General features: G+C 36.4%; 1 protein-coding gene and 1 long non-coding RNA gene across 2 annotated transcripts; one reads left to right on the top strand and one right to left on the bottom strand.

Annotated features, from left to right (window-relative positions):
- The first annotated feature begins 40,083 nt into the window (after window positions 1-40,083).
- On the top strand, window positions 40,084-62,422 carry PPIC (peptidylprolyl isomerase C). Its single transcript, XM_027874836.1, has 5 exons — window positions 40,084-40,257; window positions 52,911-53,024; window positions 53,641-53,734; window positions 60,707-60,891; window positions 61,762-62,422. Exons 1-5 carry the CDS (start codon window positions 40,141-40,143, stop codon window positions 61,888-61,890), a joined length of 639 nt encoding a protein of 212 aa, XP_027730637.1. The 5' UTR covers window positions 40,084-40,140; the 3' UTR covers window positions 61,891-62,422.
- Window positions 54,355-58,815, bottom strand: LOC114052292. The gene is made up of 3 exons (XR_003570235.1): window positions 58,766-58,815; window positions 56,193-56,361; window positions 54,355-54,556 (listed from the first exon to the last, which is right to left on the bottom strand). It is a non-coding gene; the product is annotated as an uncharacterized LOC114052292 (long non-coding RNA).
- Window positions 62,423-72,089: the final 9,667 nt, after the last annotated feature.

Genomic DNA, 72,089 nt, shown 5'->3' with positions numbered 1-72,089 from the left:
CCACAAGCATCCCGCTTGGGACTTGTGTCTTGAAACTTACTTGTTCCTATCCTCTTGTTTTCTGATAAGACTGAATGAATTCACTATGGGGAACAGGTGATTATGATGCTAACCAGAAATTGTATTGGTCCTGATAGTCCTTGTGAAAACACCACACACCTAAAGGACATACATCCTATTAGTAGTGGTGATATACTATGGTGAATAGAGCTATTCAGCTACTCTTATTCATCCTCTCCCTACTACTGACTCATTCCCTAGATATTTTTCCCAGTATAAATGTTCTTTCTCTGCTCTGGGAAGTTCTAACCAGAGTAATCTATATAATTCTCTATTTTTTAGCTCTATGCTCTTAACTAGAGACAGGGCTCTGCCTATCTGCCTACCTGCCTACTTCTCTGTCTGTCTCTGTCTGTGTTTCTGTCTCTGTCTCTCTGTCTCTCTGTCTCTGTCTCTCTGTCTCTGTCTCTGTCTCTGTTTCTCTCTGTCTCTCTCTCTCTCTTTCATCCCTCTCTTCCCCCTCCTGGGATGTTCTCCTGAAATATCTCCTCCCAGCTTCATTTCCAACAAGTAAATCCATATTGGCAACTCCTACAATTAACACTATTTCAAATGTTGGTTTAAAATATAAAATAGGGGCAGCTAAGTGGCACAGTGGATAGAGCACCAACCCTGGAGTCAAGAAGACCGGAGTTCAAAATCAGCCTCAAACACACTTGACACTTACTGGCTGTGTGACCCTGGGCAAGACATTTAACCCTGATTGCTTCACTCTCTCCAAAAAAAATACAAAGTAAACATTTAAAACAACAAAAAAAAGATGAACAGACTTTCTCCATCCCCAGAGGAAAGACTTAAGGTTTTCATGAAGAAATCCAAGAGAAGAAAAAGATAGAATTGCACTTTGGAGTGAGGAAGAGGGTCAACAACATAGTGTCTGTCTTGAAACCCCTGATCAAATATCACAATAACTAAATAGAAGACAAATGCATTTCAGTGGCTGCACCCATCCCAGGTTGGGTCTGTTGTAGGAGGAGTGCATTAAGGATATGTACACCCCTACCTGCTGTCTGTGGTCAAGGCTCCTCTTTCCTCCATTCATTTTTTTACCTACTTGATCTCCCTTCCCTGCCTTCCTGAAGGGTGGCTTGTATAATGGATAGCTGCTCCACTTTCAGGCAAACTAGGCTGCTCTTTTAAGAGGGCAAGAGCCATTTGACTTTTTTTTTTCTATGTAAAGTATAAGAAAACCAGCTTGTGGGAGAATTGTATTAAGGTTATTTCTGAGCTGCAACTGCTTATGGGTTACCTTTCTTTGTTTCTAATCTGGTAACTTCAGAAGGAGAGAGTAACATTTTATATTCTTTTAACTCTGAGGTTGTATTCTTTGTCAGTGAAGCTGTTATTAAAGGAAGAAAAAAGCAGGAATAATTGAAATATCACAGTCTGCCTATAAACTTAGATCACACTCTCCCACCAATGTTTGCAATGTCCACGGGGGAGAGTGAGCACATATTTATACACGTCTAGCAGGGAGACATGAATGGGGAAATTCTTGTGAAACTCACAAATACGGACTGTAGGCCTTCATAGCCTTCCTTCCCTCAGGAACAATCTACACCTCTCAAAGCTGTTTCACTTCTAGCTGTTTTCCTTCTGGTTCTCACTACAATTCTGCTGGCCAAGGCCATTTTTCTTATGTTGAGCTGATGAAGCAATGATAAGCTCACAGCTACCCTTAACAGGGTTACGAGGAAAAAAATGTTATTATATATTAGCAAACAATATATGAACATTGCACTTGTTCAGTGACAAGCAGATCCTGTAAGGCAGAGAATTGTAAAGCTTCTCAAGATGGCTCTCTGGGCAATGCAGACAAGCTCACTCAACAGAATTCTGCTTTTTTCCAAACAACTTCTAGAAATGCAAAAACTCTTCTCCAATAAGCACAGATGACAATTAAAAAAAATCATCAAACCTACATCTCCCACTATATTTCTCTCCCTCAAAACATAAAGAGCAGTAGATAGCGATGAGTCACCCTGGAAATGCTCAGGCTACAGACAGCACTAGAAGATATGGTGAGACAGCTCTGAATACAACAGCAGGATTCGATTCTTCTCCAGTTTACACAGCAGTTGAGAAGAGCTCTCTCAGATGACCCAGCCTTTCTCCAGATAGTCAGCAAATGGTGTCTCTCTTCTAATCAGCAGGCTCCCAGCAAAGCAACTGAAGAACGTGGTTATTAGCAATCAGCTGTGTCAGCTAGAAGCAATTTCTCTTATTCCTATGTTTTCTGTTTCAGGGTACTTGTGGCTCTTCCTGCATTTAGCTTACCGTCTTGTTTCTTCTTTTGTGTTTTTCTTCATCTAGCTTCTTATAGGCAGTGACCCTGTCTCTAAGTTATGATGTTAAACTCCACAATTCCACCTTCCTACTAGAAATGATGCCAGCAACCCTTATATTGTCTTTCATAGACTCCACACAGATATTTGATTTATAATTTCTCAGGTTATATTTCAAAATTCTAAAAATGGTAATATGTGAAAAAACTGATTAACCACAAATCCCTGAAGTCATTTCTTTGTCTTAAATCCAGTACTCAGTACAGTCATCTGAGGGCCAATTCTCTATCTGGTCATCAGAATAGTCTGAGTTTCTATTATCCAAAATTTTATCTGAGAGGTTATTTCTTTTCAAGCTAATTCTTATCAGTTTTCCTTATAAAATGTTCTTTTCTGGCCCTTTCTGCAACCAAAATACCCACATATAAAAGAGGCAGTACCTTGCTTTAGCATATTGCTCCCTCTGTTATCTATGCCTTACTTTTTTTTCATTCTAGAAAATGTAGAAATAGACAAAATCCAGAGTTTCAAGATCAAGGGAAAATACTATTAGCAGCCAGAAAGAAATAATTCAAATACCATGGAGTCACAGTCAGGATCACACAAGATTTAGCAATTACCACTATAATGAAACAGAGGCCTTGGAGTATGATCTTCCAGGAGACAAAGAAGCTAGGATTACAACAAGAATCACATACTTGGCAAACCCTAAGTAAAATCCTACAGGGGTGGGAGTGAAGAGGGGAATAGATATTTAATGAAATAAGAGGACTTTTAAACATTCCTAATGAAAAGACCAGAGATGAATAGAAAATTTGACATTCAAACACAAGACTCAAAAGAAGCATAAAAAAGTAAACATGAGTGAGAAATCATAAAGGAGTTAACAAGATTAAACTGTTTACATTCCCATATGGGGAGATTATACATGTAACCCCTAAGAATATTATCATAATTAGGGCAGTTAGGAGTCTACTTAGAGGGCATAGGTGTGAGTTTATTATATTTGGATGATCTTAAAAGAAGAATGAGATAGTGATAAAGAGGGATCCACTGGGAGAAGGGAAAGGGAGAGGAAGAATGAGGGAAATTATTGAGGGGAAAATTGGGGTGGGGGAGCAGGTAACACTTGAACTTTACTCTAAACAGAGAGAGAGAGAGAGAGAGAGAGAGAGAGACAGTTGGGGTATGGACATTCATCTTGCCCAACAGAAAAGTATAAGGGAAGGGAATGAAATAAAGGAGTGGGAGAAATTGATAAGAACAAGGAAAGATTTAGGAAGACAGTGGTCTGAAGCAAAACAAACTTTGAGGAGGTGATAGGGTTAAAAAAAGAAAAGGATAAATAAAACAGCATGGGTTGGAGGGAAACTAGCAATCATAACAATGAATGTGAATGGGATGAATTCACCCATAAAACAGAAGAGGATAGCAGAATAGATTAGAAACCAGAATCCAACAATATGTTGTTTACAAGAGACAAACTTGAAACAGAAAGATATACAAAGAGCTAAAATAAGTGTCTGGAGCAGAATCTATTATGTTTCAGCCAAAATTTTTAAAAAGGCAGCAGTAGCAATCATGATCTCAGACAAAGCAAAAGCAAAAACAGACCAAATTAAAAGAGACATTCAGAGAAACTACATTTTGCTAAAAAGCACCATAGACAATGAAGTAATATCAATACTGAATATATATGAGCCAAATGGTATAGCATCCAAATTCTTGAAGGAAAAGTTAAATGAATTACAGAAGGAAATAAAGAGTAAAACTATACTAGTTGAGAACCTCAATTTACCCCTCTCAGACCTAGATAAATCTAACCACAAAACAAACCAGGTAGAATTTAAGGAGAGGAATAGAATTTCAGAAAAGTTAAATATGATAGACCTCTGGAGAATATTGAAGGAATAGGATGGACTATGCCTATTTTCAATTGTATATGGCACCTCCACAAAAACTGACCACATATAAAAATAAAATACCCATAAATAACTATAGAAAAGCAGAATTTTTAAATGCAGATTTTAGGACCATAATGCAATAAAAATTACCTTCACTAAAGGGCTATGAAAGCATACATTAAAATTTAATTGAGAAGTATCCTGAAGAGATCAAAGAAAAAGGAAAATGACCTATACATATATACATATACATACATACATATTATATATATATATACATAATATGTATAACAACTCTTGTGTGGCAAAGAATTGGAAATTGAGGGAATGCTCATCACTTGAGGAATGGCTGAACAAGTTGTGACATATGATTGTGATGGAATACAATTGTGCTATAATTGATGACAAAGGGGATGGTATCAGTAAAGTATGGGAAGATCTATATGAATTGATGCAAAAAGAATTGAGCATAACTAGGACATCTCTGTACATAGTAACAGCAATATTGTGATGATGATCAACTGTGAAAGACATAGTCACTTTGATCAACACAATGATCCAAGATAATTCCAAAGGGCTTATGATGAAAAAAAAAATGCTTTCCACCTACAGAGAGAGAATTGATGAACTCTGAGTGCAAATTGTATTATAATTTTCACATATTTATATCTCTTGCTTTTTTGCAATAAGGTTAATATGGAAATGTGTTATGCATGATTTCACATAGATAATTGTTTACCTTCTCATTGGGTGGGAGAGAGGTAGAAGGACAAGAGATAATTTGGAGCTCAAAAATTTTTAAATGTTAAGAAATAAACAAATAATAAATTTAAAAACAGGAAAAAGCAAAATGTCCAAGAAAAATTCATTGGAAAATAAATAATCTAATCCTAAAAAAAATGAGTGGATCAAAGAACAAATAATAGATACAATAGATACAATCAATAATTTCATTAAACATAATATCAAGAATGAGACAACATTCCAAAATTTGTGGGATGCAGCTAAAGCAGCACTTAGGAGGAAATTTATATCTCTAATTTGTTATATCAATAAAAAAGAGAAAGAGCAAATCAATGAACTGGGCATTTGACTAAAAAAAAAAAACCTTGAAAAACAATAAATTAAAAATTCCCAATTAAAGACAAAATTAGAAATCCTGAAAATCAAAGGAGAGATTAATAAAATTGAAAGTAAAAAAATAACCATTGAACTAATAAATAAAAGTAGGAGCCGGTTCTATGGGAGGAAAATAAAATAGATAAACCATTGGTTAATTTGAATTTTTTAAAAAGGAAGAAGATATCCAAATTACTAATGTAAAAAATGAAAATTGTAAATATACAACCAATGAAGATGAAATTAGAGCAATTATTAGAAGATCTTTTGCCCAACTTTATGCCAATAAAACTGTCAACCTAAATAAAATGGATGGATATTTAAATAAATATATATAATATATATTATATACACATTTCTCAGATTAACAGAAGAAATAAAATACTTAAATAACCCTGTCTTAGAAAAAGAAGTTGAACAATACATAAATGAGCTTCTGAAGGAAAAAAAAACAGAATCAGATGGATCTGCAAATAAATTTAAATAAAATACAGAAATATATCACGAAGATCATGAAATCTGACCAGGTGAGATTTATACCAGAAATGTAGGGCTGCTTCAATATTAGGAAAACTATACACATTGTCTATAACAGGATTAAACTAGAAGCCTTCCCAATAAGTTCAGGGGAGAATCTGTTGTCATCATCATTATTCAATATTTTACTAGAAATGCTAGCTATGGAAATAAAACAAGTAAAAGAAATTAAAGAAATAAACAACTTTTTGCAGATATGTGATGGTATACTTAGAGAACTCTAAAGAATTAACTAAAAAAATAGTTGAAACAATTAACAAAGTTGCAGGATATTGAATAAATGAATAAAATAAACCCATGCAAATCATCAGCATTTCTATATACCAACAACAAAATCCAATAGGAAGAGATAGAAAAATTCTATGTAAAATAACTGCAGGGAGTATAAAATACTTGCATGTCTACCTGCCAAGACACACAGAGGAACTATATGAACACAATCAAAAAAAAAAACCAACATTCCACACAAATGGAGACAGATCTAAACAACTGGAGAAATATTCATTGCTCATGAGTAGTCTGAGCCAATATAATAAAATGACAATATTACTTATATTAATTTGCTTATTCAATGCCATGCCAATCAAACTATCAAAGAATTGCTTTATAGAACAAAAAAAATGATAAAACTCATTGAAAGAATAAAAGATTGAGAATATCAAGAAATTCAGTGATTGGAAATGTGAAGGAAAGGGTCCCAGCAAAATCAGGTCTCAAACTATACTACAAAATCGTAATCATCAAAACAATTTGGTACTGGATAAGAAATAGTGGTGGATCAATGGAATAGATTAGATACACATATACAGAAATAAATAAGCACAATATCCTAGTGTTTGATAAACCTAAGAATCTCAGCTACTGGGACAAGAACTCACTATTTGACAAAAATTGCTGGAAAAATGGAAAGTGGTCTGGCAAAAACTATGCAAAGAAGGGGGCAGCTAGGTGGCACAGTGGATACAGCTTCAGTCCTGAAGTCAGGAGGACTTGAGTTCAAATCCGACCTCAGACACATAATACTCACTAGCTGTGTGACTCTGGGCAAGTCACTTAACCCCAATTGCCTCACCAAAAAAAACAACCCTATGCAAAGATCAACATCTCACAAAATATACCACAATAAGCTGAAAATAGGTACATGATTTGAACATAAAGAGTAATATCATAAATAAATTAGGAGAGCACAGAAAAAGTTATCTGTCAGATCACTGGATAGGAGAGGAATTCATTACCAAACAAGCAATAGAGAGAATTAGAGAAAGAGAAATGGATAATTTTGATTACATAAATTTTAAAAAGGTTTTACACACACACACACACACACACACACACACACACACAATGCAGCCAAAATTAAAAGTAAAGCAGGAAATGGGAAATGTTTATAGCAAGTTTCTCTGGTAAAGGTCTCACTTCTCAAGTACATAGAGAACTGAGTCAAATTTTTAAAAATTAAAAAAAGGAGGCATTCCACAATTGATAATTGATCAAAGGATATGGCCAGGCAGTTTTCAGAAGAAAAAATCAAAGTTATCAAAAGTCATATGAAAATGCTCTAAATCACTATTAGAGAAATGCAAATTAAAACAGATCTGAAGTATCACTTCATACCCATCAGATTGGCTAAGATGACAGAAAACAAAAATGACAAATGCTGGAGCACATATAGGAAATATACTGTACGTTAATATAGTGTTGGTAGAGCTGTGAATGAATCTAACCATTCTGGACAACAATTTGAAACTATATCCAAAGGGCTATAAAGCTATGCATACCATTTGACCACTATACCACAAAGAAATCAAAGAAAAAACAAAAGGGCCCATATGTACAAAATCATTTATAGTCCCTCTTTTTGGAAATTGAGGGAATGTCCATTAATTGGAGAATGGTCGAATAAGTTGTGGTTTATGATTGTGATGGAATACTGTTGTGCTGTAAGAAATTATAAAGAGGAGGGACAGCTAGGTGACACAGTGGATAGAGCTCTGGTCTTGGTGTCAGGAGGATCTGAGTTCAAATCCAGCCTCAGATACTTGACATTTACTAGCTGTGTGACCTTAGACAAGTCACTTAACCCTGATTGCCTCACCAAAAAAAAAGAAAAGAAAAGAAAAGAAAAGAAATAAAGGGTATAGTTTCAGAAAAACCTGGGAAGACTTACATGAACTGATGTAAAGTGAAGTGAACAGAACCAAGAGAACAATTTACACAGGAACAGCAATATTGTAATGATAATCAACTGTGAAAAATTTAGCCACTCTAATTAACACAATGATCCATGACAATTCCAAAAGGCTCATGATGAAAAATGCTATCCATATCCTAAGAGGGAACTGATAGACTCTGAGTGCAGATTGGAGAATATTTTTTCCTCTTTATTTTTCTTGCCTTTTTTTTAGCAACATGGCTAATGAGGAAATATGTTTTTTATGACTTCATATGTATAATGGGTATTTTATTTTTTGCTTTCCCAATGAGTGGGGTAGGGAGTAGAGGACAAGAGAGAGTTAGGAACTGAAAGCAAAAAAATTTTAAATTAAAAGGAAATAACAATACATGAAATATATACATCACAGGTTGTTGTTAGATTCAAAAAAGATAATGTATGTAAAGCGCTTTGTAAATCTTAAATCTGTGCCAATGTTGATTATTACCAGGGTGTCCCAAAACTCTTAGTGCAATTTTAAAGATTTAATAGATTGGAATTGGTTTGATAAAATAGATAATGAGTTTCTGATACAGATCTCAAAGTTGGGTTAAAATGCAGAATATAATTGTGATTGAGGACTTCAACTTTGCAGATATTTGCCTGAGAAATCAGAATATCTGAGAAATTCTTGACTTGGTTTCTTGATCATTCATCCTTCAGAAAATAAAGAGCACAATGAAGGCACTTCCCCTTGCCTACAATCAATCTCCTGCCTGTTGCACCAATTTGTCCCACCTATAAATCTACTTTATTGCTTTGCTTAACCATCTAATTATTCAAATTACTTTTCTTACCTCCCTTGCTTTGCCTTACCAACTACCTCTACTTATCATTCTTGAGTCTATTTCCTCAGGTTTTACTCCCTAGTGGATCCTCTTAAATCCTCCTTACTCCTTTAATATCTACCCAAACTGTCTTTGATCCTCCTTCTCTTAACCACTCCAAATTAGAACGTGGTCAGTATGGGCCTGAAAATTGTTCTTCAAATTTTCCTCAATTTCTTCCAAGTTTTGCCAAATTTCTCCTGTTCAAAATCAACCTCTGCTATGCTTTATTAGTCCAAACCCCTTCAAGTTATGTATATAATTTTCTTCTCTTTTTTATTCAGTTTGAGTCCTTCTCTCTTCTGCTCTGTCTCCCATAAAAAACTGAACAGATCTGGGGGTTTTAGTGAATGCAAACTCAATGATGAGTTAGTAGTACATTAGGAGCCAAAAAAAGCTAACACGAACTCAAACTGCATTAAGAGGGGCATAACTTTCAGGAAAAGGGAGGTGATAGTCCCGTTATATTCTGTCATCATCAAACCTCCATTGGAGTATCATGTTCCATTCTGGGCATCATGTTTTTAAAAGGACACTGATAAGCTAGATTGTGCAAAGGATGGCAACTCCAAGTGTAAAGAGCCTTGATTCCATGATATATGAGGACTAGTTGAATGAATTGAGTATTCTTTCGCTAGAGAAGAGGTGGGGGGCAGGGAATGTCATAACAGCAGGCTTTGAGTATATGAAGGGCTGTCATGTGAAGAAGGGATTAAACCTGTTTTGTTTTGACCTTAGAGTGCAGAAGCAGGACTAATGCACAAAAGTTACAAAAAGACAAACTTAGGCTTGCTGTCAGGAAAATTTTCTTTACAATTAGAGCTGTCCAGAAATTATTGTATTTCTGTGATAAATAAATGTATAAATGAATGAATGAATAAATAAACAAAGTGGTGGCCTCCCTCTCCTTGAAATTTGGATCACAATTTGTTAGGTGTATAGGTTGGAGTAGATGACCAGTGAAACGTGCATGTGCTATGGGGGGGGGGGTTGTGTCACACATATACATAACCCCCTCAATTTGAATCATAGAATTTCAGAGTTAGAAAAGACCTCAATGGCCATCTAGTCCAATTCATATATGTGTAAGTATGTATGTATGTGTGTATGCATAATGTCTATATATACATGTATGTTTGTGCGTTTCTATGTCCGTGTGCATATACATATTGGACATGCGTGTCCAATCATATATGCATATATATGATGTTTGTGTGTGCATATATATGTATATGAGATCAAGGCCTATCATGGACTCATTAATCATACACAACAGCACTACTTTATGACTAGATCATCTAGTAGCTATCCGTCATTCAAACAAGGTCTGAAACAGTTGACTATCAATGACAGTGGAGTGAACCAAAATGTGTCCTTCAGTAATGGCAAAAGCAATCAATACAGCAAAGAATTTTTGCAGAAGTGACAGCTATATCAAAGTTAGCATGGCAGACAACCTCTGAGAGAAATCAGTTCTTCTAATGAAGGAGCAAAAGCCTGTGTAATTTTGGTGAGCTCATTAAAAAAGCAGCTGTTCTTCCAAAGGAGTGATGTGGAGATAAGAGCCTCTTCCTAGCAGAGAACCTGGCTAGACTTGAGGTCAAAAGGGTGGGATGTTCCAGACCCAACTGCATCCAAGCAATGACCACAGAATTGGAGCATTCAAGTTGTTTCTTTCTCCAATTCATTTGACTGTGGAAACTCAATCACATCCAGAAATGAATCAATTTCCTTTGCCTGTGTCCTTAAATTTGATGAATGGAGCCTTTACTTGAAGCTACTGAAGCTGCTATTCATCCCAGCTGGATCACTAAACACAACGTTGTTCTTGGATTTAATTCTGGTGGATATGACTTGGGAGATTTTTCATTTTAACTGTGTAAGACAAAATCACTCCCCAAATGACTCTGCATTTGAACTATTTTCGTCCCTTATACCCTACAGTTTTTCCATGTTACTGACTAACAGGGACTTCAATCTGCTTGTTGCCTGGTGAAAAGGATAAATCTAGCAGATGGTTCTTGTATTACGTCATTCCCCCAATGGCTCCTGATTTGCTAACTTAGTATTGCAAATCTAATTGCATGACACTTAAAAGCAGTCTCTTTATAAATATCTTTATATTCACAAATATTTGGTCATATGAAAATACCTACATATATGATGATAGTGAAGAAATATATTAAATGCTGGATAAAATCGCATGGAGGCCCACAGAATCATAGAATTTAAGAGCTGTGTGACAAAGAAGAACTGTAATGTACAGAAGGAATAAGTGACATTGGAAAAGTTAAGTTTATTCTGAACTTCAACCTTTTCATCCACAAAAATGAGTATGAGAAGATCTATGCCCATATCAACTTCACCAGGACATTGTGAGAGAAAGAATATATGAAATGCCATACTTTAAAAGATTTTTTAGGAAAAGAAATATTATTTAAAGTCAACACATAGTATTATTACTTGCCTAATGGTCCTTCAGTGGTGACCTCTCCCTACCTTAGTATGCCATCTTTTCCATCCTGGTAGATCATAATATCAGGCAAGTCACTTCATATGTTCCAGTTAAGCTTTTTCTTCAGGCTTTCTTCTGCACAAATGCAGAATTCAGTGTAATCCTCATGATTCACTCAAGAAGCCAACTGTGAAATATCTCAAGTTCTCTGTTGCTTTGCCAGGTGTTCCATATGAGAATTCAAGTTATTATGATAGTTACTAAGATTTGATTTTTCTTTATTTTGATGGCTCTTTGGTCATATTGGGAAACAACTTTGAGAGTAAAGAAGACTTTTTCTTATTATTTAGACAGTGATATACTATGACTACCTAAGAATATTAACCTTTTCTTGGACCTCAGTTCCTTTTTGTTGAAACAAAAAGATGAGAGATTCGATTTGACATTTTTAATTCAATTGTAATTTAAAAATAAGAAAATATGACAACACTCTTGGAGAATAACTGGACTTTTCTTGAATCATAAAACATCATAGCTGGAAGAAACCTTAGCAATCACTCCAGCCTAACTCATCTATTTTATGTGTCAGAGCCAATTAAGAAAATCAATAAAAATACCTCTTCCTGCTCCTCCCCACACACAGGAAGGAAGTGATATTAGTACAAAAACATCTTGACTATTTACCAAGTATGAACAAGTCCTAAACAATATTCTAGGGGCAGCTAGGTGGCGCAGTGGATAGAGCACCGGCCCTGAAGTCAGGAGGACCTAAGTTCAAATCCGGCCTCAGACCAAACACTTGACACGTACTAGCTGTGTGACCTTGGGCAAGTCACTTAACCCCGATCGCCTCACTAAAAAAAAAAGTGAATGTTGAAAATTATCTTTACATGTAATTAGAAAAAGTAAAATACTATTGAGGGGGGAGGAAGGAATTGGAATAGTTGCACTGAAGCCTGGACAACATTCTAGTAGATGGATGGAAAGATAAGAGAGAGAGAGAATTTATTAAGTACTTACTGTGTGTTGTGCACTGTGCTAAGTACTGAGAATATAAATACAAGAAAACAAGATGGTCCCTACTCTCAAGGAGCTTACATTCTACCAGAGGAAGACAAAAAATAAAGAGAAGTTGGGAAAAGGTGGGGGGAACAAAATTACTGGTGAGATGGTGGAGCAGTCCCCAAAGTGCATAGAACTGACAGTGAAGTCAGAATGGCTAAGGCACTTAACAAAATAATGATGGGGCCAGGGACTTAGTAATCAGGAGAGGAGACTCCAGAGTTGAGGACACTGAGAACTAGAGAGGTGAAGCAACTTGCTGAAGGTCAGAGTTAAGTCACAAGCAGAAAATCAAACCCAGGTCTTCTGACTCTCTGCCCAGAGTCTTACTTCTACATCACACAAAGGGAAACACCACCTCAAGTTCTTTTACAGGGCCTTCTCTGGGTGGGAGAAAAAATCCTGATATTATAATACTTGAGGAGATTAGATATCAAATAATAATCCATTGTCTCTAATGCCTGTATTCTTCCCCATTTGAAGTTTCATTAATCAACAATGAGTTGCAAGTCCAGGCACTGCCAGATGTAATTTGGTCATTTTATGACTTCATACCATTAGGACTTTGCCCTTGGGTGTCATTCACTTGCAAGCCCAGAAGCTGAAGTGGCTTCACAAAGTGGTTAAAGGGAAAAGGACTGCAATCATTACCCTCAATTACTCAAAAGTTCTATTATTTCAACAAGGAATAGTCACAGAGTGCATTCAGAGACTTCAGTAACTGCTGCATTTCAAGATAAAAGAACATTTTCTGAAAATTTTTGTTTGACCTTAATCAAATACTTCTACTCTCAGCCTTAGTTTCCTCCTCTGTATATAGCTGGACATTGGAAATTAGTATCAGCTGGAGGTTATAAAGTTCTTAATGCCTCATTATATGAGCTTTTGGAGTCAAGATAATATATCTATTCCTGAAAAGACAGAGGTCTCCCTCCACAGGAAGAAGAGAGAGTCAAAATCTTGTGGTAATCAAGAAGTAAACAATGCACTCAAGTAACTTGGGAGGAGGAGAGAAACCAAATGAGTGCCAGAGGCTTTGCTGCTGCTACCATTGCCACAATCAGGGGCTGACCTATGTGGAGGCAACACAAATGCTGAAAAGACTGTAGCTGTCTTAGTTTGTTGAGAACAATACTGGTAATATTTCTCTCCTCGGTTTCTTTTCTCTCCCTACCCCAACCCCAACTCTAGGAGAGTATCTGTTCCACAACTTATTTGTGTCTTTAAGTCTTATATTTTACATTGCTGTTCGCCTAACCCCTCTACAAGCCAGTAAAAAAAAAAAAAACCAAAAAAAAGAAAAAACCGCTGCAGTTAATCCAAATGCATAAGTGTATGTATGTATGTATGTATAATATGTGTGCTTGTACATGTGTAGCTGTCTTTCTCAGTCACCAGGGTGTTCTCAAGCTAGAGGCTCAAAACAAACCAAAGAGATTTTATTGAAAACATGTTATTAAACTCCCCAAAAGAAGGACTCTAAATGAATCCAAATGAATCAGTAGTGCTAATGGGGGGAAGCAAGTTTGGTAGGAAGAAGCTTTCTCTCTAACCCTTCTCAGTCAGTCGGCCTTTCATGGTTCCCTTCCTCTACTGTTTCTTCCAGGATACTCAAAGAATGTCTTCTTCCCCAGGAGAGATATTGTGAAGACATTAACTAAGGGGAAAGTCCTGGCTATTGGGATGTCTAAAGGGAGAAGGCCCTGCCTAACTGAGGGGAGGGTCTATTCAAAAGGCGTAATGAACTCCAAACCTCAAACTGTATGTGTGTGTGTATGTATGTATGTATGTAGGCACGTGTGTATGTAAAACACACATATATGTACAGATACGTGTGTGTATATATGAAGATATACATATATATAGTTGTTCATCCTTCATTTCTGAAGAGGATCAATGACATGATGTCTTGACTCCCAAGTGAATTGGATTTAAGTGAAGCAAGGTTGCACACAGTGGTCAGCCTCACTCCCATTTCCAGAGTCTTTGAAGTCCAGTAGCAAGACAAAAAGTCAAGACAACTGGCTATGGCCTGGGATGCAGTGGATGACCTTGGCATTTTCAATGTCTGACCAAGCTCTAAGCTCTCTACAGTGCCTACTTCAGCCACCTTCATGGTTGTTGGAGCGAATTGTTCTCATCTGCCCATTCCACTGGAGGAAGTCTTCACATGCTTGGGGTAGACATCCCCCTAACTCACTGATAGCTTTGAGACCTGTCAGTTGCCCTCAACCTGGTTTAGCCTGTCTGCTAAGATAGTTCACCAGAGTGTGGCCACTGAACCCCCTTTCTTTAAACTTCCCATCTTGTAAAGCACTACTCGTTAGAGTCCTCACCTAGTGATGTCATGGTGCAGCAGATTCACATGAAAGCCGGGAGATGGAGTGCTGAGAATTTCCTCAATAAATTTGTTTTCTCAGCCCCCAAGTACTGTGGAAAGTGAAGTCCAAATATCAGTCATGCCTGTTGTGATATTTTTAAAATGTGTACTGTATTGAAAAATAACTATAGGCCACAGCTAGGTGGCATAGTGGATAGAGACTGAACTTAGAATCAGAAAGATCTGAGTTTGAATCCTGCTTCTGAGATCTGTGACCCTGGGCAAGTCATTTAACCTATCTGAGCCTCAGTTTTCTTATCTGGAAAATAGAGACAATAATAGCATATAATGTGATGATTGGATTGTGGTGAATATCAAGTGAGATCATGTATGTAAACATATGTTGAAACTGAAATGGCATATGCATGTGGTAAGGAAGAAGAAGAGAAGAGTAGATCATGGAAACATGAAAAGTAATTGCTACCTTTGACTGCCTTTAGACAGCATATTACCCAGAAGAAGTAAACTAATAATTCACCTATTGTCTTCACTTGTCAGACTCCATCTTAAATGCTATGTTCACTTCTGGGTCTCACATTTTAAAAAAGGTTTTCGACAAGCTGGTAAATATCCAGAAAAGCAGGAATAGGCTTATGAAGTGACTACAAGTTTTCCGCCATGAAAGAATTCCTTAAATAAAGTGGGGTTTAGCCTGGAGAAGAGAAAACTTAAAGGAGGGATGATCGGTGTCTTTATGTATTTAAAGGACTATCATATGAAGGAGAGATTCAATTTATTCTGCTTGCTTCCAAAAGAAAAACAGTGGGTATAAATGCAGATATAGACTTAATGTAGGTAGAAATTGCTAATAAATGGAAATGTCCCCAAATTGAAAAGCTATTCTCAGAAAGTAGAGTGAGAGACTAGTTGATTACCTGAAGACATTGCAGAGGGTAGTCTCATTCAGTTATGCTTTATAACCAAGAATCAAAAAGCCCTTAAAATCTCTTTCAACTCTTACTTTATTTTTTTAAAAATCAGCATTTGTCTCTTCTCATATGAGTAGCTAAAACAGGGGAATCACTTGGAGAAATCAATCAACAAGCATTTATTAAGCCCTCAGTATGTGACAATCACTGAGCTAAGTGCTAGGTATATTAATACAAAAAGGAAACAGCCCCTTCCCTCAAGATTACATTCTACACAGAGAGATAACTTTAAACATCTATCTACCCTTTTCTTTTCCTTTCCTTTTTTTTTTTTTTTTTTGACTGTGGTATCCTTACCTCCTCTAGGTTGAAGATACACAGTCATTCCTGGGCTCAATCCCAGTGATGAAACAGTACAGAAGTTTAGCCTGCTGCAGATAGCCCAGTGTCCCCTGCACTTCCAGAGGCTCATCATACTGGTAATGGAATTAGTGTGGACATCCAATCATCATCTTTAGCACTACTACAGCTCATAACTCTTCAATCAAAGTGATCCTCCAACTTGTCTCCCTAGCAACAGGGACTATAGTTGTGTTCTACCTGTCAGGCTAGATTGCTTTTTTTTCCAAGAAGGTTAGCTAATTAGGGCAAGAGAGAAAACATATAGAATGATAACTAGGGAGGAACGGGAGAAGGTAGTTTTTAAATAATATTTTATCCCCCCCCCAATTATATGTGAAAACAATTTTTTAACATTCATTGTTTTTCTTTTAAAGTTTTGAGTTCCAAAGTCTATCCCTCCCTCCTTCTCCTCCCCCCTTCCTGAGACAATAAGCAATCTGATATAGGTTCATGCACAATCATGTAAAACATCTCCATGTTAAGTCATTTTTTGTAAAAAGATTTGAACAAAAAAAGACAGAGAAAATGAAATATAGTATGTTTCAGTCTGCATTCTGTATTTGTTTTCTCTGGAGGTGGATAGCATTTTTTATTATGAGTCCTTTGGCGTTGTCTTGGATCACTGTATTGCTGAAAATAGCTGTCATTCATGGTTCTTCATCATACAATATTGCTGTTACTGTGTATGATGTTCTCCTGGTTCTGATCACTTCACTTTGTATCAGTTCATGTCTTTCCATGTTTTTCTAAAATCATCCTGCTTGCCATTTCTTACAGCACAGTAATATTCCATTATAATCATATACCACAACTTGTTCAGCCATTCCCCAGTCAATGGGCATCCCCTCAATTTTCAATTCTTAGTTACCACAAAAAAAAGCTGTTATAAATATTTTTGTTCAAGTAGGTCCTTTTCCCTTTTGCTATCTCTTTGGGATACAAAGTATTTTTTAAATAGGAGAGACATACATATTTGTTAGAGGCAGGGAAAGAAGTAGTACATAAGGGGAAATTGAAAGTTTGGAGTGATGGATGGAGATGATAAGGAGGACAATCTGCTAGAGATGAGATGGGATCAAGGATTCATTTCAAGGATTTGACCTTGGCAAGGAGAATGCCCACCTCATCAGATATTGTAGTATTTGCAGGAGAGGAGGAAATAGTAGAGGGAGGATGTCAAGGGATTGTTATATGAGAAGAAAGAGGAAAGAGGGAGCTCAAGAAGAATGTCCTCAATTTTTTTTGGAAGCACTCAGCAAAAACCTCAGCTGAGAATGTTGTGGAGAGGTACTATGGGAGAATTGAGAAAAAGTCTGAAACAGCTGTTGTGGAGGTAGGATAGAGAATCAATTAGCAAAGAGTAAAAGAATTGCCTTGCAAGAGTCCAGTTGAGATTGGATAGTATAGATTGGTAGTGGAGCCAGTCAGCACTATTGGTATAATGTCCCCTTCAGCTCCATTAAACAGCATAGTGAATACTAGCAGAGGAGGTGAATGGAGTAACCTGAGATTGGGATTTGGCAAAATATGAGCAGTGATAGTTTAAGGGAGCAAAGCATTTAAGAGTAGAGGATAGTGTGTAAAGGTGAATTGGTTCCCTAAGGGAACCATTTGGGAAGGTGGAAATTGTAACCAGAGTAAGAGTGATGGTCTAGCAAATTACTGAGGAGTGGAGGGTCATGGTAAGGACAAAGAGGAGATTTAAGAGGAGTTAAGTCATATAGAGAGATCAAATGCTAAGAAAGTATAATCAAATAATAGTGTTTGAGTTATATCTAATGATAAGCCATGTTTATTTAGTATTTAAGAGTTTACAAAAAAGCATTTTGCTTACATTATTTAATTTGATCCATTACAGCTATGTGAGATAGGTATTATACGCATTATTGTTCCCATTTTACAGAAGTAAATACTGAGGCTCAATGAGGTTGCGTGAACAACAGTGCCCAGGGTCACACAGAAAGTAGATACCAAAGGTGAGATTGGAACTCAATTATTCCTGACTCTGTCACTTTATGTACTTACAGCATACTACCTTCTCAATAATCCCTGCTTACATATGAAGTGTACACTATAAAATTGTACCAGATTTTAATTTCAACTCCTGTAAAATTGCCTTACTGCAATTTTAAAAGCCTTGTATTGTCAAGTTTTTTCTTAAATCCCACCCCATTCCATGATAATATAAACTTAACTACTTTCTGATGGAAGCTGAGAATGAAAAATAAGGAATCTGTTCCTTCTGAACAAGAGAAATGGAGAGCCATGGAGGATTTGAGAGAAACTCTCTTAAAAGAAATGCATCAAAATAAATAAGCATCAATCATAGAATGACTAAGCCATGTACCAAGTGATACATGTAATGGAATATTATTACATCATAAGAAATGACAAATATGAATTTAGAAATGCATGGGAAAATATATATGTGTATATATGCATATAATTGATGCAGAGTAAAGTAAGAATATCTAGGAAAACAATCTACACAAGTACTATAACAATGGAAAAGAAAGAACAAAATGAACAAACAAAAAACGAAAATGGACATTGTGTAATATTGACCATACTTGACCCTGGGAAATAATTAAGAAAGTGCACTTCTCTCACTTTTTTGTAGAAGTTGGTGTCTTTATGGGTGTGTAATATTATATACATTATTAAAAATAAGAGTTGATTGTTGGCTCTCTCTCACACACACATACACACATGTCTCTCTGTGTGTGCATATGTAAGCATGTATGTGTGTATATATATATATCAAATCTTTTTCAATAATTTTCTTCATTTTTTTGAGTAAGATAAAGGTTTAAACTCAATTCTCTCAGGAAATGTTTCTTAGTCTTTTATTCTTCCCTGTCCTCTCTTCAACCATCACAGTTAATAGTTTCAACAGAAGGACAGTTCTCAATTCCCTCGCAGATGCCTCATAAAATGACAGTTAAACTGTCACTCCAAGATTCCATTGCTTCTTAAAGATACAGTAGCAGTATCTATAGTCTCTGTGGAACAGGCTATTGAAGTTGGTCATGAACTTTGTATATAACTCTCTCTCTCTCTCTGTATCCATAGACACACAGAGATATATAGATGCATACATGCATATATACATGTTGTTGTTTAGTCATTTCAACCATGTCTGACTCTTCAAGACCCCTTTTTTGGAGGTTTTCTTGGCAAAGATACTGGAGTGATTTGCCATTTCCTTCTCCAGCTCATTTTACAGATAAGGAACTGAGGCAAACGGGGTTAAGTGACTTGCTCAGGGTCTACTTACAGCTAGTAAGTGTCTGAGGCTGGATTCGAACTCATGAAGATGAACCTTCCTGTTTCCAAGCCCACTGTGCCAGCTAGTTGACATACATACATACATATATACATACATACGTGTGTGTGTGTGTGTGTGTGTGTGTGTATCTTGACTAATCATTAGTCATGTAAGCCTCTTGAAACTGGTAAATGTTTCACTTTGTCTTTGTATTCCTAATGCCTAGGATAGATCTTCTCACATAGTAGACACTGATTGATTGATCAAAACTGAAAATAAGATACATGAAGACAGTATTGATAAAATGAAAAACAATCATATCTGTCTCAAGAAATTGAGGTAGCTAGGTGGTGCTGTGGATGAAGCACTGGCCCTGGAGTCAGGAGGACCTGAGTTCAAATGTGGCCTCAGACACATAACACTTACTAACTGTGTGACTCTGGTCAAGTCACTTAACCCCATTTGCCTCACCAAAAAAAAAAAAAAAAGATAATTAGAAAGAAGTGACATGTTGCCTCATACGACTTGGATCATATGAGAAAATTTATATTAAACACCTTTATACCATAAAGCTCTTCACAAATATGTGTGAGAAAGATGATGCATCATTGTATCTTGAATTCTATTAAGATTCAATCAGTCTGCCAACTACTATTTGGATCTCTGCTTCCCACTATGTGGAAAATAACACCAAAACTTGTGTGGATTGATGCAGAAAGAAGAAATAAGAACCAGCGGAACAATGACTACAATAATATAGATGAAAACAATCATAAATGATATCAGAAATCAGACTGAGTACAATGTCCAATTTTGAATCCAGAGAATTAATGATACACTTCCATCTTCTCAACAGAGAGGTGGTGGACAATGTGTTCAGATAGGTAGGCACAATCTACACTATCAGACATAGTCACTGAAGCAGTTTGTTTTTCTTTACTGATTTTCTTTGTAATCAGTCACTCAATAATCATTTATTAAGTGCTTACTATGTGTCAGGCACTGTGCATAAATCCTTTGGATACAAAGAAAGGCAAAAGTCAGTCCCTTCCTCTGAGGGTTCTATGGAGATGAGGAATATTAAGAAGATTCAGTGTTATTTTTTAAGTACCAATAAAACATAAAATAAAGCACCTTGAGCACAAATTGTATAATGTAAAAATTCTTGGGGGCGGGAGTGGAGAGTAGCAAGGATGAGGGCAGAAAGTCAGCAAAACATGCCCTGGAGACAATAGTTATTCTCTAGTTGCTAAAATAACCCTAATCTTTGTTCTGGCCTCTAGTCAAGTCCCTCAGCTATTGGCAAAAATGCTCAAACTATGTGATATATAGGCTATCCGAGTAGTCTAACAGAAAGAGAACTAGATGGAAAGAAAGCAGAACTAGTTCCTACTCCTTCTTTTGCCATTAAGTAGAACAGTGTAGTGGATTGGTTCTGTCACTTTCTAGCTATGTGACCTTGATCAAGCCAGATCAGGCATGTTCAGCTATCTGAGACTCAGTTTTCCCAATTATAAAATGAGGATAGTAATACTCAATTCTCCTACCTCTTGGAACTTTGTTGTATCAGATGAGATGATGCATATATAGTGTTTTGTGAACTCTAAAATTTGTAAAGGTAACCTATTATCCTGAGGAAGTAACTTCACCTCTCTGGGCCTCAGTTTCCTCATCTATAAAATTAAAGAATTGTACTAAGGGAAGGTTCTCAACTTGGGATCTGAGGGCCCATGGATAGATTTCAGGGTATCCATGAATATACAGGGAAAAAATTACATCTTAATTTTCACTAAACTCTAAATGAAATTTAGCATTTCCTTCAGTTATTTTATTTTTAAATTTTTTTTTAATTTTGAGTCCTATTCTCTCCTTCCCTTTCCTTTCCTTCTTGCAATTGAGGAGCAAATCAAATGTTTGCCATCATGTTCCTGCCTTGAGAAGCCCCTTCCCCACCCATTGAGAAATTAAATGACATGATACCCAATGCACATGTGTTCTTCAATTACTTTAAACCATTATTCTCAGAAGGGGTTCAAAGGCTACCAGACTCCAACAGGGTCCATGACACACAAAAAATGTGCAGCCACTTAGACTCCTAGACTAGATGATTGGCAGTCCTTTCTATTGCTAACATTCTGATTCTCAAAGTTGGAACAGATGCGACTAGGAAATTTTTTTAACAATTGAACTCTTCCACCATCACTCCTGTACACAGATTCCTTATGGAGAGGGCTGAAGAAAAAGGAAGAGAGTACACTTGAGAAAAGGGAGAATTAAAATGACCATGTTTAGTGCCTAACTTTGGAAAATGTCATGTAAGGTTTCAGGGTTTTGGAGAAATTAAACAAGTCTGTCAAATCCCATAGACAACTGGTTAAATGAATTTAATGCAACTATTTACTTTTATCATAAAAAATAAAATTTATTAATTTCCTACTTCATTTCCTCAAAATGTCTGTAAAGAGTCTAAAATTTATTTTCAATAGTGTCAGAGTTTCTGCACGATGCCATTAAAAGATAAACAGAAGATGACACTGTTCAAATGTCAATGGAAACATGTTATATTAGAAATATTTGTAGCAGACATGTTTAAAGAGTCATTACCAATTCTGTTTTCACTGCCAAGATAATTTATTCCCTAAATTCACAGATTGGTGATAACTTGAACTTCACCTCATATTTCAATCTGATTTTATGGCATTGGATTATGGCACAATAATGATGAATAAAGCCTGAATTTACAAGACCAGTATCTTGCCGCTCAGAGAAATATATTACCAGGCCACTCTACTGTCCAGGCCTTTGACAATTAAAGAACATTACTAACATTTAGCACTGACTGTGTTTCAACTTGAAGCAAAAACAAGAAATGATCCTAAGGAGGAGAAAAGCAATTGAGGAGCAAATCAAATGTTTGCCATCATGTTCCTGCCTTGAGAAGCCCCTACAACTGATGAAAGATGGTTGTGAGGGCAATATCCTGGAGAAAATGGCATAAAATTGATCAATCATCAAGTAACTATTAAGGGCTTATTGTGTGTCAGGAACTGTGCTGGGATGAAGGGCACATATAGAAGAGTTTGCTTCATCATGGGGAAAGGCCACTCATTATCGGGGACTAGAGTAAAGTATAAGAACATTGGGATTAATGTCTAAGGGTTTTGTGATAAAGAGAAGAGAGGAAAAAGTAGGTCATAGAGAATGATCTTGATTTTTTTTAGTCAAGTAAGAGGCAAGATCTTCAGCTGACACAATGATTATTACTTATTAGTACGCCATGTGGCCATTACATAATTTATATGGAATGGCAGTTGGTTCAACATTAAGAAAACTACAAAGACAGTATATGTACACTCTAACTAGGTTGTGTTTATACTGGCGATATAAAGTTAATTCAATATTAGGATAGTTGTAAACATAGCAATACATACTCCATGATAGAATATATCCCATATGTTAATGTATTATGTAATATGTATAGTACATTATACATAACATTTTTCATGGATCATATGGATATCTTCATTCAGAGACATCTCACTGTTCAGCCTTGGGTAGGTGAAGGCTACTTGTACTGCAAGGAGTGAATTAGCAGTTATGTGGAGAGGAAGCTTGGCTAAGTGACTAGTCCCTATAGACTATGCACATTATGGAACCCCTTTCCAAAGTAACTGGCAACATACATTTGAAAGACTTAAGTGTCTCAATATCCTTAAAAGAAAAAAGGCTTACATGAAAGATCTGTAATATAACTTCTCATAGGTGATTTTTGTCATTTTAGTATTTTCAGTTAGAAAACAATTTTATTAGATTTTAAACTTATTAAAGATAATGACTATATAATTATTCATCTTTCTATACCCAGTGCATAGCCCAGTGCTGGCATATTGTAGGTCTTTAATAAATGAATTAAATTTTATGTAAAACAGTGAACTGAACAATAGTCTCCAAATATTTTTTTTAATTTCACACCCACAATTCATATCTATCAAGAGTTGATCAGGGGACCCTTGATTAACTGAGTCTTCCCAACCTACTTGATGAAATTACAGGATTCAAGAAGAGACAGTGAGTTTAATCATGATCCCTTCAGACTTGAGTGGTTACATTCATACCTCTTAAAGAGTGTGAAACCTTGAATGGCTTGCACCCTAAGTGACCTTGTAAATGACAAAAACAAAAAACAAAAACAAAAAACTGGGAGTTGTTGATTCACCTTTTTCAGAATTTGATGAACCACTATAAAGGAAATGTAAAGAAGTTCACTTCTTTACTACTTTAGAAAGTATGAAAAAGTTTCTCAATGAACTTTATGAATTCATAGGATGGCTACTCATTGGCTGACTGAACAATCAGCTATGCCCAGTACTTATCTTCCTTGACCTCTCTTCAGCATTTGGCCATGCCATTTCCTTTTGCAATAAACTCCAATGGCTTCCTTATACCTTTGCTCCTATGGCATTTAAAGCCTTTCACAGGGCAGATGGGTGGTGCAGTGGATAGATCACTAGCCCTAAAGTCAGGACGACCTGAGTTCAAATCCAGCCTCAGACCAAACACTTGACATTTATTAGCTGTGTGACCCTGGACAAGTCACTTAACCCCAATTGCCTAAAAAACAAACAAACCAAAAAAAGCCTTTCATAAACTAGCTAGACAACCTTTCCTTTTTTATTTCATTTTATTCCCACACAAAATATCATTCTTATTTTATGATCTAGCCAAATCAGATTTCTTACTGCACCTTATACACACTACAGGTTGAAACTTTGCATTATCCTTCCTTATGACTAGTATTCACTCCTTCCTTGCTTTCACGTCTTAGAATTCTTAGGGTTCACCTCAAGTGTCACCTTCTTCATGAAGCCTTATTAAGGGGCAGATAGGTGGTGTAATGTAGGAAGTATTGGATTTGGAATCAAGAAGACTTAAATTTTAACTCTTTCTAAGATACTTATCAGTTGTGGGACCCTGGGAAAATCACAACCTCTCTCAGCCTCAGTTTCCCCATGCATAGAATGGGGACAATAATAAGATCTAACTCACAGAGTTGTTTGAGGGGCAAATAATAAAATGTATGTAAAGCACTTTCCAAACCTTAAAGTACTATGTAAATGCTACATGTTATCATTTTTACTTTATCTGATCCCCCTAAATGCTACTGCCTTTACCTTCAAATTATATAATATCTATTTTGTATGTGCCCATATAAGTGTGCATGCACATATATACATAGATATATAAACCATACTCAACCTATGTACATACACACACGGTGTCTTCTCCAGTTACATTGTGAGCTACTTGAAGAGAGCAACTGTTTCAGTTTTGTCTTTGCGTTCCCCAGTGTCTGACATCCAGATTATGCTGAATTGAATTCTAAAATGAATAGTGATTTCTACTGAGGTTCCTTCTTCACAAAGTTTTATTCCAATATCTTATCATAGTATTGAATGATCTTGATTTCTTAAAGGTTAGCAATCAAAGTATCAACTCTGGAAGGCTCTACTATGCTAGCAAGAATTTGAGAGGGTGGTTCCAGAAGCTGACTATGTCTGCTCTCCAAGAACTAGCCTAGCTAATAGGCTGGCCACTTTGTGATGAATTCTTTAGCCACAGCAACTTATGAAATAAAGAAAAACACAGAATGTTGCTCAAACCTTTTTAGCCCTTTTATGTTACTGTAGTATTGGTGTCAGAGTAGTAGAAATAGAGGAAAATTATGATGCAAATCTCATTTTTAGAGTATCTATAAATATTAATTTAGTTCTTGGTACTCTAAATGTAAGATACTTACTCAAAGCTCAATGAGTGGACAGAAATGCTATTGTTATTAACAAGACCAGAAGACAAAAGAAGATGAAACTAAAGGGAAAGGATGGCTTATAGTTTCTACAGAGAGAGAAAGAGAAAGAGAGAGACAGAGACAGAGACAGAGAGAGAGAGAGAGAGAGAGAGAGAGAGAACAAAGAAGAAGAGGAGGGGAGCGGGAATAGAGCTATTTTTATCCTGAATTCAAAGGCATCCAAAACCACAATTTTCATTTTTTCATTTTGTATTGATGTGGTCATGTTAAGCATTTGCAAATAAAAACAAACAAAAAAAACCAATGAAAATAAACATAGGTTATATACCAATAGCTGTTGCATAGAAAAAAGAGGCAGAAAATATCTGTGAAGAACTTTATAAGACCCTGCAAATTAAATAAAAATATACTTTGCTACATAGTGACTTTACCCTTCTCTCAAGGGAGAATATAGAAAAATATGGTGGAAAATATGATTCAGGAGTCAGGAATGAGAGAGGCCAAAGACATGTGCCTATATATCACTAATTCTTTCTCGTAGAAAAGAATCAGCAAACACTAAATTATATTTTTGAGTGAAATTGTTTTTATTGTAATGGATAGAAAACAACTTGTTATTGATGTGGAAGTAATTCTTTAATCAGCAGTCTATGTACTGTCAGACCATGGACTTGTTAGGGCAACGATCAAAATTAATGCAAAGCTAAAAGAACAAAGAAACATGAGGGAAAGATAGGGTGTGCAATTAAAACAACTCCAACCTGTCCTAGTCAACCATGTTATTGATGCTGAAAAATGAGAAATGGAAGGAGGAAAAAACATCCATTGATTATAACAATTTTATAGAGAAATTTAACTAATGTAAATCAATTGAAGGGAAACAAAAGAGCCTAAAAAACCTCATTATTTAGCAAGCACTTACTTACTTGCTGGCACAGAGATATGGAAGCCAAATGTACCAGTTTAGAATGTCAATACTGATTTAGGAAATAAACTCATTTATAAAATCATACAAAAGGATTGGAAGTATTATCAGTGAGATAATCTACATCCAGGTAATAGAACTCCATAAGCCTTCCCACAGCAGCCTCCCAGCCTGCACAAATCTCCTAGCTAAGACCCACCACTTCCAAGTGTGGTGCAACCATAACAGAGTGAGGCAGGAAGTTGGCAGCCTCAAGGAAAACCCACAGAGTTCTCAAATGGACCTGCCTTCTAATATCAATGAATATATGGAAAAAAGACTTCTGGAATCCCAACATAAATCCAGATGAAACATCTCCTTGAGGAAAGGAACTATCTTTAGCTTCTTTTTATATCCCCAGCACGTAGCACAGTGTCTGGTACATTTGTTGTTGTTGTTAGTAGGCACCTAGTAAATGTTTATTGATTGACTGGTTAAGATAATTGACATATACAATTGACCTATACACTCCATAGTTATAGATGCCTCAGAATATTAACAGAAGTTATGGAACTAAAATACACAGTACTAAAGAGAACAACACATAACTTGAAGAAAGAGACATTATATACATTGAAAGTAAGGACAGGATTTTGAGACATTGGATGAGGATTCAAATCCTACCTGTGTGATTCCCCACCTCTAAAATGAGGAGGTTGGATTTGATGGCCTCTAAGCTCTCTTCCAGCCCTAAATCTATGATCTTTAGATGATTAAAAGAAAGAAAGACGTGGAAAACATCTTGAAGAAAAAAAAATCAGAATAGACCTGAAATTGTTGGTCAAGTAGACCTGAAAATGTTTCACCCAAGGAATGACACTCTCAGTATGAAAAATACAAGCATCATGAAAAGAGTGGCATCTTCTCTTTCCATCTGCTACTTTATTTCCTTGTCATTGCATTGAAGATTTATATTGGATGATGTTTAACCACCTTAACCAGTAACTTCCAGAGCAAGATGGATAGGAGTCTGACCTCTTCAAGCAGCAGGGTTCCATACCTGAGCATGAAGAGAAGGTAACTGAGGAAACTCCTTGATCTGGTTCCTATGTCTTGTATTAATTTATACTGAAAATATTAATGTTTTAGCTCAATTGAATAGGAAAACACACATATATTCATTTCTTAGGGATCTTCTTATTGAATACAGCTGACTGATTTATATTTCTTGTCTACACCAGTAGATAGAGCTAGACCAGTACTAAAGGGTACACATTAGTTTTCCAACCCTGTTCATGAGGTATCCCTAACTTTGGTGAAATTTAGAAACTTCTAGTTTTGCCTAAACATTGACTTTTATTTCAACAAATGAATAATATTGATAATAAAATGTTATGGACTTAGAAAGGCAAATAATCGTAGACTATTACCCATGCCAGTTAGTTTACTAGAGTAGTTACTAAATTACTTTCCTCAGTTCTACAGCATGTGCTGTATATGTGAAAACAGAAAGGAAAAAGTGGAAAAGCCCTCTTCTTGAGGGCTGAAGACCAAGTCTTATTTTCTCTTAAATTGTTGGGTTAACAATATGTCTCTAATATGTTAAATTCCACCCAATCCACACCCAGTTTTCTGCTTAAGGCCTTTGTCCAGCTGAACTTTCCAAATCAATTCCACTCTAAGAAGGCCTGAGACTAATTAAACAACTGGAAATGCAGAGGGGAGAGGTCTTTGTCAGTTCTTCAGAGATGTAGTTAGTTTATGAGAAAACTGTATTAACCACCAAAATAACAATATCAAATAGAGATCTTAAATAATCTAATCTTAAAAAAGAAAAAAGTACTAGCTGTAGAGGGTTAGGGTGAGGACTTTTAGTCCTGATGACCTGCGGAATTCTATCAAATTTTAAAAAAATTAATACATCTACTATACAAATTATTCTTAAAATTTAAGGAAGAATGCACTCTACCAAAGTCCTTTGGTAAGAAAAGTATGTTTCTAATACCTTAAACAGGAAAGGACAAAATAAAAAAAGAAAACTGCAGACCATTATCATCAATGGATATCAATTTTTAAAAATTTAAATAAAATCTTATCAAATAAACTAGTAATTTATCCAAGAAATCATGCATTATGACTAAGTTTGATTGATACCAGTGATGTAAAGGTGGCTTGACATTCATAAAACAATATAATTAATCATATTTTAAACAAAAATATACCAAACCATGTGATTAACTCAATAGGCAAAAAAAGACCTTTTATGAAATACAAATTATTTGTGGAGAACTCCTATAAAATAAAGGCATAAAGGATCATTTAAAAATGTGATTTTTAAAAAAAGTATCTTAAGCAAAATCAAGTATCATATTCAATGGAAATTCATCAGAAGCATTTCCAATAAATAAAGGAATAAAGTAAAGATACCCTTTCTCCCTGCTTTTATTTTATATAGTTCTAGAAATGCTAGCAATAGCAATAAGACAAGAGAAAGAAATTAAAGGAATAAAGATAGTTAGTCAATAAGTATTTATACTATGTGTTAAGAACTGTGCTAAGCATTGAAGATACAAAGAAAGGCAAAAGACAGTCTGTGCTCTCAAGGAGCTACAGTCTGATAGGAGAGACAACATGAAAACAACTACATATGTATACAAGATAAATTAGAGATAATCAACAGAGGGAAGGGACTAACATTAAGGGGGATTTAGAAAGGCTTTTTATAGAAGGTGGAATTTTAGCTGGGACTAGAAGGAAGCCAGAAAAGCCAAGTGATAAAGAAGAAGAGAATGAGAATTCAAGGCATAAGAGACAGCCAATGAATATGCTGAGAGTCAGGAGATGGAGCATTGGTGGTGCTGTGAATTAGTACAACCATTCTAGAAAAGAATTTGTAATTATGCAAATATAAAGGCTAAAATGCCGGTGTCCTTTCAAAGATTATACTGCTAGGCATACATCCCAAGAATGTCACTGACAAAAATGAAAGAAATATATACACCAAAATATTAATTGCAGCACTTTGTATGGTAGCAAAGAACTGGAAAATGAAGTAGATTCTGTTAGTACATGAATAATGGAATATTACAATGCTGAAAGAAATGAAGAACATTATTGATATAGAGAAGCATAGAAAGATTTACATGAACTGATGTAAAGTAATCAGAGATAGAAAAATAATATATCCAGGCACTACAACAATGTAAATGGAAAGAAAAAAAAACAACCATTGAAAATTAATGTTGTAAAATTATAAGGAACAAACAGTTCCAAAGAAGAGAGATGAGAAGACCACTCCTTTGCAGAGGTGGGAGAGGGGGAATCTACAGGTGCAGAATATTGCATATGACTTGAGATTTTTTTCCAATTTATTGAATGATTTTACTGATTCTTTTCTCTTCCTCTTTTAAGATTTTAAAAAATTTCATTATATATCTGGTTCTCTAGAAGGTGCATAGAGAAGGATAAAAGGGGAAACATAGGCAAAGTAAAAACAAAAGGTAACAATAAAATCTATTTTTAAAAAGAAAAAGTAGTAAATTTTATTCCTCCAAGAACTTTAAAATCTCAACTTGTTTCACTATCTTTGATGCCCTCCTTTTGACAAATAAGATTTGCTGTTCTGCATAGGCTAAATATTTTTGTTTGTTTGTCTTTTACATTTTCCCAACCCACCTTAACCCCCATTGAAGTCCATTTAACTTTACTAAAATAAATGGGAACTGTCTGAAGAAAAGTAAAATAAACTCTTACGTAGAATGATGGTGGAAGATTATGAGTAATGTCACTTCATAAAACAGCAGGTAACAATTTAAAGAAAGCTGAGCAAGAAACTCAACTAAGCAAATTATCCCAAGGGCATTTATAGATAAAACTGGAAGGACAGTAGGTAGAAAAGATACACAACTCTTTTCTGTATCAAGGGCTTTGGAGCTGCATTTGTACTCTAACTTCAAAGTTCTGGATATGCTTATAGGGGAAGTGGAAACAGCATTGAAGAAAACAAAGATTAAAAAAAAAAAGTTGAATGAGACTCATAATGCCAGAGATGGTCCATGCAGGTGGCGTCATAATTTTGAGGATGTTGAGGGTTTAATTCTCAAGGTATGAGAAGGCAGGGAAGATACTGAACCATATATATACTTTCCAGTGTGTATAAAATTTTTACAAGAATAGTCTACGTGTGTATCAAGCATGCATGCCTATTCAATAACCTTCAATAATATTGAGTGAGGCATAACAAAGGGAGATGTGTGCTCAAAAAAGGTAAATTCATTGTAAATGAAGGGGATAGAATGCAAAGTACAAGTTGAGGACTAATTCCCTACAAATTCAGTTCAACTTTGTGGGGATGAGAAGATAATGAGCTCTCTTTTGGATATGTTGAGTCTGCAATGCTCACAAGATGTCTAGTCCAAGTTCCAAAAAAAGCAACTGGGAATCAGTACATAGAGAGGATTCAACAAGTAGGATAGAATTTCTGATTTTTAAGGACTGTGTCCTGAAGTTAGAGAAGCGACTCACAGACTTAGAAAAAAACACGAGTGAAAAGGACAGTATTTATGAGGGCAGAAAATAAAGTTAAAGTCAGGATGTTTGGTCTCCAATCCTGAAGTCTCCCTGGAAAACATGTTAAATCCAGTGGTATGCTGGAGTCAGCTCAACCAGGTTTATAAGACCTGGTTGTTAAATTGTTACATATCAGGGCTTGATTTGTCATTTTGATGATTTCTAGACTTAGGAAAGTGATGCAGAAAAATGTTAATAATGTAAATTAAACATAAAAGTGTTACGTGAACATCTTTTCCCCAGAGATCCAGTTGTTAAACATTTGCCAAAATATTCCAACAAAGAAAGAGGGAAAGGACCTTTGTACATAAAAATATTTATTGCAGCTGTTTTCATTTTAGACAAAAATTGGAAGCTAAGAGAAACTATTCCTCTTATTAAGGAATGACTTTAAAAATTGTGATATGTGAATGTAATGGATTACTATTGTGCCATAAGAAACAGTGGGCAATTAGCTGGAAGTCTCCTTTGCTGATGTGGTGGCTAAGAGGATACTGAGGGCTAAAAATGACCTGATATTGTTTAATTTACTTTTTATTAATAACCTGATAAATCTCCTATCACAAAGAGATGAAATGGAGTCTAGGGCTTTTCTTTGTCACTTTGACTAAGCAAGTTTGCTCTCATATTCACTGTAATTGAGTGTGCCTGAAGCTGTCTTCCCGTCCCCCCAATCCAGTAGAAAGCAAAGGAGAGGGAAACTTGGTAGAGAGAGCAGTGACCAGAAGAAAGGTGCAGCCCCAAGCTGGCTCTAGAGGGCAAAAAAATAGGTGGGATTTCGGAGGATTTTTGTCTCCACCCATTTTGTTGGGCAGGAGAATGAGAAAAGCTCAGCCAACTGGCCACCACAGTGACACCTAATGACTACACTTCTCCAGGAAGACTTCCCTGATAAGAAAGGCCAGCTTTATTATTATTATTATTCTTTTTTATTCATTTTGAACTTAAATACAAAAAGACAAAAAAAAGAGAACATTTCCATCTACACTGCACAACATAAAAAGAAGACTCAATATAAAACCATGAATTTCCTTTTCACATTGTTTGTTTTTCTTTGAAAAACTATGTAATGAATACTATACATTTTTTCAATGCTATCCTGCTTTTCTGAGCTTCCTTCTAAGTTTGTTTATTTGTTGTTGTTGTTGTTCTCTGCAATGCACTTTTTCTTCTCCCTCCCTCCATCCTCTCCCTGCTTCAGAGTAGGCTACCATTAGACACAAGTATGTGTGTGTGCCTATATAGTATGTAAAAACATGCTATATTTATCAGTTCTTTCTATGGAAGTGGATAACATCTTCCTTCATATGTCCCTTGCAGTTAATTTGAGTATTTATAATATTCAAAATGAATTAGTTGTTCAAAGTTGTGCTTAGAACAATACTGTTGTTACTGTGTACAATGTTCTCTCGGTTCTGCTCACTTCACTTTTCATTATTTCATGCAAGTCTTTTCATGTTTTTCTAAAATCAACAAGCTCATCATTTCTTATAGCACAATAATATTCTATCACGATTATATACTACAATTGTTTAGCCATTCCCCAGTTGATGGGCAACCCCTCAATTTCTAGTTCTTTGCTGCCACAAAGAGAGTTGCTATGAATATTTTAAAACATAAAAATTCTTTTCCTTTTTCTCTAATCACCTTGGGAAACAGACCTAATAGTGGTATTGCTGGGTCAAAGGGTATACACAGTTTAATAACTCTTCAGACATAATTCTAGATTACTCTCCAAAATGGTTAGATCAGTTCACAATTCCACCAAGAGTGAATTAGTGTCCTAATTTTTCCACATCCCCTCCAGTATTTGTAGCTTTCCTGTTCTATCATTTAAGCCATTCTGATAAGTGTGAGGTGATACAACAAAGTTTTTTAATTTGCATTTCTCTAATCAATAGTAATTTAGAGCATTTTTTATATGACTATTTATAGTTTTGGTTTCTTCATCAAAAAAAATTGCCTATTAATATCCTTTGACCATTTATCAGTTGAGGAATGTCTAGTATTGTTATAAGTTTGACAAAATTCTTTATATATTTGAGATGAGTTCTTTATCTGAAAAACTCTATAAAATTTTCCTCCCAATTCTCTGTTTTCCTTATAATCTTAACTACAGTGGTTTTATTTTGCATACAACCTTTTTAATTTAATGTAATTGAAATCATCCATTTTTACCTCACAATGCTATCTCTTATTTATTCATAAATTGTCTCCTATCCATAAGTCTGATAAGTAATATGTTCCATGTTCTTCTGATTTTCTTATGATACTCCCTTTATATCTAGGTCATGTATCCATTTTGATCTTATCTTGGTAAACGGTACAAGATAGTGGTCCATGCCCAATTTCTGCCAGACTACTTTCCAACTTTTCCAACAATTTTTACCAAATAATGAATTCTTATCCCAAAAGCTTAAATCTTTACATTTGTCAAACACAAGGTTACTACAGTCATTTGCTACTGTGTATTATATGTCCACTCTGTTTCACTGATCTTTCTATTTCTTAGCTAGTACTAGATAGTTTTGATACTTACTGCTTTATAGTATAGTTTAGAATCTGGTATTGCTAAACCTTCTTCCTTTACATTTATTTCATTAATTCCTTTGATATTCTTGATCTTTTGTTCTTCCAAATGAATTTTGTTGTTCTTTTTTCTATATCAGTAAAGTAATTTTTTGATAATTTAGTTGGGATGGTATTGAATAAATACATTAGGTAAAATTTGTCATTTTTATTATATTGGTTCTCCCTACCCTTGAACAACTACTATTTCTCGAATTATTTAAATCTGACTTTATTTGCAGAAAAATTGTTTTATAATTATGATCATATAGTTCCTGAGTTTGTTTTGGTGTGTATATCCCCAGATATTTTATACAGTGTATGTCATTTTAAATGTATTATCTCTTACTATCTATTCTTTCAGGGTTTTGTTGGTGATATATAGAAATGGTGATAATTTATGTGGGTTTCTTCTACATCCTGCTACTTTGCTTAAATTATTGTTTCCACTAACTTTTTAGTTGAATCTTTAGGATTTTCCAAGTATATCATCATATTATCTGCAAAAAGAGATAGCTTTATTACCTCATTTCCCATTCTAATTCCTTCAATTTCTTTTTCTTCTCATTATTATTGCTAGCATTTCTAATACAATATTGAATAATATTGGTGCCAATGGGCATCCTTGTTTCACTCTTGATCTTATTGGAAAGGCTTCTAGCTCGTTCTCATTATAAAAAATGCTTGCTGATGGTTTTAGGTAAATGCTTCTTATCATTGTAAGGAAAAATCCCTTTTTGCCTATGCTTTCATGTGTTTTTAATAGGAATGAGTGTTGTTCTTTATCAAAAGTTTTTCCTATGTCTATTGACATAATCACATGATTTTTATTACTTTTGTTATTGACACAATCAATTATATAAATAGTTTTCCTTATGTTAAACCATCCTTGCATTCCTGGTATAAATCCCACTTGGTCACAACGTATAATCTTTATAATATATTGTTGTAGTCTCCTAGCTAATATTTGATTTAGGATTTTTGCATCTATATTCATTAATGAAATTGGTGTATAATTTTTTTTCTCTGTTTTTACTCTTCTTGATTTATGTATCATTACCATATTTATTTCATAAAAAGAGTTTGGTAGGACTCCTTCTTTGCCTATTATCCCAAATAATTTGTCTAATATTGGAATTAGTTGGTCTTTAAACGTTTGGTAGAATTCACTTGTAAATCCATCTGTTCCTGATGCTTTTTTTCCTAGAAAGCTGATTTATGGTTTGTTTAATTTCTTTTTCTAAAATAGCTTTATTTAGATATTCTTTTTCCTCTTCTGTTAATCTTGGCATTTTATATTTTTGTAAATATTCTTCCATTTCACTTACATTGTTAAATTTATTGGCATATAACTGGGCAAAATAACTCCCTATAATTGTTTTAATTTCATCTTCATTAGTGGTATATTCAGCCTTTTCATCGTTAACATTATGAGTTGGTTTTCTTCTCTCTTTTTAAAATCATATTAACCAATTTAACCAACTCCTAGTTTTATTTGTTCATTCAATGGTTTTATTACACTCAATTTTATTAATGTCACCTTTATTTTTAAGATTTCCAATTTGACTTTTAATTGGGGGTTTTTTAATTTGTTCTTTTTCTAGTTTTATTTAATTGCATACCTAATTCATCGGTCTGTTCATTCTCCACTTTATTGACATAGAGATATATTTATATATTTAGAGATATAAATTTTAGAGATTGTAAATTTTCCTCTGTTGCTTTATTTGGTGATTTATTATTTGGTGAGGAAGAGTCCTCACCAAACCTCTAGAGAAAAAGAAAAGGGAAAGTCCTAAGTAAATGGTGTTAAGGCATAAAGATTTGGTTTCACCCCCTGAAGGAGATCCTATGCAGGTAGAGGTTCTGGTTAGTGAACCAAGAAACAGTGAGTGGGTGGTATGAGGTGAATCTTGGTGTTGACTTGGTATTGGTCCCAGAATAAGTTGAATACATGAGGCATATAATCTCTTAGTTACCTTACTGCAGATGACTCTGGTCTATGATGAGGAATGGTGACTGTGCCAGAATTGTCATCACCTATCTGTAGGTTCCCAAAGTAGGTGATGTTGCCCCCGGGGGGGTGCTGGAACTGATGGGGGGCAGTAGTAGCCTCGGGTACAACTGGAGGATGTTGATTAAAAACAAAGGGGTGGTGGAAGCATAAGGAAAGAAGAGAAGAAAATTTTGAAAAATTGTTCATACATGTTTCATTTGTTGTGTAACAAAGTTAAAGTCATAGCGATTACATTATTTTCCAAATAAGCACACAAAATGCAAGTTATAACCAATTAGTGGTCAAGTTTGCTGGCAGGTCTTCACAAGCAAATGTTGGTAGGTGAGCATGTTGCTCATTGTTGGAAAGTCTAGCCTGCATCAGCAGGAATATGTGTGTAATGACTTGTTTACAATACAATACTATACAGTTACATGATGCAATATTGCATCATCAAAATTGCAATGCAGGAAAAAAATCCACAAATTTACAATAAATTGTTAAATTTAAGATGTCATTTTTAAAAAATATATATATTTTTGAAGTGATGCAAATTTGAAAAAAACATCAAAGGGTTAAAGAAAGTAGATTTCCAGAGGGCACTGAGTAATTTTTTTTAAGAGGGAGCAGTAGGCCAAATAAGTTTAGGAACCTCTGACCTATACTGTGGCCCTTATAGTCCTAGTGCTTCTCCTGCTCATCATCATTGCTTCACATGGAGATCTCCATTGTGAACTTCCCTTGACATCACCTGCCACATGGACCAGATTGTTAAGATCTGGGACTCAAACCTTCCAAAGAAGGGAAATGAAGCCTGTTATTTCTGGCTTTCATCATCCTTTGAACACTCACTTTGTTATTGCACTGTGTTTGGGGGATATTTCATTGTTTGTTGTCTTTCTATTTTTTTTTCCTTTTCCTCCTCCATTGCTACCTATGTTTCTCAGATCTTCATAGTGAAAGTTGTCCATTAATGGCCCCTAGGCTATTTGAGTGGTAAAAAGAAGAAGATCCAAGACCTAGCCATCAGGAGGTGGGAATTTGTAGGAGTTTCCTCCCCATAGGCTAGTCTAGTTTTTCCCTAAAAGGCAGTGAAACCATCCTTAAGGTTGAGTTTTTTCCATCAGACTAAGGCTTGGGTCATTGACATAGTTCCCTTTATGCCTGGGTATAAAAGTCCAGTACACCGAGTTGTGTATTTCTCAAACTTGACCTAACTGCCACAGGGGTCAGTACACTTTCCTGACCAGGCATATCTTAGAAATGAGGGGATATGTGACTACTTGAACCAGAATGTTGTTTTGTTCCTGAATAACCTTTTAATGATGCTAAATAAGTTTTTTTGTTAGATGTCATATGGCCTCCAAGTGTATCATTTCATTCCAGTCTTGAGACTGAACCACAAGTATGGCCTCAATCATGAATAATGAACTTGCAAAAGAAATCTAGAAGGAAGAGTCTGACTGGTAAAAGGATAAAAAGGATAACCAGGACAAAGCAACATCATGAAAACGTAGTAAGGAAAAGTTATCCTGAAGGATAGAAGTGGTCAAAGGTATCAAGTGTTGAAGGAGGGTAAGAAAAACAAGTTATGAGAAAAACTCATTGAGTTTAACAATAAAGAGATCATTTGAAGGGTAGCTAGGTGCCAAGGTGGATAGAGCACCAATCCTGGAATCAGGAAGACCTGAGTTCAAATTTGGCCTCAGAGACTTACTAGCTGTGTGACCCTGGGCAAGTCACCTAACCACAATTGCCTCAAAACAAACAAACAAAAAAGAGATCATTTGAGTTGATGAGATCACCAAGAGAGAAAGTGTAGAGAAAGGTAAAGGGAGCAATACAGAACTCAGGCACACCTATGTATAAGGTATATGCATGTAGGCAAGTGCTGCAAAGTTTAGAGAGTTTAAACTCCAGAATTTCAGTACCACATATCAAATTTAACAATGAGCCAAGACAAAGGCATTTGTTTATGAAGGAAAATCAATTTCAGTTGCCTAGGATTACTCCAACTCAATAAGAAATCAAAGAAGGTATTGGAATATGATTTTTAAAAAAGGAAAAAATTAATATGTATCCTCAAAATAATGTTTTGCAAAGCTCAGGCTAATTAGTAATGAAAACATGTACTTAGCAAAAACATAAGAAGTGAGCAGAGCAGTGAAGGTTGGAGGTACATCAAAGAGTGGAAGATGATTCTGAGAGTGAGTGAACACTGCAAATAAGATATAAAGCTCTTACATTAGGTTGTTTTATGGGAAATGGGAATCTTAGGAGATGACTGAGCAAGTGTTGTGCTTCCCAGGACTGAAGCTAGGGGTGTATGTGAGCCAGCTCAATCCAGTTCAAAAGAGCTAATTGTTAAGTTTTCAGTGTGAGCATTTACACCTTGGAAATCTGCAAATGCAGATATGTAAATCAGGCCTTGAGTTATTCTTTTATTGATTTCTAGACTTAATAAATGATGGAGAAAATGATGCAGATGAAACTTAAAAGTGTGTAATGTGTACTTCCCTCTCCCCTTCCACCCCAATCCCTCCACCCCATAGTCAGTTAAATATTTGCCAGCAGACTGACTCAGCAAAGACAGTACATGTCCAATTGGAGGAGACCAGCTTCCAGAGTTTTGGTGTAGTAGACTATAATCAAGAGGTTGGGCAATCTTAGCCTTAGAAAGGATAAGTAGTTGCCAAAAAAAAAAAAAAAAAAGGCAAGGGGTAGGACCAGACCTCATGGCTTCAGAAACAGAGTAACTCCCATCATGTCACATTGTCTCTATCATGAAAGAATATTTTAAGCATGAGGTCAAAGCACTAGTATTGTTGCTTTGTTTTTGTGCTTTTAAAAGCAGATAATTAATGTGAAGGACTGAGTGACTTAGCCTCTGTCTCCCTCAGAAGACTCAGAAAAGATTCATTGTCCTTAGGTAGAACAGTAAAAAGTCTTCTGCTTGTTTGACTATGTAATTTTTGATAACCCATTATCTGTTAACATTTTATCTTTCTTAAAGAGTCCTATTAACTCCATTAAGCTGAGTCTGTTTGAATGTATCAATTAATTATATGAAAGACTGAGATGTATCAATCTACTCAATGTCAATGCTCTTTCTTACCCATCCTATGGTATGCTCCTTTCTTCCCCCACGCTTTTGATTCGGTTTTCCCTAGGGCTATAAAAAAGTTGCTTTGTATAGTTTATTGGAGAGATTCTTGCCATATAGAACCCAACTTTTAGACTTTCAGTGAGTCTTGCCCATGTAGCCACATGTAATCAATAAAATAAATATGCTTTGATTCTGCTGTAGCAAAAGGCTTCCAAAATAATGGTCTGATTGAGCACAAATGTGGCGCATTAGTTTAGGTGGTGTCATTTTTATTATATTGATATCGTCAAACCAGGGACCATGAATATTACTCTCTGTAAAGCAAATTTTGTAATTATTTTAATGTATATCTTAAGTGTTTCTTAGTAGGATGACTCTGATAATTTGTGCATTTTGCAGTTATTCTGAGTGGAATTTCTCTTCCTATCATTTCCTTTTGGTTTTTATTATTGCTATATAGAAATGCTGATGATTTTTGTGGATTTATTTTGTATTCTGCTACTTTAATGAAGCTATTAATCACTTTTTGCTGATTATTTGGGGTTTTCTAAGCAAACCCTCATGTCTGCAAATACGGATACATTTGTCTCTTCATTGCAGATATTTATGACTTTAATTTCCTTCTCAAGTCTCATTGCTATCATGAACATAAAACTATGTCAAATAATAGTAAAAGGAGAGACTATATTTGTTATTTTTAAATGGAGAAGTAATAGATACTTTCCATACTTCTCCATTTAAAATAAGGCTAGCTTTTGGTTTTAGATATATTTTTTTTGTATTGGGGGGGGTCCTATGGCTTTTTCTGCATCTGCTAATAGCGTAATTTTTGTTTTATTCTTAATGTGATGAGTTTTACTCATTGTTTTCTTAATGCTGATGCACTTTGCATCTATGATATAATTCAATTTGTCACAGTGAATAATTTTGGGACCTATTATTAGTTTTTAAATTTTTTTTGCATTAATATTCATTAGCGGTATTGGTCTACTGTTCTCTTTCTTGACTTTATCCCTCTTAGTTTACATATTAAAATCATATTTGTATCATTAAAGGAGTTTGGTAAAGTGCTTTGTTTCTCAATTACTGAAAATGATTTAAGTAGCATAGGTATTAATTGCCCCTTAAATGTTTGGTAGAATACACTTCAAAATCCTATTGTAGCAGTGTTGGGTTTTTTTTTTTGGTTTTTTTGTTTTTGGTTTTGTTTTTTTTTTTTATTAATGTAAGATGTGTCCAATTCCACTTTCTGGGATTGACTAGTTTTGGGTCTCCTTCCTTGTTTTGTTCATTTTAATTTTTAGTAAGTAGTCATTCATTTCGTTTAAATTCTCAGTTTTACTAATTGTATATAATTATGTATAACAGAATCTGGTAACGTGTGTGTGCTTGTACTGTCTCCTCCTGTAGACAGCAAACTCCAAAAGAGCTGCCTCCATTATTTATTTATTTATTTATTTGTATTCCGGCCTGGTACAGGGATTTATATCCAGTCGACTCTAAATAAATGCTTTTGCAGAGTATAATCTCAGCAACAAAGAGATGTGACCACTTTGCCAGCCAGGACTTCAAAGCACAACCACTGGAAAAGTGAGCATTCCTTCCTCGAGTCAAAGGCCATCCTTCCTGCCAAAGCCAGAACTTGAAAATAGGATCTGACTGGGCCTTCCTCCCCTTCCCCACCCCAACCCCCGCCCCGTGGTTTGGGTACTGCCAGCTCAGAGTGGGGCTTGCCTAATGCGCAGGCGCAAATTCCTATTCGGCCAAGCTCCATTTGTTGCTTGCTGCTGTTCTCAGCTCCCTCTAGCAAAATGCGCTCTGCTGGCACGCCGCTGTTGCTCCTCGCCCTGGGTCTGGGGCTCTGCGCCCTCGTGCATTCTTCAAGGACTGGGGGCGTCAGGAAAAGAGGACCGTCGGTGACCGCCAAGGTGACTGAGCAGTAAGAGCGGCAGATCCCCGAGCCCGTAGTTTAGGGGAAGTGCTTGCCCACCTCCTCCTCCCTTCTCCACTTGACTCCGAACCCCTGCTCCCCTTTCCCCCCAAACTGTACCGCAGTACAGCTGCTCGACCTGGAAACCCCGACCTGACCCTTTTTCTCCTTGGGCAAAGGAGCTGTCTGTCTCTTCTCCCATCTTTGCAACCCAGTGCAGAAGGGGAATATCACGGGGCTGTCCTGTCCCGAGCAAGAGGCGCTGCTTGCTGCAACAGGCCGGGCCCTGCCCTCCTCGGCTAAGTCGGGGCCAGCCGGGTGAGCACAGTTGCACGAGCGTAGGTCCCGCGGCTGATGTTGGTACACCTACGCGAGGAGGTTAGGAGCTGCAGCATCCCGCAGCTTTCAGGCGAGGTCCCTTAGAGATGACTTTGGGTGAGGATTGGAGTTCTGGAAAGTGGAGTTCTGGAAAGCTAAGCTAAAAGGTTGAAGGAAGGGGGAGGTAGGTTTTAGAGTATTTGGGCTTTGGGAGGAAAAAATACGTGTGTGCACACAAGCATACACATACATACATTCATACATACATATATAACTTGTATTTAGTTTGTTTGGCCTCCATTCTGTTGAACAAAAACCTAAATTCACTGAAGCTACAATGTGTACGTTGACACCAATATACTCCTCCTATTCCCCCGCCCCATGTCTTTTTATGGGAAGTGTATTCCAAATCAGTTCAGCCTTTTCCACAGGAAGAACTCATTGCTAGTACAGGTTTCTGGGACTCAGAAACAAGAAAGGAAAAATAAGAATGAAGGCTAAAACTAACGTCACTTGACTTGCAGGGCACGTATTGCAGCAAAAATATTTGGTTCCAGGCATCAACATGTCAAAGATCAGTTATGTCTTTTGTAACATTAAGGCAGCTATCAAAAACCTACATCTACAGGCATACTTATGCTTAGTAACTATTGTCTTCCATGTGGTTAATATACATTTAGCTAGAGCATAGCCCTTTATGGCTTGAGGTTATGGTTTGATTTTTCAGGCCAGTTTTGCACAAAGGACTAAATTATGTTCCAGTCTTACACTGTAGTCAAATCAACCAGTAAGTATTTCTTAAGCTCTTACTATGTGCTAGCTACTGTGCAAGACTCTGGAGATAAAAGTAAAAAGAATGAAACAATCTTCTTGGTCTGAAATTTTCTTACAAAAACTTGCCTCCTCACAAGCATAAGGTATGTGGGAAACTGGTAATGGTGACAGTAGGAATAATATGGACATCATTTGGAACAACCCATGATCACTACTAGAAATCTCAATAGAACTAATAGTGTCATGCAATCACAAAATTTTGGAGCTCGAAGGAAACTTAAGTGATCCAGTTCAACCCCTTTGTTTTACACTTAAAGTTGAAGCTGAGAGGTTGTGTCCATGGTCACAACTAGAAAATAAGTCTTTTGTCTCTGTCCAGTGCTTTTTGCAAAGAATCAGAAAGGGCCTTAAGTGGGTATTCTAATCCAACCTAGGCCGTAAGGACAATTCCTTTTACAGTATCACTGACATGCTTATTCAGCCTCTGTGGGTAGATCTATAGGGAATAGAAGACAGAGTCCATTCTACTTTCTGACAATTCTAATTATTCTGAAGTTTTCCCTTATATCAATTCAGCAGTCATTAAGCCCCTACTAACTAATCACCTACATGTATATGTAATAAATAACATTTGTATTGATATGTAATAACCTATTAATCACCTGTGTAAGGCACTGCAGTAAGTGGTGAGCATACAAAAACTAGTTCTCCCAATGATCATATTCTTTTTTTTTTTTTTGAGGCTAGTGGGATTAAGTGACTTGCCCAGGGTCACACAGCTAATATTTGAACTCAGGTCCTCCTGACTCCAGAGTCTGTGCTCTGTCCACTTTGCCACCTAGCTGCCCCCATCATCTGTTCTTAATGGGAGATGCAGCATACATAAAAGCTAAGCGAATATAAATGAGGCCACAAAGATACCATAATTCAGTACCAATGGAATCTGGAAAGGCTCAGGTTAATCCTCCAAGGAAATTAAAGATTCTCAGGTGTCTGTGAAGAGGTAACACACTTGTTTAGTCATTTCCCATACATTGCAGACTTGGAGGATAGCCTTTGCAAAGATAGACAAGAGGATGAAATGAGTTCAGGAAACGGCAAATAGGTCATTTGGGCTGGAACAATGTGAAATACATTTTGAAGGGTAAGTTGGAAGAAGACTGAAGGATTTTAAATGCCAAACTGAGGAATTTATGTTTTATCCTAGAGATAAGAAGACACTGTAGATTGATCCAGGGACTGATATGGGGGTGGTATATCTGTACTTTAGGAATATTATTTTGACATCTTTATGCCTGTGGAGTGGAGAGGGAAGAGATTAGAAGTAGTCCTCCTATTTAAAAAGAGAGTTAAGCTATTGTAGTAATCCATATCAGAGGTGATAAGGTCCTGAATTATGGTATTATTCATGTGAGTGGAGAGATGGAAATGTATCCCAAAGATGATGTGGATGTAAAAACAGCAAGACTTAATAACAGCTTGAAAGGGGGGGGAGGGGAATAAGAGTAGGGAGGAGAGGCTCAGGGTTTGAGAAGATTAAAGAGTAGAAGATGATTCTAAAAACCTGGGTGAGTAGGTGGATAGTGGTGCCTTTAACAGAAATACCGACCCTAATTCTCTACATCTTCCACCAGTTGCTCATAATTCTGCCTTCTGAGACCAAATAGAAAAAAGCTTACACAGGACAGTCTTTTAGACACTTGAAGACAGTTATCATATACTGCTAAGCCTTCTCTTCCCCAGGCCTCAAATGGCAGGAATTCCTATCCCTTTAGTATCCTGTTTCTCCTTACGTAGTTGCACTGCTATTTATTGTCTTTTCTAAAATGTGGTGCCCAGAATGGAAAACAGTTCTATAGATGTGCTTTGAATGGGCCAATATTGACTTTATTTACATTGTTGTTATCATTGGGTATAATGTTTTGGCTGTTTTCCTCACCCTGTACCACTTCATACAAGTCTTCCCAAGTTTCTCTGAATTATTTGTGTTGTTCAAGCCTTACAACACAATAATATCCCATTGTATTGCTTTACTACAGTTTGTTTGGTCATTCCCCATACTCAGGGCATGTATTTTGTTTCTAGCTTCTTATTATCACAAAAAATACTGCTATAAATATTTTTGAACATATGAATCTTTTCTTTGTATTAATAACCTCCCTGGAGTATAATCCTTATGCTGGAATCTCTGGGTCAAAAATATGAGCAGTTTAGTAACTTTGAAAATATTAATTTCACATCATTTTCACTAGATATAACATTTGCTTCAATGAGATACATGGTGTTTTTTAGCACTGCAGTTTCCCAAAGGCAATGTAATCCATTATCTTCCTCCTGTTCAATTCTGTGGTGGTTCAATTTCTATTAATTGTTTATCCAGCTGCTAATCATAATCTGAACAATAGGCCTTCTTTTTCCACTTGGTTTTTCCTGTTTGGATTGTTAACATTAATTCTCTTGAGCCACTGTGAATCTCACTTAGGAAGTTCCTAAGTTTGATGCAATCAATACATTATTATCTATAAATAGCACCTGGAAGACCCTTCTGTCTCTATGGAATTCTTCTATTTGGACTCTACTAGATATCTATCATAATAATGAAAATCATCTTTGGTGATAATGTCTTTTAATTTTCTACCTCTTTTAGTGTTAATAATCAGAAGGTCATAAGACAGTTTTCTCTGTTGTTGCATCTATCAAGGAACCTAGTATGCTATTAAAATATGAATAGGAGACACCTTGTTGAAGGAGAGCCTTAAGGCTGCTTTAGCTTTGCCAATTCAAATACTGAATCAACAAATAAGAAGCACATTTATATTCTTTGCACTTTTCAGTCAGTTGTATCACTGTAAAGATGGAGTCTTCTGTAAACTATTATTTGTAAAAAGCCTGCCTATCCCCTTTTCATATGGTCATCAAGAATGCCCTGAATGTATTTCTAGAAAAAGTCTGATAAATATTTTGTAGACTTAGGAAGTAGGTATGTAAGGCCTCTTTGTAACCTTTTTTATTTTTATTACTATTTTATTTTTCCCAATTACATGTACAAACAATTTTAACATTCATTTAAAAAAATTTTTGAGTTCCAAATTCTTTCCTTCCCTCCTCCTCCCCCCTCATTGAGAAGGCAAGCAATTTGATATAGATTATACATGTGCAGTCATGCAAAACATATTTCCATATTAGTCATGTTGTAAAAAAAAGCAGACCCCAAAAAAACCAAACCCATGAAAAATAAAGAAAGCAAAAAATAGTATGTTTCTTTCTGCATTCAGACTCCACCAGTTCTTTCTCTGGAGGTGGACAGCATTTTTCATCATGAGTTCTTTGGAATTGTCTGGGATCATTGTATTGCTAAGAATAGCTAAGTCATTAAGAGTTGATCATCATACAGTATTGCTATTACTGTGTGCAGTGTTCTCCTGGTTTTGCTCACTTCACTTTGCATTAGTTTGTGTGAATCTTTCCAGATTGTTCTAAGATCATCCTGCTCAACATTTCTTACAGCACAGTATCACAACTTGTCAGCCATTCCCCAATTGATGCATCCCTTCAATTCCCAATTCTTAGCTACCAGAAAAAGAGCTGCTGTAAATATTTTTGTACAAATAAGTCCCTTTTCCTCTTTTTTTTTATCTCTTTGGGATACAGATCTAATAGTGGTATTGCTGGATCAAAGGGTTTGCAGAGTTTTATGGCTCCTTGGGCATAGTTCCAAATTGTCTTCCAGAATGGTTGAATCAGTTCACAACTCCACCAACATTAGTATCCCAATTTCCCCATGTCCCTTTCCAACAAATATCATTTTTATTTTCTCTCATAGTCAATCTGGTAGGTATGAGGTGGTACTTCAGAGTTATTTTAATTTTCATTTTTCTGATCAATAGTGATATAGAGTATTTTTTCATATGATTATAGATAGCTTTGATTTCTTCATCTGAAAACTGCCTATTCATATCATTTGACTATTTATAAACTAAGGAATGACTTGTATTCTTCCAAATTTGACCCAGTTCTTTATATATTTGAGAAATGAGGCCTTATCAGAGACACTTACTATAAAGATTGCTTCCCAGCTTTTTGCTTTCCTTCTAATCTTGGTTGAATTGGTTTTGTTTGTGCAAAATCTTTTAAATTTAATATAAACAAAATTATCCATTTTACCTCTTAATGCTCTCTCTCTTGTTTGGTCATAAATTCTTTCCTTCTCCATACATCTAACAGGTAAACTATTCCTTGCTCTCCTCATTTGGTTATGGTATCACCCTTTATGTCTAAATCATGTACCCATTTTTACTTTATCTTGGTATATGGTATAAGATGTTGGTCTATACCTAGTTTCTGCCATACTGTTTTCCTGGTGACCTTTTTAAAAGTAGTAATGTCATCCATTATTTTCTTCAAGGCCCTCAAAATTACATCTAATGGGGAGACAGCATGCAAACCAAGTAAGTTATATACAGGACAAACAGGAAATAAATAAAGAGGGAAGATGTTAGAATTAAGGGGTTTTAGGAACAGCTTCCTGTGGAAGATGGTATTTTAGTTGAAACTTAAAGGAAGCCAGAGAAGTCAATAGACTGAGCTGAAGAGGAAGAGCATTCCAGACATGGGGAACAACCAAAGAAAATGCTGAGTCAAGAGATGCAGTGTCACTGGATCAAAGAGAATGTGTCAGGAAGTAAGGTGTAGGAAGAATGGAAAGGTAGGAAGGGGCTACATTATGAAGGGCTTTGAATGCCAAACAAAACATTTTGTATTTGATCCTAGTGGCAATAAGGAGCCACTAGAATTTATGGAGTAGGGGGGTTGACATGATCAACAAGAATGGCAACTGATTGGATATGGAAGGTTAGGGATATTCAAGGATGATTAAAAAAAATGAACTGATTATCTGGAACACAGTAGGCACTTAATAAATATTTATTGATTAATTAAGAATGGTGGTGTGCTCAACTGAAATGAAGAACTTTGGAGGGAGGTGGGGTGAGATAATTTTCTTTTTTGGACTTGTTGAATTTAGAATGCTGACATCCAGGTAGGAATTTCTGACTGATTATACAGGACTAAAATTCAATATCATAACCTAGTGCTGGAAGGGAATTTAGAGGTAATCTAATCCAACCCTTTCATTTGAGGGTGATGTATGAAAAGTCTGGGAGTCATGATTTCTGGGTAATTAATCATTTTATTAATTATGGCTAATGAAAAATTAATAAAAGGATGGTCATTTGGCTTTCTCTCATAAACCAAAAGACCTCTCATGGAGGACTCTTGACACTTACATACCCTTAGAGGACAGGCAGAAATCAACTCTGATTAGTTAACAATTAATGAGAAAATGAATATCATTATAAAAAGTGGATTTATTGTTATGAAGGGCTATATGACTTTGTATTGAATTTTTATTTATTTTGTTAAATATTTCCCAATTATATTTTTGTGGGTTTGGGGCACTTTTCAGGAGTATTTGCTGTTTGTTATCACCTGTTTTTTTTTTTTAACACCTCAGCTATAAATCTTTTTATATCTTTGAAAAACTTTTAATATGTAATACATTTTTTTTGCTGCAATCACTTGTTTTACATGATTTGGTATTGAATTTCCAAGAGTTTTACCATATTCTTTAATTCTTCCATGTAAAACTCCACTTTTAGGATATTAAATATACCTTTAACAAACAGTCCCTTTTTCTAAGCCTATCCTTGATTCTAGCCTATAGATTTTCAGTAGAGTTTAAATCAGATGAGTTCCAGGCCATTGAAGCATGTTATCTCCATCTCTTAGATAAATTCCTTAACTTTTTGTGACATATGAGATGATGCAAGGTGGCATTGCCATTTTCTAGCTTCCTGGGGAATTTCTGTAATTTTAGAACAATTCTGCTTCTCATTATATCTATCTATTTATCAGAGTTCATCATTCCCTCAATGGGGAGAAAATTTGCAGGCCCATTGGAAAGAAAAAATCCCAACATTTTTAAAATAAATGTTTTACAGTCAAATTAAGATGCCCAGATCTGGCAGGCTCACCTGGACTTCTAACAACGTGATTTGATATAGACCTGAGTGAAAAATTTATTTTCTTCTGTAAAAATTACTTTTCCCCAAAGGTACTCTAGGCTTCGTATTATCTTAACCATAGCAAATGGTTTCTTCGTTAAAATCTAAGTTTTTTTGTTTTAAACTGGTCTTCTCCATGTTTTTCCAAATTCAAGAAGCTGATGCCATGTTATAGAGAAATGAAAACAGTCTTCCAGCTGCCAGGTCTCTCTGAAGGTCTTTGTATGTTTACTATGAATTAATTAGACATTTTTCCCACTATAATTTGTCAGTTCTTGGTGTTTTTGGTTTTCTACATCACTTTCCTTTGTGCTTCAGGACAACTGATCTGTGTCATTGTGGGTTTAAATGATCCTTGAAATACCACATCACTAGGCATTGAAATATCTTTAATAGTCATTGAAGTGTGCTCTTTAAGAGCTACACCTTCTGCACATTCCCTTGATGTACTATCCTTTAAAATTACACATTTAAAACTCAACCAAAGAGAACAATGAAAGGAAAGCTAGCACTCAACTATGAGAGAACTAATTAAAGGTGGGAAACCAGACCATCTGGTACCATGTAGTCAAAGTCAGACATCTTGAATGAGCCTTGTATCAAAAGCACAAATATATGATCATTGCTTTCCTAAAATGAAACCAAATTGAAATGACTCATCCCAAATAATTTGCAAATTATTTTAGTCTATAGCATATATATGGCACTTTTCACATATTGCCTTCCATTGTTTTTATTAATATTAGCAGCTTATCTTTCTTACTTAGGTGGGAACACCTCGACAACAGACATAATGTCTTATGTGTCTTTATAATCCTACACAACATCTCGTACACTGTTTCACACATGGTAGTTTTCTAATCATGAAGGCCTAACCCTATTACAAACAGAAAGTTGCTTTCCTAAGTCTAGTGAAATGGCCCATTGTTGCCTCTTCTTCTGAGACCTACTGTTCTGATAGGAGTTGAATGGGGAAAATGATACATAATTAATTTCTGAATTCTAAATAGATAAAAGGCAAGTAGTTGTTAATTAATAATTTTGTATTTGAAAGCGGGGGAAGGTAGAGTTGTGGATAGAATGCTGAACTTGGAATAAGGAGGATCACAATTTAAGTTCTGCCTCTGATTTTTACTAGCTGTATGACAATGGACAAGTCCCTTAACCTCTCTGAACCCCCAGGTAACTCTAAGATATCTACTACAGATGATTGCTTCTCTAATTGGAGGAGGGAGTTCCTGACATACAGATGTTTGACATATACATATATACATACATATAACATATACACAGATATGTGTGTATATATACATAGATACACATGCGTGTGTATATAATCCCATGGATAGCTAAGGAGGTATGCTTAGCCTGTGGTGCATACCCCCTCTAGGTATCTGCAAAATTCTCTGTGCCTTACTAGGCTTTTAGAGCAGTTGATTGTTACCCCTCGGATCTGACCTTTCATGGGTGGTGTTGTTTTCTTACATTAGTGTAGGGTTTTATCCAAATCATCCAATCATATCTCATGGCTCATTTTGCCCCCATTCCACTGGCTTCTCCCATTCATTATATTCTTCAATATGTTTCTCATACAAGGTCATTTGAAAAGATATACCTAATGAACATGATGATAATAAAGCAGGCTGATTTCAGTTCACCCAATGCACACCTTTATAAATCTCAATCTCCTACTCAGCCCTAGTCCTCAAGTAGCAAGGAGGAAAAAATGCATTCATTTCTTTGCTCAGCCCTCAGCCAGTAACTGAGTAAAGGGTTGGTTTTTTGTTTTGTTTGTTTTGTTTTACTCACAAACTGGATAATAACCAGATGTATGATAATAAATGCAGAAATTTCAGGGCACTTAGTGTCTTTTCTGAAGGCCACACACACTGGTTGCATTTGCCTGGGCAAATGGGACAGGAAGATGCTAGCTTTGGGACTTCAGGCAGAATCTGAGACATTGTTGGCTTGATAATACAAAGGTTATGCTCATATGGTATAGCCTGAGAGTAATAAATTTAAAATCTTCAGTGGCATGGTCTGGAATTCTATAAAGTCACATCTCCAACACTGTTACCTTCTAAGCCTTAAACCATCCTCCCCCACACCCCAACCCCATCGCTTCTCTAGGCACTATGAATCCCAGAAGGCAAACAGCAAATGAAGCTGTGCCAAAGCATCAGTGTACCACCAGTCCTGTTGAATAACTTACAAAACATCAGAATGAGTTAAATAACAAGAGAAAAGATACAACCTACAAGACCCAGTGAAAGAATGGTGTAGGACAGCATGTGCCTTGGGAGTTCAGAGAAGACAGTGAGGCACTTCTTACCAGCATAGCACATGCTGTGGAGCCACTCTCCCAAACTTCCACTCACACTGGCAAGTCAGGTCCCCTGAATTTAGGGGGTTTACTTGTTGCCTTAGTTTCTTAGAGATAGCCCTGAGGGATTAGAGGTGTCTTTCCTAGTGTGATAATCTAGTTCACAAGCCCCCCAACAGAGGTTTTTCTCTCCCATAATTATCCAAACTTAATTAGCTTTGAGTTAAAAGTATTTGCTAAAGTGGTATAGTAAGAATGGGTAGCTAGGTGGCATAGTGCATAGAGTGATGGGCCTAGAGTCAGGAAGACTCATCTAAGTTCAGATCTGGCCTCAGACACTTACTAGTTGTGTGACCCTGGGCAAGTCACTTAACCCCATTTGCTCAGTTTCCTCATTTGTAAAAGAGCTGAAGAAGGAAACAGCAAACCACTCCAGTATCTTTGCTACAAAAACCAGTGGGGTCACAAAGAGTCAGACATAACTGAGAAAGACTAAACAACAACATAGTAAAAACAATTAGTATATAAATTCCTCCAAAAGACTGTAACACACCAAAGTCCGTCCCACAAATATATGCAGAATCCAGGGGAAAGTGGACTCAAACTTAAAACACATATAGCAAAGTAGTAACTCATAGCTTCTGGTTGCTAGGAGTCCCTTTTTCCCTTTCATGGGTTGCCCATAAAGTTCCCCTTAAGCATATTGTAGCTTTTATGCTGTGTACTTTGTTGAACTTTGAACAGGCATTTCCTCATTGAGTCCAATCTTTTCTTGGTTTGTCATGCAGATACTGATGCCAGCCACTACTGTCCCAGAAATGCTACTTGGATGCCAATAAAAAAGTCCAAATTCTTTGGTCCTTCGAAATTTACAAAGTCCTTCTCCTCCTCCTGACAAAGTGGGAGCAGAAGGAAGAGAATGAGCTGCTTCCCACCCCCTACCCCAAGCAATTCCCTCTAAGGGGCTTAGCTGGAAGATTGTCCCTTAAAGCTTCCTGATGCCCAAATCTCTAGTTCCCAAACTGTCTCACTATTTTATAGATGGTGCACAAAGTAAGACCCAGTGTCCTCAATCAACTGGAACAATTGAAACATGTGCTCCCCCAATTAAGGTATCGGAGGGAAACCTTATCACTTATTTAAGAAGTTTGGAGCAAATGATCAACTCAATGACCTCACCTCTTACACCAGCAGGCCAGTCCCCCAGCTGTGGTTCTCTTAGCTTCTAAAAATCGAGTCATCATAATCTCCTTTTATGCTCTAAATTAAGTTAACTTACCTGGCTTATTCCAAGAATCCTACAATTTGCTCAGTTTCCTCATGGTATGTTAAAAAAATTCTATCCCTTCTTAAAAACTGCATCTGTTTATAAAATTGTCTTACACTAACAATATGCCTGGCTCTTTTTTTTTTAATTGTAGCTAGATTGCTGCTTCTGAAGGGCAGGATCTTCATTTTTCTGAGTTCTATAAAGCTATATATAAATAATAACTCTCCTGCTGCTTTGGCCATGTAAAAATTGTAAAATGCCACATAGAACACTAAATACCACATCATACTGTGACAGACGCACTGATGTATTGGCAGGAGCTCTTGTCTTGTAAGCAAAGCTTGACAGTCTTTACTTAGTGATTTTTCTAAACTATAAGACATCTTTTTTCTTTGACAACCCTTATATTTTTAAAGCCATCTTTCGAATGTCTTTTTTTTTTTTAACACATTCACACAGTAAATTGGTTCATATAATCTAAACTCACTAATAGAATGCCCTTTGGCTCTTTGACCTTTTCAAGCATTTTGTCTCTAAATCATGGTTACACTATGATTACATGAAAGAAAGTGTGTATGGTTTCATTTCAGATCCAACAGTTAAAATGTCCAAAAAATTTATTAAGTCCAAAGAATGTCTTATCTCTAATAAAACACCTTGCCAACTAATGTGTTTGTTTTCTTTTTAAAATCTTTAAAAGTAAGGCTAAATTTCATTTTTATAACTTTGAAACCACTGAGAACAAATTAATTGTGTAATTTGGGTAAATGGCTCAGGGTTTGTTTTTTTTTTTATTCTTAACTTAAGAGGCACCAAATAAAATTGCACTTCCATATACAAAATAGAACAGTAAGAGAAGTGTACATGAAACTTCAAATCTCTTTTACCTATAGCCTGCTTTTCCATTTAAGTATATAATAAATTCAACATGAAACTTTTAAAGCTGCCCTGCTTGTCTGTGTTTTCTTCTGTCCTTCCTTCTGTTCTTTTTTGTGAATTTTTAAAAAAAAGTTTCAGTTGCCTTCTTTCTTTCATTTTTGGTAGAAGAAACACTTTTATTAGTTTACCTCTCCCACCCATTCTCTGTCTGGACATATTGAATAGGTAATAGGCTTTGTAAACATTTCTATGATTCCCAAGAAATGTCATCTACACTCTCAACAGTATGATAGCACATGCTGTAGTATGGGCAGAGAATTGAGGATAAGTGACAGCTGTGTTTATGTCAGTGAGTGGCCATCCATTTCTGAAGAGTATGTTCTAATGGACTCTTGTGGTCCAGATGTCAGAAAATGTCTATTGAATGCCCATTGGGTTCTTGGCACTGTTAGAAGCTACAAAAAATAAAGAAGTCTGTCTGGATGATAGCTGTGGGTGCTTTGTCTCTTTTCTCCTTCCTCGGCAATTTTTTTTCCTACCAGTATTTGAATATATCACCTTTGAAAACAGAAAATAACATCCAGGTCTACCTTTCATTCTTGAGTTTCTGAAAACACAATTTTAGCAAATACCTGTTTTGGTTCTCCCTGGCACCACCTACAATGTTCTCTGCACATAGTAGGCACCTAACAAATGGTGAATGTATGAATAAAATATAAGAATGAATGAATAAATAAAAGAAATAAAAGAATGAATGAATATTATGATCCTGGTATGCTGAATCAGAGTATTGAATAAGTCTTCAAAAGAATTCATAAAATGAAATATCCTCAAAAATGCCATGATTTTAAACTGTATAGATTTTGTAGTTTATCAAAATTATATAACATCAAAGGACATTCTCTTTGTATATTGTTGCTAGGCAAAATGTCTGTGTGTTTAATTCTGAGGTATAATTTTTATGCATCTTGCTCACATGGTTCTTCTGTGTTATGTTCTTTTACTCTGCCCTTTAACACATACAGGTCTTCTTTGACATAAGAATTGGAGACAAAGACATAGGCAGAATTGTAATTGGCTTGTTTGGCAAAGTTGTACCCAAGACTGTGGAGAACTTCATTGCTCTGGCAACTGGAGAAGTATGTCTGGTTTATTTTCTTTCAAACTATATGCAAGTTAGGATTTTATTTCCACTATTCAAAGTAAAAATATGCCTTTGGGCAAATAGATATTAACACTGTAGCTGCAAAGAAACAGTGACTTTTTTATTGGGCAGATCCTCCTTTTTAAGTTTTGTGTTTTCCAGGTATTCTTGGTACCTTGGATTCCAGGAGTTGATGTGATGGGGGATGGGTGGAGGAAGGGGGAGAGAAAATCAAGGAAAGGAATTTGGAGGTTAAGTCATACTTATATTACTGCTGGTCTGGCCTCTATAGCTTAGCATTTCACTGGATCATAGAGTTAGACCTAGAAAGGGCCTTAGGAGTTATCTAATCCAACTCCCTCACCTAACAAATGAGGAAACTGAAACTTGGAGAGAGGAGGGGATATGTCTAAGGTCACACAACTGCTAAATAGCAGAGCTAGCTAAGTTCAATTATCGACTTTCTTTTCTTGATATCTCATCACAAAAATCTAGTTAGCTCATCTAGGTCTAGAGCCAGTTTTTTCCTTCAGGTATAACTCTGAATGTTAAGGTTTATCTATTCAGTCATTTAAAACTATTGTACATGCAGTTGAAGTTTTTCTCTTTAGAAAGGATATGGATACAAAGGAAGCAAGTTTCATCGTGTGATCAAAGATTTCATGATTCAAGGAGGAGACTTTACTACTGGAGATGGCACTGGAGGTAATTTTATCTTTTAGCCTTTCCTATTCACCATAATAAAAAAAATTAGCTTTGCCTAAGCCTGAACCCACAAACTTGCAATTGCCAATAACAATTATTATTCAAACCAACATTCAAACTAATTTTTCAAAATTAGGTTTTATTTTATTTTCAGTAATATTTGCCTTTTCTCTCTTCCTCCTCCCCTATCCCTACCATTGTAAAAGCAAGAAAAATAGATCCCCTATTACAAACACACATAGTTAAGCAAAACAAATTCCTGCATTGTCCTTGTCCAAAAAACAAAACAAAACAAAATACCTTAATCTGAACTCTGAATCCACCACCTCTCAGGAGGTAGGAAGTTTGTTTCATCAGGAGTCCTGTGCAGTCATGGTTGGTCATTATGCTGCTCAGAGTTCCCAAGTCTTTCAAAATTGTTTGTCTTTACAATATTGTTATTGTATAAATGGTTTGCCTCGGTTCCATTCACCTCATTCTGCATCAGCTTATACAAATCTTCCTAAATTTCCCTGAGACCATCTATTTCCTCATATCTTATAAATTTCCTCATCACATTCATATATGGTAAGTTGTTCATCTATTCCCCAACTGATGGACATATTCTCAATTTCTACTTCTTTGCCACCACAAAAAGAGCAGCTATAAATATTTTGCATATATGGGTTTTTTTCTTCTTTCTTTTGGTCTTTTTGAGGTATAGACTTGGTATAGTTGATGATCAAGACCAAAACCAAGTGGAAAATTAAATAGGTCAACAGGAACAATGAGAATGGGGAATCAGACCATATCCATTGGTTCCCATCCAGTGTCCGGTATTACCTATGGAAATAAAGCAACAACAGTACAGGCCAGGTTATAGAGTTCTCCTTCTTACCAGCCCATATCTTCTTTCCTAGGTGTAGTCACTTCTTTTCCCACCAGTCTATATAGGAGGAATATCTAGTGGACACGATCCACAATATTCTCCCCAGTCCTGTGGCCCACTATTTCAACTGGGAACTATTTATTCTCACCAACTGATTTCTAACAGATTGCCCCCCACTCCCTGCCTCACCTAGGGTCCCCTCTATATCTGTGACCATGGTGTCATGAAAGAGAGCCTACATAATCCATTTGTCAATAAATGGTGACTATTACCCTCTGGGAGCCCTCCCCTAAGGGTTCCCCCTCTATGTGGCAATGGAGTTAGCAGGAAGTGCAACTAGCCCTCACTTCGTTGGCTTCTTCTTGGGTGAAGTAGGGGCTGGTGGGTCTGGTCCTGCACAATGTATTCATTTCCATGGCCAATTTGAGCATGGATCCATCATGCTATTGAGGGGATTTCTTGGGTGCAGACTTAACCAGCCATGTTATTCCAATTGAATTTATCAGGGAAGGGTCCTCTTAGGTAGACAGATACACGAGTGACATAACAGCTGTTGGTTTTTTATTTTGGCTGCTATGGGGCCTATAGGGCTGTTATTTCCCCTCCACTTCCTCATCCTGGGTTGGAACTGATATTCCAACTAGTTTGACACTCTTCAGTGGAGGGGTTGCCACTACAATCCATTTGATAGGCTGAAATGGTCCCAATTGTGGCAGTCACTTGAGTGCCCCACAAGGTGGGACTCATAAAATGTGTAATTCCCTCATCTAGCAATTGTCATTGGGACGTGTGGCCTGTGGTACCCTCAGAGGAAGGGCCAGCCTGGAGGCCACTCCTCATCCCCACTATTGTTGGCTTGTTTTAAAGGGAGGTGGGTGAGATCAGGATAGAGGGCAGATATCTGGGGTGTATCTTCTTCCCCGACCTCAGAGGGAGGTAAACACAACAGAGTTAGTGGCCAGAGGCTTCAGTCTAGCAGAGTGCAAACCTTCTAAAGTAGTTCCTCTTCCTCCAAAGTATTCAGAACCCCACTGTTATCTGTTCTGAAAGTGATTCCCATCCCCCCTCCCAGATCCTCCTTTTCCCCATATTCCTATTTGTTCCACTATCCCTGACTAGTTATCTGCAATGTCTTCGTGTCTCTAGACTGCTGCATGAGAGTGAGGGGGTGGGCATGAGGTTTCTGCTTCCCACTACCAGATTGCTCCCCACCCTCCTGCTTCGCCCACCCCTCTACTGTGGGGACCCCAGGTAGAGCTGGTAGTGATTCCTCACTACCAGCTTTAGTTCTTAAAGGAGCTCCTACAACAGGTCTTGGTTCACAATCAGAAATTATCTTCATGATGGTCTTTCTACTTATATTTGTCATGAGAATGGCAATATGAGATGACCAAGTCTAATAACTCTTTACTTCCTTCTTCCATCTTCAGTAGATGACTCCTTGAGTAATTTATTCACTTAAATGCAGTTTCCTCTATTTCCTGGTTCCCTTTATAGTGAGACTGTCCAAATTCAGACTGAGAGTTGGACGGGACCTCAGAAGTTGTCCAGTCTAGTACATACACAAAAGGGGTCCCCACTATAATGTACCTGATAAGTAGTCATCCAGCTCTGCTTAGAGAGAGTCCAGGAGGTAGAACTTCTTGAGGTAGCCGCCCATCCAACTTTGGACAGGTCTCATTGTTGGGGAGTTTTTTCCCTGACACCACACCACATCTGCCTCTTTGTAACTGCCGCTCATTGTTTCTGGCTCTGTGTCCTTGGAAGAAACAGAACATATCTGGTTCCTTTTCCGCATGATAGTCCTTCAAATACATGGGCACAGCTATCATGTCCCTACTGAGTATTTTATTTTAAAAGTTTTATTGATGTGTTTGGTTTTTGCAAGACAAACTTTTACAGATTACTTTCACTTTTTGAGGCATCTCTTGTTAAAAAAAAAAAAAAGTAAAACAGGTAAGTAAAACTAATAATAGTGACCACATCCAAAAATGCATGTAACATTTCACATCCTCACTGATCTATTAAAAAAAAATCTATCTCTCCCTTCTACCTTACTTCCACCCCATTGGAAAAACAAAAGAAAAGAAAAATGCATAATCAAGCAAAACAAATTCCCTAAATGGCTATATACCTACCTACCTATATACATATATATTCAATGCACATGTATGTATGTCACACACACACACACAATCACTTCATATCTCATTTTATAATCTAAATCTATTACTTTTCTGTAATGGATAGCATGTTTCATCATCAGACCTTTAGAGTCACGAAAGATCATCGTATAAACGGATGAAGAATGAAATGAATAGAATCAGGAGACCAGTTTATATGATAACAACAACAGTGTAAAAACATGACTGAGTGATTTCTTCTCCAAATAATATTCTTCTCTAAATATTCTCAGTTCTTTCAATTGATCCTCATAGAATCTAGACTCAAGCCCATCACCATCCTCCTAGTCACCTAGGCTCACAACCTAAGTATCACTCTCAACTCACTGTTGCTTATCCCACATATCCAATCTGTTGTCAAGTCCTGTTCATTTTTCTTTTGCAACACATACAACCTTTCCCTCCTCTGACGTTGCATCATGCAGGTCCTCATTTCCTCACAGCTGAACTATTGCAATGGCCATGGGGTGGGTCTCCCTGCCTCAAGTTTTTCCCCACCCTCGTATGTCCTGTCAGAATGTCAAACTGATCTCCCTAAACTACAGGTCATACCCCTGTTCAACAAACTGCAGTAGCTCCCCATCAGCTCCAGGATCAAAAATAAAGTCTTCTATTTGGCTTTTGAAACCCTTCATGACCTGGGCCCCTCCTATCCTTCCAGTCTTTTTATACCTTAGTTCCCTCCATGATTTCTACAATCCAGTGATCCTGGCTTAATACTGTTCCCCAAATAAAACACTCCAGCTCCTGACTCTGGGCATTTTCACTGACTGTCCCTCCCTGTCTACAATGCTCTCCTTCCTCATCTCTGCCTCCTGGCTTTCCTGGATTCCTTCAAGTCTCAGCTAAAATCCTACCCTCTGCAAGATGCCTTTTCCAGTCCCTCCTTTAGTGTGAGTGCCTTCCTTTTGAGAGCAGCATTTAACCTTGTGTATATCTTGTTTGCAGGTAGTTTTGTGTATTGTCTCCACAATTAGAATGTAAGCTCCTTGAGGGCAGGGCTATTTTTTCCTCTTTTTTTTTTGTATCAGTGCTTAGCACAATAAGCTGGCATATAGATAAGTGCTTAATAAAGGCCTGTAGTTGACTGACCATCCTCATGGCCCTCCTCTGAATGCTCTTTAGCTTGTGAAAGTCTTTCTTAACCTACGTGGATTCAAGTGAACAAAATGTTCTATAGGCAGTTTGACTGGTGCAGAGTGCTGAGGAACCATTCCCTCCTTAGACCTAGGAGTTTAGGCCTCTCAACACAATCCAAAATGTCATTTGCTTTCTTGGCTGCCATATCATACAACTTCACTCCTATTTCTGTGATTCTGTTCTTCTAGCAATATTGAACAGGAATCTTATATCTAAATATCTAACAATTAAGTTAATGTTTATAGATTATATAAAAAAATTATGTGCTTCTTAGCATCTTCTCTCTAATTTTCCACTACTCTGCCACCAGAAGGAAGCCTCACAGGCCTAAGAGTAATATTTCATCTTTCTTTGCTTCATAACAATAGCTAAATAATTCATCTCCTGGTAGGCAGCCGACTGGTAATGGACCTATCTGCACATAGTGAGGCTACTTCTTGGAAAGCAGACACAGTTCATTCCAGGGACCATACATGAAGCTTTCTCAGAGTAGTACAACATAGGTTTCTGTTGGCCACTCTGAGAACTTAAGTTCCTTTATATAATATTTGTATAGCATTTTTTTTTACTTTTGAAAAAATATATTGAGTTCCAAACAATTGACTTAAAAATGAACTTTACAATATAATCTATTGTCCTCTGCCCTCTCTGGTTGTTACTACTGCCACCTCCTGGCTTGGCTCCATACAAGGATGGGTGCGAAGTGCAAGGGCTCCTTTTTCTGACTTTCCACCTCTCCTTCCATCTCTCCCCTAGGGACATTTTATGAACCAAAGAATCTCTCAGACTGAGGACAATTTAACATGGGGAAATCTAAATAAAATTTTGACATGCACAGACCTTGAACAGGGGTCAGTTTCTTCCCTTGATTCTGAAAGTTCCCAGGCTACAGAATCTGAAAAGAAAATTAATAATCAGTTAAATATAATATTACATGCAGAAGGTATCCTGAAGGATTTAGAGTCATACAGAGGGCCTAGCCATGAAATACAATACAATACAATACAATACAATACAATACAGCATCCAGCAGATAAGAAGTTGCAAGAGAGAACATGGGATACTGTTATTTCACTAGTACGCAAAGCAAAGAAATTTTGTTAATTTTCTTAGATTATAGGCAATGTTGTGAAGTCTTTGAGGAGCTTTAACAAGCATTCCATATCTAGTGTGTCACCTAGAGAGAGAGCAGGCTCTTGCTAAACAGTTTGCAAAAAGCTTTCAATTCATACTCTGATTTGATGTTAACTCAAGATGACAAATCATACCACACAGGATGATTTTAGCTACTTCAGAAGAAGACCAAGTCATATGAGGATTAATACCATTCCAGCAGAAGGAGAAAATGAATTAAGTAATTATTTGGCAAATTAAATATGTATTTTTTGCCCAGAAACCCCAACTTTGAAAATTTAAGTGAGGCCAAAACAAAATTAGATTAAATAATGAAAATCTATCAGAAGATACAACAAATTATTTAAGGACCACACTGAAAATACTTAAATGCAGAATCAGGTTTAAAAATAAAATGACAGTATTTTTCTGCTTGAAAGTAATGAATGTCACCATATTCTATGACCAGATACATCCAGTAGGAGAATTTGCCAAAGCTTTAAAAATATATACAAAGGGCATATCAAAATCCACAAGAACCAGTTTCCTAATAATGTAGAAGATCTTCTAAGTGCTTTCAGATAAACAACAAAACATTTGGATCTAGACACTACAACAAAGAAAATCAAACAGGTTTATAGGATCATAGATTAGAAAAGGAACCTAGGAGTCATCCAGTTCAACCTTTCATTTTACAGATGAAGAAGTTAAAGTTCAGTGAGATTAAGAGACTTACCCAAGATCACACAGGTAGCAAATGGCAGAGATGGAATTTGAACCCAAGTCCTCTGACTCCATGCGTAATAACAGTAACTTGGAATTAGCACCTTCTGAAGAAAGAATATAGCATTCTATTACTGACAGAGTTTTTCTAGCAAACGCAATTACTATTAGATTAATTCCTGCATTTTTCTTTTTCTTCCTCTTCCCCCTTTCTTAATCATATTCTTTCTTGTTCTTTTCTCTGCCAAAATCAATAAAGTTATACATTGAAGGAACTTCTTCCTTTCAACATGATCATTTACAGCAATTAATTATGCATATCTCCACTGAAAAAAATTCTGTGATTTGAACTAAATTTTTTAAACATGGATTTTTGGATAACTAATATTTAATGCTTCCTCTGTTTAGAAAAACTGCCTAGTTCTTCAGCTTAAAAACTCTTCAATGACTTCATTTTCTCTTCCTACTTTTTAAAAAGTACAACTGAGGTCATAATGGTTAAATTAACTGTTGTACAAAATGGCACCCAACACAAAGATTTTTTTAAATTCAGTTTAAAATTTTAAAATATAAGTATTTTAGATATCAAAAAATAAAAATAATAAAATTTAGTTTAAAATAGTTTAAAAACAGTTTTGTTTGCTTTTTGATTTGGGAGGCTGTATGTTGTGTGTTTAATTTTTATTAATTAATGTTAAAAACTGATCTACACATAAAGAATTGTATACGCATTTTCATGTCTAAAGAATGGCTATTGATCATAAAATAAAAATCAAAGATCATTTTTTCTAAAACCAAACAACAAAAAAAGAATCCAATATATTTTATGGTGGTAACTCCCTATAGAGTGTACTTGACTTTCCCTCTAGTACACTGTCAGAGAAAAAATCCTTCCCTGTATCATATGTGTAGATATTCACCTTTATTTGCTTTTGTCTATTTTAGGTACCAGTATCTATGGAAACAACTTTCCAGATGAGAACTTTAAGCTCAAGCATTATGGCATTGGATGGGTCAGCATGGCAAATTCTGGGCCAGATACCAATGGTTCCCAGTTCTTCATTACTGTGACCAAACCTAGCTGGTTGGATGGAAAACATGTAGTATTTGGGAAAGTCATTGATGGAATGGTAATGAGAAGGTTTTTTTTAAGCATTATATTAATGAGTCATGTTATATAATTTAATTTTAAACATGTTTAACAGTAAATTTATCAACCGTGTTTGACCTCTTCTTGAAAAACTGATTAAATTGCAGATAATACTTGTGGAAAGTGAGGAGAATTTCTAGTAGTTGAAGTTAAAGGCAGTAGAGCACTTTATGAGAAATATAGAAATGAATGGAGGAATGGAAGATGCATTGTACCAAAAGAATCTGCATTTTCATCTCAAAGTCATGCTACTGGCTTTGGAATCATATGTATAGTTTTCAAAAGTTATCTGTTTAAAAAGTGAATGTAAATGTGTTCAGCCTATTCAGATTTTTGGGAGTAGCTCACATTAAGGATGAATAATCTATTCATTTTACAACTCCTTATTTAGCATAGATTTATAGTAGCTATACCTGATATTATTTATTGTGTATAGATCTAGTTCTAAGTGGGCAGATTAAATTTTTCAAATTACCTTTCAGATGTCCCATTGGTATATCTTAGGAAATACAATTATTTTGATAATTTTGTTTTGAAATTTGTCCTGTGTCCCATTACTTTATGTTTGTGCTTAACTTGTAATATGCTTATAAAGCCACCATCATGAGGTGAAGCTCCCTGTTAAGTCTCACATTGTGTTATGGCATGCAAGTAGAATTCGCTCTTATGAAAACCAAGTGTTTTTAAATTTTAAAGCAAAAGCCAACTTTTTGTCATATGGGAGATACCTGCCTATTCCCATTTATGCTTTCTGAATTGAGATTATGCTTTGGTGATTTTTTCCCAAACTTTGGTTTGAAACTAAATCAACCTGTCTCTCTTCCCTCCCTGCCCTACCTCTTTTTTCTAGGCTGTGGTGCACTCCATAGAACTCCAACAAACAGATGAGCATGACCGTCCACTTACAGACTGTGTGATTACAAATAGTGGCAAGATAAATGTAAAAGACCCTTTTGTGGTTGAAGTTAATGACTGGTAACAACTTGAAGAAGAGAACAAAACTGATATTAACTCCCAGGGGAAACTTTGGGGTATTTAGAATGACTTTTTTTTTTTTTTTGGTTTCTTATTTTTTCACAAAATGCATAGCAAATTTGTTCAAGAACCAGGAAGCAGTAGCACAGATCAAACCGAAAGAACTTCTAAAAAATTGCTCATTTCAGCAACTTGGCACTTAGGAGAATGCTAAGAAAGAATAATAGAAATGTGGGCTTACTGCTAGTGCTATTTACTAAGAAATTTTTGGTGTAGAGAACTTTGTATGATAGTAAGGTGTGAGGAAAGTCTGTCAGAATGTTATGTTTCTTTTTAAGTCTATGTAGAAATAAGCCAAAAAGATAGCAACCACCATGCTGGCCTACAGGGTTATGTGCAAAAGGTATCAATGTGATATTTTTAAAGCCCCACTGTTGGTTTTGTATTTAAGCACCAGTTCTTTTCAGCTGAAGAATAAAATCAAATGTATGTTAAAGGGATTTTTTTTATAGAAATAAAAAGTTTGATAATTTGTATATTAAAAGTGTTATTAAACAGCTTTTTTTGCTTTTTAAATTAAGAAATATTGAAGTGCCTTAAAATAATACAAAGAACACTCATTATAATTTATCTTTTAGAAAAGTGATCCATTTTGCTTATACTGTATACCAAAAATACTGGCACAACAAAATAACTTGAGGGAAACATGCTGACCATCTCTACTGGCCTTGATCTGCCCATTACAGATTTGGATAGTTTGTTAATGGAGAGGGCAGAAACAAAGACAGTAGTGGGAGAAATACTAAAAAAGTATCTCCACAGAGAAAAGACACTCAAAGAAAAAGTGGTTGACATGTCTTGTTTTCCAGCACCAAAACTGCATGAGGGCTTGGATGTTAAAAGCTGAGAAACCCTAGTCCTTAGGACATGGTAACCATGGGATAAATGGTATAGATTGTAGAAATGCAGATTTTATCACCATGAGATAGATGTGAGTTATCTCACTGAAGAGACCGTCTTTTGGACCAGAAGGCTAGCTAAAATTAAGGCTCACAGGATGGCAAAGCAAAGTCTATAACAGAACTGAGCTCAGAGAAGAGCTGATATTTGGACAGACATCTGGTAAGACCTAAAATACCTCAGAGCTTGCGTTTCCTGCTCCTCCCTGCCTTTTCTCTATGTTTTCTGTGGTTTGACTAGCTTACCTGACCTGCACTCACACTGTCATGTCAGTGAAAGTTTCAGAGGGGATGGCAACTACCCAGAATATGCTGGTAAATATTTAATAACTGGCTGTCTGGGAAAAAATATATGCATGGCATACTTTAATTTAATTTAGTTTAATTTAAATTATTAACTTTTTCTCCATCACTTTCTTAGGTCAAGAGTCGGGGGGGGGGGGAACCTGCAGCCTCAAAGCCACATGTGGCTTTTTGGGGCCTTGGATGCAGCATTTTGACTGAGTCCAGGTTTTACAGAACAAATCATTTTATTATGGCTACTTGTTCTGTGAGGTTTGGATTCAGTCGAAGGGCCGCACTTGATGACCTAGAGTCATCAAGTTAAGGCCGCAGGTTCCCTACCCCTGGTAGATAATTAACAAAACAATGAATCAAGCCTGAAATTGTAGTGTTTGCTGATTTCCAAGTTACAAATGCTCACAATAAAACTGAATGATTGACTCTGCTGAGTTAGTTCAAGCTGGTCTCAGTACACTCCTGCTACTACCACAGCTCACCCGTCCTACCACAACTCCCTTGAACTTAGAGGATTCAAGGGTTACTTTTGGTAGGAGGCATACACTCCTACTATTGTACTCTATATCTCCTGAGACTCATTCAGCGTGCCTTCTATTTAACAAATAAGCCAAAATGAAATCCAATCAGAAACATAAGCAGAAGACAATTACTGTTATTATTACAAATGATAGAAATAATATCCCTGTTAGCCTGTAAGTCAAGGACACACTATCACACCATTGATACATACAATGTCTGAAGGTGAACACTGGGCCAAACTTATAGAACAAGGGGGTACATGTGTAGGGAATATGTGCTTGGAGCAACTTACAACACCGGATTACTGGCCTTGATTTCCTTTTTTTTTCATCTGGAAGAGACTTCAATGATGGGTGAGGCTTGAGCTGCTTCTTTTCTGTTCTCCTGCTGGGCAGAGGAACCTCTTTGCTGGCTGCTTCATTTGTGCCATTTTCTATGCTGTGAAATTAGTGTTTTCCTCTTTTAGCAAAAGTAGAAACCCTAAGCCAAGGATCTACAGAGCTTTTCTAGGTCTGCCCCCATGAGTATGCTCTGAGAAGTTCCCAATTCTCATGCTGTAGGTTGAAGTGCAAGACAATGTTTCCTCTTTCAGTCAGATCCTCCAAGCTCAGCTCTGTCCTTAGCTCAATTCTGGTGAGTTCTTCTGAGCTCTGAAAGACCAAGCTCAGCTACCCTAGTGGTCCAAATCAGGGTCTCTCTAATGCAATCATTCATTTCTATCTTGTGATAAATCAAAATCCACATTTCTAACTTCTACAGTATAACCAGGTAACATATATTGTCCCAAGGTCACCACACAGTTCTGGGGACTGGGATTTCATAGCTATTAACTTAAAGTCCTCACAAAATCAATTTCTAGATTCAGTGATGGGAAACAAGAAACTTCAACCATCGTCACCATTCTCTCTGAATGGTTACCATTTTCACTGTTTCTTTGACAACTGTCCTTGATGTCATCCTTTCCCATCAGCAAAACTATCCATATCTCAAAGGGGTACACTTTTTTATATGGGTGAGGGGGAGTCCATTTATTATTTTTGGATTTCTACATGGCATAACAACATTCTTTCAAAACTCCTTTGAAACGCTGAAAAGAAGATGATATCATATATTACAACCTTATTCCTTTGCTTTGTGCATTATAATTATTATACTTAATTACATTTTTCAGTTTTCTTATTTATATGTAATGCCACTTCTAGGGCTATACCCCCAACTCACATGCAAGTTAGACTAACTATTCCAGATTCAGGGCACTCTGTTGGTCTGTAGGCCCAAAACTGTTGCTCATGTACTGGTATATTTACCATTAACAGTATGCCATTTTACACAAACAGCTCAAAGTAAAGTAATTTTCTGTACTGGTATATCAGAAACAGTAACAATAAGAAACTATCCCTACCCCATAAACCTAGGTTACACTCTCACCCAGATAACAAAAGCATTGGTGGGGATGATGGCACTCACATAGGGTACACCATGAAGAGCATCACACACACAAGCAACACACAAGGTCAAGACAACTCATACCCCTGTCTCTGCTGGGCCCTTTGTTTTTTTCACCCCCAACGATGTCTCACACTATTTTGTAGCATGTGTCACTCCACAGGTTCCATGTCCCTGCTCAAGTTTCCATAGCTTAACTCTACAGATGGATTCTCTGTGCCTACTTTCTGCTGGTAATAGAGTCTACTACTGGGTAAGTTGCTCTGTTACAAAATGCCATTTCCAGTGGAAGAGGGAAACAGAGGAAAATCCTCCCTCTTCCCTTCTGCACTCTGGAGGAGGTGAAAAGGGTTTCCTCTCAAAAGCTGGCTTATTCCTTTAGCTAGCTTTCTTCTTGACTGCCATAGATGACTGACTTATTGTTGTTTTTTCAGAGAACCATGGAAATGTCTGATTCTTCAGCTAGCAAATGGCTACCCACCTTAAAATTCTATGAAGTTGATAGAGGAATTTATCCACACCTCAGAAAAGTATAAAAATTTCTTTACACTTCCTTTATTCTCATCCTTTAAAGTTAGAAAGAGGGGAATCATTTTATAAGGTACAAATGTACCAATTCCACTTTTGAATTCTTTATAATCTGAATAGTTAGTTACTCAGAGTATGAGCTATTTAAGATTTCATATTCTTTTAAAGCTCTGAATACAATTACTTAAATTTTTAATACCTCATTGCCTCTGTTACCTGCCCCTTACATCCTCTATTTCAACAAGTAGAAGGGTTACTACACAAAAAATTAGGAGTAAGGTACAAGAAAATGGATCAAACATGAAAGGGCCCCATTCCAAACACAGACTTGTCTACAAGGCTATACCAGGGGTGGGGAACCTTTGGCCTCAAGGCCACATGTGACCCTCAAGGTCCTAAAGTATGGCCCTTTGATTCTAGGAGTTTGGATTCCGTCAAAGGGCCACACATGAGGACCAAGAGGGCCACATATGGCCTCAAGGCTGCAGATTCCCCACCTCTGAGCTATACACTCATGAGATTTGGGGGGACTTTAGAATACCACAAGCCCTCTGGAGCCAAGAGGTTATTTTAACCTTAGTAGCCAGGGGGAAAGAGGAAAAAAAACATAGGAGCCTTTTGTATGTACAATCAGTTCTGAATCCAGAACTGCTCAAAAAGATTTTAATTATAATCTCATAAGGGAATAGGAAATATACACAGAACACCCATGTATGCATACATAGAGCGCAGTTCTATCCATACCTATACCTGGAATCAAGGTCCCCAAGCACTCACATGTGTTGGCATAAAGTGGTAGAGATTGCACATGTTTAAAGAAATGGGCCCTTACTGGCCAATCTCCTATTATACAGAAATTCCTTCAACAATATCCTCAATAAGTGGTTATTTAATTCCATTTAAAGACTTCCAGTAAGAGGAAATTCTCCAATTCCTATGGCAATCTGTTTTGCTAATTGTGAAGAAGTCTTCCCTTGTACCAAGATCTACATCCTATAATTTCCATCCATTAGCTATATCATTGGTTCTGTGATTAAGCAGAACAAATTGAATCCTTCACATGACAATCCTTCAAAGAACTGAAGATAGTTACTGTGTCCATTCAGGTTATACATCCCTTGCTAAAAGTTCTCTTCTGCAGATTAAGTATCCTTGTGTCCTTCAAACAGTTCTCAGATGGCATAGATTTCAGTTGTCTCACTATACTAGTCACTCTCCTCTGGATTCACTCTGGGAAGCAAATACTTCTAAAATGTGGCATCCACAACTGGACACTATTCCACATATGCTCACAGTAGTGTAGAGAACTCATGGTACTATCACCTCCAATATGCTGGGAAATATACTTATATTAGAAGGCATTACTTTTTTAGTAGTCATATATGACAAACTCACATTAATCCCATAGTTCACTGATACCCCCAATCCCTTCCTCTTTCCTCTCCTCTAGAATTCACATCATTTTTTTTTAAACTTATGTGTTAAGTTATACATTTGTTCCTATCAAGTTTCATCTTACTATATTTTGCCCGGTCGACAGCTTAGCCTGCCTAGCTCCCTATCAGCATCTACTGTTTTATCTCTTATTGCTATAATGTTAAGAGTTTAATTTGTCTAAGAGTGTTCTTCCTTGTCAGGATCCCATCTATTCTTTCTAGGAAGGGAATGTACTTGTAAGAAAGCATCACAAACTTGGGGTGGAAGGCATGTTTTGTACCAGCTGTTCTTACTATATCACCTTAGTAAATATTCCTTTCAAAACTATTTAAGACTGGCTGCCTAAGTGATTCTTCACTAATAATCTTGTTAAGCACACCAGTAGTGGCTCAGGCTAAAGGCATTAGAGATTCACCCTTGGACCTTGAGGAGGAAAATTAGCCTTGTTCCAGGTCCTGAGACTCATCTGTGAGAGCTGGAGTTAGAATCAGAATCCTTAAAACTTATATGGGCTATACATCAATAAGTTTTGGGGGTTTTTTTTGGCAGCCAAATTAAATTCAACAACAAACATTTGTTGGTACACCTACTGTGTGTAAAGTTCTTTGCTAATACTGAGGATACAGAGATGGAAAATTGCCTGGTCCTTTGCCTGATAGGAATTAATAATACAAAAAGGGGAAATCTGCTACATATACAACTATGCGTGCCCCAAGGGAAAATACAATAGGGACAAAAGAAAAGTCTACACAAAGAAAATTTAGGGAAAGAGATCTCAACAAGGAACAAAATAACAATCACAGAAATAGAGGTAATCTAGATGTGAGCAAAAGTCTGAATGAATATACAGGGGCAGGAAAATGCAGTATGATAGATTTAGTAACAGCTAGTACTCTGATATGACTGGAATGTAGGGTGCAAGAAGGGGAGTACTGTGAAATTGGGCTGGAAGGGTAAATTGGAAAACCTAGCCCTTGTGGAGAAGAGGGGGAATACACTTCCCTCCATTTGTTGGAGATGTGAGGGACTATCAGTCTAGAACGTTGAATGTCCAGTTAGCTGTTGTTGATATGCTGATTTTGTGTATAGTCTTTTGAACTATGGGGGTCCTTATTGCAGTACCCCCTTGAACTGACAAATCTGGTCACCAGAAGTTCATGGCTGGTTACAGTTCCTTCTAAGGGTACCCTTAAGGGGTTATGGGTTCTTCTTTAATGCTTTGGCTGAAGCATCCAGTCTAAAGGTGTTCTCCCCAATATCATTATCACTAGTTACAGAATCTACCTTATATCACTGATTGCCCTAATAATTAGTTTCCCAGTTTCATTTAACCAACTAACATCAATTAGCTTTTACAAAGGGATATTTACAGAGAAGTTATAGGAAGAACAGATGTGCAAATATTTCACCCCAACCTTTAGTAACACACACTTCCTCATATCATTTTAATCCCTGGGGAGAATGGTCTCTCTGACCCAATCCACACACCTCTCCAATCTAATCTCCATAGAGTTACCAAAGTGATTTCCTAAAATACAAATTTAACCATGTCATTTGCATAATCAATGAATTTCAGTGGCTCCTTATTTACTCTAACTTTAAATATTATTTTATCTTTATCATATCCTTTTTCATTTTCTATTTTTGTGTAAGTTTTATAATTACATAATTATTAGTGGAGTGGTAGCTAACACATGCATATATAAAAAACAAAATATATAATAATAAAATAATATTGAATACATAGTAGATATGTAATTAAAAATAAGTAAACATATATACATATATATTGTAGGAACATACTTACATTTTTTTTTACTGATAGTAATATACAACCAAAAATATTGAAGATTATAGTTCTAGGAAATTTTTGTTTAAAATTTTTGTTTTATTATGAACTTAAACACAAAATAAAATGTATAGTTCCATAATAAGAGAACAGAAAGAGGATTATATATGAAATTGTGAGTCTGTGTACAGCATACTTTTATTGTTAAATGTATATTTAAATATAGAAACAAATTATGTTACATACTATTATATAAACATATAATAATAATGTTAAATATACAACAATTCAACATTTAACTTTCAGTACTATCTTGCTTGTGATTCATTATGGCCTTCCTTCTGTTCTATTTTCTGTGTTTAATATACCCCAATAATTAACTTTTTTAAAATTATCCTATTCCTAACTCCCTTTTTCCTCCCACCCACACCCCGTTGGGGAAAAAAAAGAAAAAAATGAAAAAATAAAGCCCTTGACACCAATATGAATAGGTCAAACCAAATGAAACTCCTGAATTGGCCATGTCCACAAATATATGCCTTATTCTGTATCTTTAGTCCATCACCTCTGAAGGGGAAGGGTATAGTAAAGTTCACTCAATAGCACATGACTAGGAGTAAAGAAGGCAAACGGTACAAGTAATCCAAGGTTAGAATTTGGCAAGCGATAATCAACAGGATAAGGGAGCAAGGGACTTATGAATAGAGAATCGTGTTGAATAGAGTTGGCTTACAAAAAGGTCAAGATAGGGAAGGAAGGAGAATGAACCCATAAAAGGGTGATGATCTGGGAAAGAACTGAGGGGAAGACAGAATGGAGATCATAGTGAAGATGAAGAACAGAGGTAGGGGTCATAAGGCATAAAAAAGAAAGATGGAACCATAAAAATACATGATTAGATAAATGAATTTCAGAGTTGTGGGTGATGGCAAGATTAAAGGCATGACCACCTTTACATAGCCGAAGTGAAGTGGAGGAGTAGATCATATGAATTGATTAAAGAATTGAGAATGTAATGTGCAGAGCTGATTCAAACTGGTTCCTTATTAGTTTGGGTTTGATATTCGATTTTAATGAAACACTTGTGGTACATGTCATTCAATAATTAACAAAAGGAGGTTTATTTAGTCATAGCATAGAAAAGATATTAAATAAGGATACTGCAGCACTTAGCTTGATGTACTTCCTTGATTCCACATGGAAGTGGGTGGGGTCAACTGGACAAGTTGTAGTGACTTGTGTGACCTTGAGCCATCCAACAAATCAGAAAAGACCAACTCTAGGTGGGTTGGCCTTTATGCTTAGGTGACTGGGAAGGCACCTCAGTGTGGCCAGAAGCCACCAGAAATTTGCATCAGCTGAGACACAGCTTGAACCTTAGCCCCTAGGCTAATTAATCTTTTTTTTTTATTTTGCTTTTTGGTGAGGCAATTGGGGTTAAGTGACTTGCCCAGGGTCACACAGCTAGTAAGTGTCAAGTGTCTGAGGCCCAATTTGAACTCAGGTCCTCCTGACTCCAGGGCTGGTGCTCTATCTACGGTGCCACCTAGCTGCCCCTTAGGCTAATTAATCTTGAGAGCAGTTTTCTTTCCTTTTAGGGAAAAAAGTAGCCTAACCTACAAAGAGGTGAGGAACTCTGGTAGATTAGTGATCCTATCACAAGCCAACTTAGGATATTTGGAGATGTATCAATACAAATGTTGAAGTTGAAGTATGCTACCCTACCATCATACTAAGCATCATCAGTCTTCTAGAATCCTGGTTGGTCATTACACTGATCAGTTATTTACTCTTTAAAAAAAAGTTTCCCTCTGCTCCCCCTCCCTTTATAATGTTGTAAGAAGGTGGCTGAATGAGTGAATCAATCTAATCACCTTACCCAAATTCATGCAAGCATCAAGATGCTAGGCCCTGATATATTCATCAGTTGAGAACATATCTCAAGTTATTCACTAGATATCAACAAGGTCTGGACTTTCCTGAGTTCCAGAGTAAGTCTGAGGGAATTGGTTACATCCTCTGAGGTTTGTGTAAAGCCATGAAGCAAGTTGGAACTGAGATTTAAGCTTTTAGCAGAAGAGCCACCTCTGAAAAGGAATTGATTAGGAAAGGGGGAAAGGGGCCTCAGCTTCAGTCTTGGTCTCTTCCCCTCCGACTCCCACCCCTACTTTGGATGGAGCAGGACTTTCTGAGCAGATTCATATAGTTCTTGTTAGTGTCTTGGTAGATAAATTCCCAAATATTTTTATACTCTGTAGTTATTCTGAATGGAACTTTTGTTTCTATCTCCTGCTGGATTTTGCTGGTAATATGCAGAAATGCTGATTTATGTGGCTAGGATATGCTGAATACAAATTCAAGGAGAGAATGAACACAAATTCAAGGCTCTATTTGGGGAGCCCTGCCCCCCAAAATAGACACCATACCTAAAGGGAAGATCTTTAGGATGCAAAAGGGACTTCTAAGAGCTATGAAATTACTTTTGCCACATGTTCTTTCTAAGCTTCATCCCACTTTCCCCTGGATTTTGTATGTACCATTGGGAGGGTATATCACAGACTTTTTTGGGGGGATGTTTTATAGCGACTGTTCTTATTCTATAACCTTGGTAAACACCCCTTCCTAAAAGCTAATTAAGTCTGGCTGGCTAAATTATATCGACTGATAATGACATCAGAGAGCACACTTGTGAGGACTCGAGTATTAGAAAAGTCACCTTCATTCCCACAGGGATAATCCTAGAGTCCTCAGGGGATGCAGTAGCCATGCTTCATGGACCCAACTTACCAGTGTGGATGGTATTTGGGATAGTTACCTCAGAGCATGTGATATATTGTCCTTGTAGAAATTGTTCTCCAAGTCCTGCTTATTTCTATCTGCATCAGTTCATGGAAATCTTCCCAAGTTTCCCTAAAACTTTCATTATTTTTATAGCACCATAATATTCCATCATACTCAAATATCCTAATTATTTATTTAGTCATTGCCTAGCTGATGGACATCCCTTAAGTTTTCAAATATTTGCTGTAACAATAAGAACTGCTATTTGTGTTTATGTGGGTCATTTTGCTCTTTCTTTTTATCACTTTAGAATTTAGGCCTTAGTAGCATTGTCACTAAGAAAAAAGGATAGAAACGGTTCAGTGACTTTTGGGAAATAATTCCAAAGTGCATTTCAGAATGGCTAGACCAATTCACAGACAACAACATGGAACATTTTTATTA

Source organism: Vombatus ursinus, unplaced genomic scaffold, assembly GCF_900497805.2.
Source record: "Vombatus ursinus unplaced genomic scaffold, bare-nosed wombat genome assembly UNPS02014807.1, whole genome shotgun sequence".
Lineage (NCBI taxonomy): Eukaryota > Metazoa > Chordata > Mammalia > Diprotodontia > Vombatidae > Vombatus > Vombatus ursinus.
This window is presented reverse-complemented; position numbering and strand designations above follow the sequence as displayed.

What these genes read in the sequence shown, in the direction of transcription:
- PPIC (XM_027874836.1), top strand. Translation starts at nt 40,141, where the DNA reads ATGCGCTCTGCTGGCACGCCGCTGTTGCTCCTCGCCCTGGGTCTGGGG. An exon ending in GACCGTCGGTGACCGCCAAG is followed by an intron (nt 40,258 to 52,910) that starts GTGACTGAGCAG and finishes TAACACATACAG; the next exon opens with GTCTTCTTTGACATAAGAAT. An exon ending in TTGCTCTGGCAACTGGAGAA is followed by an intron (nt 53,025 to 53,640) that starts GTATGTCTGGTT and finishes TTTTCTCTTTAG; the next exon opens with AAAGGATATGGATACAAAGG.